Here is a 72,089-nt window from a genome sequence, read left to right on the forward strand (position 1 = left end):
CTGTTAAGGGGAACTACGTCGCCTTGATTCTCATACTAGATGAGATACGTAGGCAGGAGATTGTGCGAAGTCTCTCCGGGCAACCTTTTTTCTTTTTCAAACCTTTTTTTGTTGTTTTGGTCTTGTGTGTGTGCATTACCCTTATTCCCGACTTAGGGATATTATTGGCATGACAACTATTAGGCTCGAGTTCCAGTCTCCCTATTAGTTTGTTGTTTCCTTTCCCCTGTTAAGGGGAACTACGTCGCCCTGATTCTCATACCAGATGAGATACGTAGGCAGGAGATCGAGCGAGATCTCTCCGGGCGCCCTTTTTCTTTGTTCAAGCTTTTTGTTTCTTTTGACGTCTCAACGTCTCTTTGTGTTTGTGTGACAACTATTAGGCTCGAGTTCCACACTCTCTATTAGTTTGTCAATCTGATAACCTTTTTCTTTGGTGTTCGCTGGTTAGCGTGTGCTATTTGTTTGGAGTCGGATGTAAGCCCATGTATTAGCATTCTGTTTCCTTGTTTGTGTTGTTTGTTTGGAGTCGGATATAAGTCCATGTATTGGCATTTTGTTTCCTTTTTGGTTGTTTGGAGTCGGATGTAAGTCCATGTATTGGCATTCTGTTTCCTTTTTGGTTGTTTGGAGTCGGATGTAAGCCCATGTATTGGCGTTCTGTTTCCTTGTTTGTGTTGTTTCTTTGGAGTCGGATATAAGTCCATGTATTGGCATTCTGTTTCCTTTTTGGTTGTTTAGAGTCGGATGTAAGTCCATGTATTGGCATTCTGTTTCTGTTGAGTGTTTCTTTTGACGTCTCAGCGTCTCTTTTCTGTGTTTTGTTTCGGCGTGCGTTAGCCGAGCTACGAGTGCTCTGATTCTTACTCTGGATAGAGAAGATACGTAGGCATAGGATGCGATATCCTAGAGAGCATGTTCCCCATTTCCCCGAACTACGTTGACTCTGATGTTTGTTTCTGACAAACTACGTAGGCCCAGGATGCGACATCCTGCCGAGTCCCATTTCCTCCGTCTTTCACCTGTTTTGTTATTCCAGGCTAGTGAGAGTGAATCCCTTAGCGATTTCCAAAAGGAATAGGAGGATGAAATTGATGAAATATGGGAAACTCATCAAGCTCCACAAGCTCCACCTTCGGTGCCTCGCTATCAATACCCGTATGTATCATCTGTTTAGTGTCACCATCCTTTTAGGCCTCCATATCATATACCATTCTCTCCACAGGGTCAATATCCTCTTGCAAATCGAGGCCCCCCTTAGTATCAATGATAACATCCATACCAACGGCAGCACGCTCCGCAATGACAACTTCAGTACACCTAAAGGCCAAAGAAGCATGTTGATCCTTTGACATTGCCATGTAGTCAAATATTGTCATTTTGATCAAAGGTTGACTGGTAGTGTCGAAGGAACCAAATAATGTTCTTCCTCTTTACCCACGACGCCAGCATATGCAATGAATTCTATGTTGGTGCACTAGTATATTCAACTAAGGACTGTAAAGTGCTCAAGAATAAGGTATAAGATCTGATTGATTCCAAAGCGATTTCATTTGTGCCTCAAGGTCCCAATATAAAAAAACAAACATTTTCCTGGTCATGTGGGTCAATCAGTCAATGTTATGAAAGAAGTTGTTAAGAATATGTGTTGAAGTGGGTATCATATCGGTCTCAATGAGCATGACAACCTCAAAAAGGCTAGCCCAGTAGTGGGTCAAGCACGAGAGAAGTTCCTCAATGCTGGCGATCATTAGGCCCTTTCATTATTTTGCATTCTTGTATTTTTCTTGTTTGTCAATTACTGTTTGCCTTTGAATTGGTTGTTTTAATGGTAATATTAATTAAATGAGCATACATGTTTTGAATTCATCCTTTCGTATACACTAATATTTTCTCTTCTATTGAAAAAAAAACACAAACAAATATCTCTCCACTTCATTTAACTTTTATCAAACTGTTATTTTAACAAAGATTGGAGGAAGAATGACGAAAAAATGAAATACCCAAAATTGTTGGTGGCATGCTCTTAAAGAAAAATTTGCTGATGATGTAAGGAATTGTTTCAAATCCTCAAACACTAAAATGATAAGGAGTTAGTCCGTAGTCAACCACTTTGAGCCTAGAAGTTGGTGTTTCTTTTAGAATTAAAAACACTTACGCTTAACCATGGCAAGGTAGTTTTGTTCAATTAATCTGACTATGCATTCAAGTTGCAAGAGAAAATATCTCATTTGGGTATCAACCGCATGCTCTTCTTCACACACGTCCTAAAGTGTTGAAGAAATCATGAAAAATCCAAAAGTTATGACGGTTGTTCCTAAATAACCAATAACATGGCAGTCACAAGCCTTTCAAACCATAAGGAAAAAATTTAAATAAAAAAAACCAGAAAAAAAACTCATTAAGTCGAACACCTGAAAAAGTGACTTATGCAAAAATCAGCGCATCCCGGTGGGCTGAGAGCTTTAGAGAAGCGTTCCCGACAAAAATTAGGGATAAAAAAGAAAAAAAATAGAAAAAGAGATAATTTAAGTCCTCAACAAAAACAAAGAAATTAAGATTAGGTGACCGCCATATCAAGAATTAAAGGGTCACCAAAATCCTTGACAAAAACAAAAATAAGGTGATTGCCACCTCGAACAAACCTCGTTGTTTCCCAAACCATTATATCATCACATTTCCACTTTCAAACTCTCTTGGAAATCAAATGTGTATGTTGAATTAACTAAACGTAGGACTAGAGATTATCAAGAAGAAGGGGTGGTTTAAAATCAAAATTTGAGCCTTATATCCTTTTGTTCAAAAGCTGTAAACCGAGCCACATTACAACCCTTAAAAGACTTAATTGAAGCCGAGATTATTTTGTAATCATACTATAGAAAGGTTTCATTAAACTAACTCCTAGAGATTTCCTAATCATATGTATTGGTATCATATTCTCACATAATCTTTCGCACTTTGAATAAGTTAAATCAACATTACACTTGGACTAATGGTTAACTCATTGCATATCACCACTTCATTTCAATAATGAATTTTTTCCAAACCTGCATAAATATCGCATTAAAATTACCATTTTTTGAATGAAATTTTTTAACTACAAGTAGTACTTGGCATCAAGGAATTTCCAACAAGGAGGAATCAGATAGGAACTTAACCATTCATCGATGCTGATAGATATCAAAGACCACCTCATAACCATATGGGTCAGGGGCATGTCATCCAGAGACTTTGTTGATCAAGGAAATTAAATCCAAGAATTGGTCAATTTGAAATAAACCTCCAAGCATCAATTGATCAGGGGGCCACTCTCTAAGGGCCAGTCAATCTGAAGTAATCGATATTGAGAATCGTTTAATCAGAGGCAGACCATTGCATATTTCAAACACTAGGAAAACCATCTCAAGTCATGTTATGGCCTAGTTGTTCTTGAATTTCCTTTCAAGGAAAATTCCTTCAAATACCATATAGATTGGGGAAGGAAGGCTACATAGAGTTAGTTCCTCTCCATACTTTCAAGTTGATCAACCAGACCCTGCCAGACACCAGCAATTGTTGAGTTTGAAACGAGTATCAGAAGATCCCGCTAGTACAACACCCTATCATCTTTTGGAAAGAAGCCTCGTGGAAGAGTAAAAACATAATCTTCATGCTTTGGTTACGACGCTACGCTCTAGCAAATCATCTTCAAGTCCCCATGGGCTAATCAGCACTGAAGCTAGGGTTTTGTCATGAACAAACATGCAGCTCATCAACAACTAATCAAACTTGGGGCACCAAGAGAATCCATGTTTTCCTTCCAATCACAACATCATCAAATTCAGAATGTTGGGAAGTCCAATTCTTTCCACCAACCAAAAGTCCAATCTTTCATTGGCAGCAAGAAAATACCAAAGTTCAATCTATATTGGCATTCCCTAAACTAATGTTCAATTGCCATCATTTTCAAAACTCGATGTTCATCGGTAACCCACAACCCAATTATGTTCAATAAACCAAAAAATCCAATCTTTATTGGTACTCAAAATCCCAAATTTCATTGGCATATCAAACACTAATTGATATTGGTATTCTAAAACTCCTATTTGCTTAACTTTTCTGAGGAAAGAAAACCAAGCCCCACAAAAGCCCAATCATCCATTTGCATTCCCACATGCATTAATCATGACATTTCATGCATCATTTCAAACGTAACATTTCCACCAAGGCGGAGAGTTACACTACACAAAAGTCTAATCATCTATTTTCATTCCTACGTGCATTAATCAAAACATTTCATGCATAGCATATCCCTGAGACAAAGCATCGAGCAATACAATCGCAAAATATGCATCCATAGCATAGCATAAACCAAGATCCGAGACCAATCATGAGAGTCCAGGTCAGTCCTCAGCCAATTCAATGGTATTTCTTAGAGCGAGTCTCTACCCTGCATGTCGTTCTCATGGGATATTTCTAACGAGTCTTTTCCATCGACCTTTTAATGATGATATTCCCAAACGAATCTTTTCCATCAAAATTTTAATAATGATATTCCGCAGCGAGTCCGTTGAATTTTCTCCCCAAGAAGAGTTTATCCCAAATAATCTCCTTTAGAGCTTTTCCTTTGTAGAGCTTTCCTCATTAAATCTTCTCTTAGAGAAGTCTTTTCTGGAATGTTTTCACAATCGGACATCGTCTTGTATGATTCCTATCGACCCTCGAGTTGACGCCAATTTCTTTTCCTTTACATTTTTCATCTGAATGTTGATCCCCAAGTTGACATTGATGATCTAGTCTTATCATTTGAATGCCGACCCTTGAGTTGATTTGTTCTCGACCCTCGAGTCGATGTTGTCTTTATTTTCTCAACCCCAAAATTTATTCATTCCCAACCCCCGAGCCGATGTTGTCTTTATTTTCTGAAGCTCGAAATTGATTTGTTCTCGACCCTCGAGTCAATATTTTTTTTTTATTTTCTCAACACCCGAGTTGATTTGGTCTCGACCTCCAAGTCAATGTTGTCTATATTTTATCAACCATTGGGCTGGTTTATTTCTGACCCTCGACTTGATGTTGTCTTTATTTTCTCAACCTCGAATTGTTTTTTTCTCGACCCCCGAGTCAATGTTGTGTTTATTTTCTCAACCCTCGAGTTGAATTTTTTCTCGACCCCCGAGTCGATGTTGTATTTATTTGCTCAACCCCCAAGTTGATTTTTTTTGGACCCCCGAGTCAATGTTGTCTTTATTTTCTCAACCTCCGAATTCATTTGTTCTCGACCCCCGAGTCGATGTTGTCTTTATTTTCTCAATCTCCAAGTTGATTTGTTCTCCGTCCCCAAGTTGATGTTGTCTTTATTTCTTAACCCCGAGTTGAATTATTCTCCACCCCTAAGTCGATGTTGTCTTTATTTTCTCAATCCCTAAGTTGATTTATTCTCGACCCTCGAGTTAATTTATTCTCGACTCCCAAGTCGATGATGTTGTCCTTATTTTCTCAATCTCTGAGTTGATTTATTCCCAACCCTCAAGTTGATGTCATTTTATTTTTACATTTTCCAACCCCTGAGTTATTGATATCAGGTCTTTGTTTTCCAACCTCTGTGTTGATAATCCCTTGCTTTTATTTTAGACCCTCGAGTTGAGACCAATCATTTTTCTTTATACTAAGTGTTAACGCTGAGTTTATGTTGATCTTGTATCCCATCCTAGTTCATCTGTTTTCCTAACTTCATTGCATTTCATTTCCTCTTTTAGGACAAAATTTGGAGTCTTTTCCTAATTAATTATCTTCTCCTATGAATGTATGAAGATTATTGTCATTCATACTCCCAAGATCAAGGTAATTAATTATGGGAAACTGTCATACCACAATTTTGTCCGGGCATTTCAATTTTTTAAGCAAACAAACTTTATTTTATTTTCCTTAGAATAAAATTTCGGTTTTACACACAGACTGCACGTAAAATCAATTGTCTGCTTTATTAATCTATATTACACGTAGTTTAACGTGGTATGCTATTTTTATTTTTTTGCGCCTTCACGCGGTCACAATTTTTATCTGTCTAAGCTTTTTCATTTGGGTATTTTTTATTACGGTATTTGATTTGTGACCGTCTGTTTTATTGAACTTTATTTCGCATAAGATATTTTAATGTGTTCATTTTATTTTTTTCGTGCATTTTCGCGCTTGATTTTTATCCAAGGACTTTTTGGGCATTGCATCTAATTTGAAACTCTAAGTTAATAGTATATATTCTTGCTGCTATTGGCCAAATGAGATCAATAAACGAAAACCCTTACCAATCATTTCCTCTCTCTTAGTTTAAAAAATAAAAAAGGAAAATGGCATAAAGAAAATGCATAAGAGTGAAGGGAGTTCTTGATCTTTCATTGAACTTTCTCACCTCTTTTCATAACTCCCTCATTCAAAATATACATTTCACCACCTTCATATAACAATCGTGCATGTTTCATGATCCCTCCATCCATATCACTAAATCATAACTATAACATAACTTTTCTACTACTTCGCCCCATCACCTTCAATGAACTCATAACCCCTTCCTTCAAAACACATAACAATAACTACCTGCATATTTTTCATTTTTACAAACACAGAGACCCCCTCACATAAGCTTCCTCCACTCATTCTCAACCAAACCACTCTTCATCAACAAGACAAACCGTTGGCCACAACTTTCTCCTACCAACAACACTTTTATCCACCCTTACAACTAAAAACTTCATCCTCCATCCACCTTTTAAATCGCCTGCACCACGACCCAAACAACCTCAGTCTCACGATATAACAACCATCATCGACGAAGTAGAAACAATAACTCAACCAATCTACTCACGGCTGTAAGACCCTAATTTTGACCCTAAGATCTCTCATGGCATCATATCATTGCACATTGCATTTGCCTCAAGGATCCTAGCATCTTGGCCCTTTAACCTTAGGGTTGGGACTTGTGTGAGTTGGTTTGAGACCACCAAGCATGCTTGAATTGTATATTATTGCTTTTCTTATTTTGTTTACTAACCGAAAGTACAAAAATATGTCACTAACATCTTTTGTTTTGTAGCCTGGGCAATCATGTGATCTAAGGCTCCTAGGAGGCCCCTATGCTCATTGAAATGGCTAGATAAAGTTGAAAGCAAGCATGACAATAGTTCACAAAGCTCTCAAGCATCATATATGCCTCCCAAGTATCTCAATTTGTCAATTTGATCAAGATAAGCCAAAGGGCTTGAGGATTGTTTCCCAAGGAAAACCCTAATTCATCTGTGCATTGACTGTGCCTTGCTCATGAAGCAACCTCAACCCATGATCAAATACAATCAAGGGAAGTTATTTCATTCATAATTTCATGCATATTTGAGCTTATGTAAGTGTCCTCAATCATCAATGCATTAAGATTTGAAGTTTGGACTTGAGAAGTTGATCAATCAATTCATCTGACTATTTTGAAATCCACTGAGACCTAACTTTTGATGTGTTTGTCAAATTAAGATGACCCCAAGATAAAAATTGTTCTTAATACCATATGAAAAACTTTAATTTTCATCAAAAATTTATTTGAAGCTTGGAAGGTCATCATTCATTTCAAAACATTATAGGTCATTTTGACTGAAACCCTAATTTTGGGTCAACTTCCCAAGGACCTAACTCACTCATTTTTCATGATTTTGAGGTGGGATCAAATGCATTGGAAATTTTAAGATGTCTACTTAATTTGTTATGTTGAACAAATTTTCATAATCCTAAAATAAATACATGTGATAATACAAAACATTATAGGTCACTTTGGACCAAAGTCATTGAAATGTGAAAAAGTCCAACTTCAAGTGCCCATAACTTTGTCTTCAAAAATCCAAATGATGCAAAATTTGAGTCCATGTTGATATCCTTGAAAATATTTACAACTTTTATGTTGAAGGTTTTGTCATTTGGAGCTTGCATCATTGAAACAGAAGGGCTTGAAGTTGGTCCATTTTGGCAAAATTCACATACACATGTTTTGCACATTGAACTTCATGGCCTGTTTTCATAAATTTCCCAATCCCAAATGGATTTTTGTTCAACATAACAATTGTTTCTCATGTCAATACCTTTCAAACCATTACCCACATGGCTATGTTTCAATTTTGCAAAGTACATTTTCGAAGAGAGGAAGATTTATGTTCATTTATGCATAACATATCCAAACTCCATGCACAATCCAATTCAATCACATTTGCATGTCCAAAACACTCCAATTACACTTCAGCATGCTAAACCAATTGCATTTGGGCCTCCCATGCGCCTGTACAGGCCCATGCATGGAGGCTCTCATTTCATGCACACATGAATTTTGCCTTGCTTGCATCAACTTTCACTATAAATACAAGTGCTCAGCTTCTTCCATTTCCAACCTTAAGGCGCCTAAATTGCTACAGAACTGAATCCTCACCATTCACCTAAAGGAATTTTGCATTTTCTCTTCAATTTTTCAGTTTCAATTTTCAACTTCCTTGGTTGATTATTGAACTCCAATTCCTTAGCCTAACTTCATTTCCATCTCAAGACCAAGCTGCAACAAAGAATTGGGAAGGATCGTGCCTCATAGATTTGCACTTCAAAGGTTGTTGTTCAAACTTTTTCAATTCGAAACTCACTGGATCTTGCTCATTTCTTGTGTTTGTTGGTTCCTCTGAAGTCCTCTCATAAGAGGCAATTAATCCGTGCATTGAATTTCATGAATCCATCAAGTTCAGTTTGAACTCCATAATTTTCTATCTCTGATTTCTCCTTCTATGAGAGTCTAGAATAGAAACCAATGGCATCGGGGTGATGTACATCACCCCAGCTTTCCAATGATATGAGGATCGTGCATTTTGGTGAACTTTTTAAAACCTGCAATTCCACCAGAGCTGGCTTGCTCGCGGGAGAAGACGGTGGTGTACACCACCATCCTCCATGTCAGATTGCATCTGGACCGTTGGTTGCTATTTCCAGTTTGAATCATGGCCTTTAGATGTTATGACTTTTAACAATGCTGCATGCTTTGCCTTTGAATCTAGATCACCATGAGCGCGCGCATAAGAACCTTAGGATGTGCCGCCTCATTTAATGAAATTTGATCCAACGCACCAGGCTTTTCCTAATTTCTGATTTATTTCGTTTTATTTTCTTTATTTCATTTTATTTCAAAAATTCATAACTCTTTCATTTTAAATCCAAAAGATATGAGACCAATTGCATTATTTCTCTTTTAAATTCTAGTTTATGAAATTGATTTTTAATATTTTTTATTTTGCAATTTAATATTTTTTGTGTATTTTCTCTTTTCTGGTTATTTTTAATTCATTTTAAATAGTTTCCAATATTCAAAAAATGCGAAAATATTTTCTTAACATCTTTGAATGATAATGAATTCATGAAAAATATTCTCATCAATTTCTTAATTGATTTGAGATTTTGGTTCAATTATGTTATTTTTTATTCATTTTTAATTGTTTAAAAATAGTTTCTGGTTTCCAAAAATAATGAAAAAAAATTTCAAACCTTGTTTGACCTTGTTGAACTTAGGATGATCCATTTGGACTTTTCCAAGTTGATTTGAAATGGATTTGAAGTTTGACCTTTAATTGTTTATTTTAATTCAAGTATTATTTTAATTCTCAAAAATACCAAAAATATTTTATTTGTTTCTTGACTTCTAATCTTCATTTTGCTTCTGTTTGCCATTGATTGACTTTGATCTCACTCATGTTTGATCAATGTGTGTTGGTTGTTTCATTTGAATTCCATTTATGTACATTTCTATTTCTTCTTCTTCTTCTTCTTCTTCTTCTTTCTTTTTGATCAATGAGTTAATGATTGGTGGTTAGCCTTGACATATGAGGGGGCTTAACCTTCTTTGATTCAAATCTAATTCATCTTGATCAAAGATCAAGTGAATGGCTTTGCATTAGAAAGGATCCTAATTTCTAAACTCCCTCTTGTCCATTATTTGTTTGTATTATGGAACTTTTTAATTTGTGTGTTCTTGTGTGCTAGGGATCCTAAACTTGCCAAGTAAAAGAACCATTGTCATGAGCATCCAAAGTGAGAGATACAAAAGCCAATTGGAAGATTCCTAGGATCTTGATTGTTTGCTTGATTGCTTGCTAATTCCAAAGGAAAGGGAACAACTTGGATCATCACTATGATCTCAAGAATGGAACTCCATGTGGTTTTATTTCTCTTCCTTCATCTTTGCATGTTTAGAACCTTAGCCATTCTCTTCTTCCCTCCACTCTAACCCAAGCCAAACTTTTATGCAAACATTAACATTGCTTTTCAATACTAGAAACCTAAGCACTATGCTTTTGATTTTTCAAACTTCTTTTCATAACACTTATTTTGAATTGAATTCTTAAGTCAACATTGACCTTACTTTGTAAATACTTTTCATTGGTAAATACAACTCACTCAATTGTTTTTGTGGTTTCAATGGCCACTTTTGCCAAAGCTTTTTCATAAACATTAGCTATTAGGTTTGAGTTATCTTAAGGGATGATATAATACTCACCTGTATCCTTAGTGATGGACTATAAGTCTTCCATGCTTATTATAGGGTTAACCCCTCACTAGCATGTTGAAGCTCTCCTCACATGGTGGATTTGTGGTTTTAGGTTGAGTTTTCTCCCTTTGATAATAAAAGACCTTAAGGCTTTTGACCAATTAATTCACCAACTTCTTTTGAGATTTTTACCCCGAACTACGAGGTTTTGATCCTACCTTTTTAAGATGGTACGTAGGAAATGGGTTTATCCATTCAAACACAAAATTATAAATAATTTCTACATTCTTCTACAATCTCCCCAATCATGTTTGCGCAAATATTTTTCACAAATACCAACCTACTTTACAACATTTGTAAAAAGAGCTCCCTTAGAGTACTAAGGATGTTTTGGGTGCTTAAAACCTTCCCATTGCATAACCAACCCCCTTACCCAGATCTCTGACATTTTTATTAGTTTTTGATTCGATAAAACTTCTCGGTTTTTGTTCACTTTCTAACCTTTCCTTTGGATAAATAGAAGTGCGGTGGCGACTCGAATTGTATGATTTACTTTTGATTTAGTCAATAAATCTAAAGGTAACGAATACCCCACTACAGAAAAGTGGCGACTCTGCTGGGGACCATTTGCCTAGTGGGTTTTGCCTACTTTTTTACCTTTGTTGTATTGTATTGGTTATATTATTTGTGACATATTTTTGTGCAAATTTGGGATTACTGTATTGTATGTAATGTATGAATTGCTTGATATATCAATTGCTTGTGTGCTTGGTGGTCTCTTGTGAGATGAGTTCTATATCCGAACTCGAGTGCACTTATGATAGGAGAATGGTATAGTCTTGTTGACTTGTGTGGAGTTATTCCTTAGCAAGTTAACTTGCAAGCCCATTCACTTGGTGGAGGTTATGTTGGGATCAATAATGTCACACGAGTAGTCGTGGTTAGGCATTACTCTTATCAATATATGCCTTAGAAGCCAAGGACCTTAGTTTACCAAGCCCATCTTGGCCTATTTTTAGAACGTAGTGCGAAGGTCGTCAAGTGTAAGATTTGATACGATTGTTACGCGATACTACACTCATAAGAGTCTCTCTTGAGAATATTTTTGGAATACGAGTAGTCGTTTATCCGATAATATCCGAAAGATGGGATGATGACTATGGGAAACTCTTGTAGAACATGATTGTCAGGTTTAACCCTAGTACACTCCCTTTGGGTGGTTCCTAACCAAGACTCCACACTCGTGACTTGCAACAAACCCTTGATTCGTGGTTGATCCGTTCTTGTATATCCTTAATATCAATGGAACTTGGGTGTTGATAAGGTGTAAACCATAATCCACCAAAATGGATGATTGATATTCAGGATGACTTGATCCATCCCATGACCTTTGTATGGCGTGTCTTGCTTGATCCTTGAGTTTGATTGTTGCATCCATGCATTCATGCATTCATACACATCCATATCATCAACAATGAGAAAATTTTCAAGGAACTTAAGAGGTCTATTTGCAAATTTTCATACATGGATAGACAAAGAAGGAATACAAATAAGTACAGTTTCAGACAACCTGACTTAAGAGAGTTAAGGAGTTTGACATCCTATGTATTAGATCCCTTGGAGTTCAAGGCTCGTCATGGGAAACTTCTGTCTATTCTTGCTACTCAGGTGGATGAAGGTCTGATGAGTGTGTTGGTGCAGTTCTATGATCCCTTGTATCATTGCTTCACTTTTCCAAATTTCCAACTTTTGCCTACACTTAAGGAGTATGCCTATATTGTGGGTATACCTATTCTAGATCAGTTGTCGTTTAGTGGCTTGGAGAGAGTTCCTACTTCTCAAAAGATTGTTGATCTGTTGCATATAGATGAATCTATTGTGGGTGCTCATATGACTTCAAAAGGTGGAATTCAAGGTCTCCCATCTGATTTCCTCATTGCTCAAGCTACTATGTATGGGAAGGCCATGAGTGAGGACGCCTTTGAGGCGATATTTTTACTTCTCATCTATGGGCTAGTGTTATTCCCCAACATCGACAAGTTTATGGATGTGAATGCTATTAGGATTTTCTCTACTCTTAATCTCGTTCCTACTCTGTTGGGTGACACTTATTTCTCTTTGCATATGAGGAATGCAAAGGGTGGTGGTACCATTGTGTGTTGTTTGCATATGTTGTACAAGTGGTTTATTTCGTGTAACACCCCGATAAAAATAAGATAATTATTTAATTTAAGTTAATATTATATTTATTAATTTAATTAAATAATTGGAATTATTGGATTATTATTATTATTATTATTGGAATAATAATTATTGGAAAATATATATAAGTTGGAAATAAGAAAAAGAGTCCCATTTGGTAAAGAAAGGGTTTCACGTGAAAAGCAGAGAAGCGGCTGAAAAGAGGAAAAGGGCAAAGAGACAGAGCAAGAGTAAGAAGGTTGGAGAAGAGAAAAGCTTGAAGCTTAAAGATTCGCCGGATTAACTCAGGTAAGGGGGGTTTATCGTCGTTTAATGGGTATTATGGGTTAACATGTAATGGGTAGTGATAAACCGTTGAATTGACCCTAATTGGGATGTTGAATGCTGAAAAATTGTGTTGGATAAGTTGTGTTAAAGCTGTAATTGAATCTGTAATTGTGTGAGTTGTGATTTCCCGAACGTATAGCTTTTTACGGAATCGGAATCGGAGGTCCGGAAGTCCTCCAACGGCGGAAAATGCAGAGAATTCTGCATTCTGCTTCGTGTTAGCGCAGGAACAGCTTTCTGTCTTGCGTTAACCGGTTAACCCAGGGTGTTAACCGGTTAACACTGTTAGGAATTGTGACGTATTGCTGTTTTGCTTACGTTAACCGGTTAACCCAGAGCGTTAACCGGTTAACACTGTTGTGAGTTGTGAAAATATTGTTGTTCTGTCTGCGTTAACCGGTTAACCCAGGGCGTTAACCGGTTAACACTGTTGAGTTTTGCCAGAAAGCGTGTTCTGTGTTGCGTTAACCGGTTAACCCAGGGCGTTAACCGGTTAACACTGTTGGAAAAGTGAAAAATTAATATTTGAATAATGTGTGCATAATTGGTGTTTGGCCTATATTGGCGTATGATGTAATAGGGATTAATTCCCGCTGTTTTGAGCAGTATAGGTATTAGTGGAGTGTGCTAATACTGTGATTAATTATTTGACATGATATGATGTTTTGATACGTGTGTTGATGAATGTATGATGGTATGCATAATGCTGTGAATGTATATGTTATGTATGCAATTGTGAATGGACTGTTTATGGCTTAGAGTGTGAGCATATGTCCATTGTGGATTATTGTTGATGATTTGGCATTGCTAGGTGATTTAGCATGCATATTGTGGCCTTTATGGTGGTAGCTGATTCCCATAGTGAGGAATTAGTGAGTTAGTCATTATGGACTGTTGTTGATGTTTGCATGCTAGGTGAATTAGCGTGCATAGCATGGCCCTTGGGGTGGTAGCTAATTCCCGTGGTGAGGAATTAGTGAGTGAGTCACTAGATCTCAAATGAGTGGGACTAGTGGGCTTGGTAGCCGTATCTGGATTTGATCGGTGAGGTGAACTATATGTTCACGAATAGTCGGTACCGCATGCATGGAGTCTCATTGCATAATGTATGTATGGCGTATGATATGAATGGATGTATTCCAGTATTATACGTGTGTTGTGTGTTGTGTGTTGTGTTGATGTTGAGTATGATTGAGTTGATATTGTCGTTGTTGAATGTGTAATCTGATTTGGGTGATGAAATGTGTTAAATTACTTAACATTGCATGATATTTTATAATGCTTATTATATCGATTGAGGAACTCACCCTTACAACTATGTTTCAGGTAGCGAGCAGTGATTGAGTAGGAGCTAGTGCTTGGAGTCTAGTGTAGTTCCTTAGTGGGTCATGCTCTGATAGATGTAACATCGGGATGGGATGTTTTAAATGTTTTATTGTTGGTTGTGAACCATTTTACATGTAATGTGTTACATGTTTTGCATGATTGAGTTGGTCTCTATCCGCTGCGTATTATGCAAGTGTTTACTTTGTTTTAATAAAAGAGCATGACAGTTATTATGGTGAATGGTGTGAATTGGTTGTGTGACACCCTTAATTGCATAGTTACTCTGATTGATATATTGTTATTTTAATTAAATATTTGGGGTATTTTAGAAGGGTGTTACATTAGTGGTATCAGAGCATAGTCGGTCGAGTCGAGTCGTAATTATTCTGTTTTCCCTGTACGGGATAGGTGTTGTGTAACCCTATCAGTACTTATTGTTTTATCTTGTTGGATTAACTCAGAATAGAGATGGCTGGAAGAGGAAGAGACGATGCTGCGATTGCTGAGGCTCTGGGTATGCTAGCTGGAGTACTTGGAGGGAATCCGAATGTTGTGGGAATGGGAGCTGCTCGTCAACTGAGTGAGTTCCAGAAGAACAATCCTCCAATGTTCAAGGGAGCATACGATCCAGATGGTGCTCGGAAGTGGTTGAAGGAGATCGAGAGGATCTTCCGAGTGACTGAGTGTGCCGATAACCAGAAGGTCAGGTTCGGTACGCATATGCTATCAGAGGAAGCAGATGATTGGTGGGTTGCTACCCGCACTGAGTTGGAATCTGCTGGAAATACTGAAATCACTTGGGCTGTGTTCAGAGAGAGATTCCTGAGGAAGTACTTTCCAGAGGATGTCAGAGGAAAGAAAGAGATAGAGTTCTTGGAATTGAAGCAGGGCAACCGGTCAGTTACTGAGTATGCTGCTAAGTTCACAGAGCTGTCGAAGTATTACACTCCCTATGATGAGGCTACTGGGGAATTTTCAAAATGTGTGAAGTTTGAGAACGGGTTGCGTCCCGAGATCAAGCAGGCTATTGGATATCAGCGGATTAGAGTGTTTTCTGATTTGGTTGACTGTTGTAGAATTTTTGAACAGGATACCAAGGCCAGAACGGAGAGCTATCAGCAGAGGGTTGATAGGAAAGGCAAGAATCAGAATGATCGTGGGAAACCATATGCAGCTGGCAAAGGTTTCCAGAGACAGAGTGGGATGAAGAGGCCTAGTGGGGGAGACTCTAGTGCCCCTGCTAAGTGTTACAGATGTGGTCAGGCTGGACATCGTGTCCATGAGTGTACCAGTGCTGAGAGGAAGTGTTTCAAGTGTGGAAAAGGTGGTCATTTGGCTGCAGAGTGCCGGTCGAAGACTGTGACTTGTTTCAACTATGGAGAGGTGGGTCATATTAGTCCACAGTGTCCTAAGCCGAAGAAAGAGAACCAGTCGGGAGGCAAGGTTTTTGCTTTATCGGGTTCTGAGACTTCTGCAGATGATCGTTTGATCCGAGGTACGTGTTATATTAATGGCTTTCCTCTTGTAGCTATTATTGACACAGGTGCGACTCATTCCTTTATATCTTTGGATTGTGCTGTGAAACTTAAGTTAGAGATATCTGAGATGCATGGAAGTATGGTGATTGATACTCCTGCGAAGGGTTCAGTGACTACTACTTTAGTTTGTTTAAATTGTCCTTTGAGTATTTTTGGTAGAGACTTTGGGATAGACCTCGTGTGTCTCCCACTAGTGCAGATTGATGTTATCTTGGGTATGAACTGGTTGGTGTTTAACCGAGTTTATATCAACTGTTTTGATAAGACTGTGATCTTTCCTGAGATTGAGGAAGGAAAGGATTTGTTTCTATCAGCGAGGCAGGTGAATGAGGCAGTAGCAGATGGGGCAGAGTTGTTTATGCTGTTAGCGACTTTGGAGGCTACAGATAAACTGGTGATTTGCGATCTAGCCGTGGTGTGTGATTTTCCTGATGTGTTTCCTGAAGAAGTGAATGAATTACCGCCAGAGCGTGAAGTTGAGTTCTCGATTGATTTGGTACCTGGTACTAGGCCGGTGTCGATGGCTCCGTACCGTATGTCTGCTGTTGAGTTAACTGAATTGAAGAGTCAGCTGGAAAATCTGTTGGATAAGAAATTTATTCGTCCGAGTGTGTCACCGTGGGGTGCACCAGTGTTATTAGTTAAGAAGAAAGAAGGTACTATGAGGTTGTGTGTGGACTACAGGCAACTGAATAAAGTGACGATCAAGAATCGGTATCCTTTGGCGAGGATTGATGACTTGATGGATCAGTTGGTTGGTGCGAGTGTGTTCAGCAAAATAGATTTGAGATCGGGGTATCATCAGATACGTGTGAAAATTGAGGATATTCAGAAGACTGCTTTCAGAACAAGGTATGGACATTATGAGTATTCTGTCATGCCTTTTGGTGTGACTAATGCGCCTGGAGTGTTTATGGAGTATATGAATAGGATTTTCCATCCGTACCTAGATCAGTTTGTTGTGGTGTTTATTGACGATATTTTGGTGTATTCGAAATCGGAAGAAGAGCATGCTGAGCATTTGAGAATGGTTTTAGAAGTTCTACGAGAAAAGAAGTTATTTGCTAAACTGTCTAAGTGTGAATTTTGGTTAGGAGAGGTTAGTTTTCTTGGTCATGTGATTTCAAGAGATGGTGTTGCTGTTGATCCTTCTAAGATAGAAGCGGTATCTAAGTGGGAAGCTCCGAAGTCAGTTTCTGAGATAAGGAGTTTTCTTGGACTTGCAGGATATTATAGGAAGTTCATTGAGGGATTTTCTAAGTTGGCGTTACCGTTGACGATGTTGACTAGAAAGGGGCAAGCGTTTGTTTGGGACTCAAAATGTGAAGAAGGTTTCCAAGAGTTAAAGAGAAGGTTAACTACTGCTCCTATTCTGATATTACCGAGTCCGTCAGAACTATTTGAGGTTTACTGTGATGCTTCATTGTTGGGTTTGGGTGGTGTGTTGATGCAGAATAAGCAGGTTATAGCTTATGCTTCGAGACAACTGAGGGTTCATGAGAGGAACTATCCGACACACGATTTAGAGTTGGCAGCCGTGGTATTTGTTCTGAAGTTATGGAGGCATTACTTGTACGGGTCAAGATTTGAGGTTTTCAGTGACCATAAAAGTTTAAAGTATTTGTTTGATCAGAAAGAGCTGAATATGAGACAGAGGAGATGGTTAGAGTTTCTGAAGGATTATGACTTTGGTTTGAATTACCATCCGGGTAAAGCAAACGTAGTGGCTGATGCATTGAGTCGGAAATCAATGCATATGTCTATGTTAATGGTTAAGGAATTGGATTTAATTGAGCAGTTTAGAGACTTGAGTTTGGTGTGTGAGAGTACTCACAATAGTGTTAAATTGGGAATGTTGAAGTTAACGAGTAGTATTCTGGATGAGATCAGAGAGGGTCAGAAATCCGATGTGCTTTTGGTTGATAAGTTGACTCTAGTGAATCAAGGTCGAGGTAGTGAATTCAGAGTTGATGAGAATGGTGTTTTGAAATTTGGTAATCGGGTGTGTATTCCGGATGTTATCGAACTTAAGAAGAGTATTCTTGAGGAAGGACATCGTAGTGGCCTGAGTATTCATCCTGGAGCTACGAAGATGTATCATGATTTGAAAAAGCTATTTTGGTGGCCGGGAATGAAAAGAGAAATTGCGAGTTTTGTTTATTCTTGTTTGACTTGTCAGAAGTCGAAGATTGAGCATCAGAAGTCGTCTGGGCTAATGCAACCGTTGGCTATTCCAGAGTGGAAATGGGATAGTATCAGTATGGATTTTGTTTCTGGTTTACCGAGGACAATTAAGAATTTTGAAGCTATTTGGGTGATTGTTGACAGATTGACAAAATCAGCTCATTTCATTCCGATCAGAATGGATTATTCGTTAGAGAGATTAGCTGAGTTGTATATTGAGAAGATTGTAAGTTTGCATGGTATTCCGTCGAGTATTGTTTCAGACAGAGATCCTAGATTTACATCGAAGTTCTGGGAAGGTTTGCAGAGGGCTTTGGGAACTAAGCTGAGATTGAGTTCTGCATATCATCCGCAGACTGATGGTCAGACTGAGAGGACGATTCAGTCACTAGAGGATCTTTTGAGGGCTTGTGTTTTGGAAAAGGGAGGTGCTTGGGATTGTTATTTACCTTTGATTGAGTTTACCTACAACAATAATTTTCATTCGAGCATTGGTATGGCCCGTTTGAAGCTTTGTATGGTAGGAGATGTCGGACACCCTTATGTTGGTATGAGTCCGGTGAGAGTGTTGTGGTTGGACCGAAGATTGTTCAACAAACTACGGAAAAGATTAAGATGATTCAGGAGAAGATGAGGATTGCTCAGAGTCGTCAGAAGAGTTATCACGACAAGAGAAGGAAGTCACTTGAGTTTCAAGAGGGGGATCATGTGTTTCTCCGTGTTACTCCGATAACTGGAGTTGGTCGAGCTTTGAAGTCGAAGAAGTTGACACCTCGATTTATTGGTCCTTATCAGATTTTGGAGAGGATAGGGGAGGTAGCCTATCGTATCGCTTTACCGCCGTCACTTGCGAATTTGCATGAGGTTTTCCATGTGTCTCAGTTGAGGAGGTACATTCCTGATCCGTCGCATGTGGTCCAAGTGGATGATGTACAGGTGAGAGATAACCTGACTGTTGAAACATCACCTATGAGGATCGAGGATCGAGAGTTGAAGCAGTTGCGGGGTAAAGAGATTGCCTTGGTGAAGGTAGCTTGGGGAGGACCAGCAGGTGGCAATGTGACTTGGGAACTTGAGAGTCAGATGAAGGAGTCCTATCCAGAGTTATTCGCTTGAGGTATGTTTTCGAGGACGAAAACTCTTTTAGTGGGGGAGAGTTGTAACACCCCGATAAAAATAAGATAATTATTTAATTTAAGTTAATATTATATTTATTAATTTAATTAAATAATTGGAATTATTGGATTATTATTATTATTATTGGAATAATAATTATTGGAAAATATATATAAGTTGGAAATAAGAAAAAGAGTCCCATTTGGTAAAGAAAGGGTTTCACGTGAAAAGCAGAGAAGCGGCTGAAAAGAGGAAAAGGGCAAAGAGACAGAGCAAGAGTAAGAAGGTTGGAGAAGAGAAAAGCTTGAAGCTTAAAGATTCGCCGGATTAACTCAGGTAAGGGGGGTTTATCGTCGTTTAATGGGTATTATGGGTTAACATGTAATGGGTAGTGATAAACCGTTGAATTGACCCTAATTGGGATGTTGAATGCTGAAAAATTGTGTTGGATAAGTTGTGTTAAAGCTGTAATTGAATCTGTAATTGTGTGAGTTGTGATTTCCCGAACGTATAGCTTTTTACGGAATCGGAATCGGAGGTCCGGAAGTCCTCCAACGGCGGAAAATGCAGAGAATTCTGCATTCTGCTTCGTGTTAGCGCAGGAACAGCTTTCTGTCTTGCGTTAACCGGTTAACCCAGGGTGTTAACCGGTTAACACTGTTAGGAATTGTGAGGTATTGCTGTTTTGCTTGCGTTAACCGGTTAACCCAGAGCGTTAACCGGTTAACACTGTTGTGAGTTGTGAAAATATTGATGTTCTGTCTGCGTTAACCGGTTAACCCAGGGCGTTAACCGGTTAACACTGTTGAGTTTTGCCAGAAAGCGTGTTCTGTGTTGCGTTAACCGGTTAACCCAGGGCGTTAACCGGTTAACACTGTTGGAAAAGTGAAAAATTAATATTTGAATAATGTGTGCATAATTGGTGTTTGGCCTATATTGGCGTATGATGTAATAGGGATTAATTCCCGCTGTTTTGAGCAGTATAGGTATTAGTGGAGTGTGCTAATACTGTGATTAATTATTTGACATGATATGATGTTTTGATACGTGTGTTGATGAATGTATGATGGTATGCATAATGCTGTGAATGTATATGTTATGTATGCAATTGTGAATGGACTGTTTATGGCTTAGAGTGTGAGCATATGTCCATTGTGGATTATTGTTGATGATTTGGCATTGCTAGGTGATTTAGCATGCATATTGTGGCCTTTATGGTGGTAGCTAATTCCCATAGTGAGGAATTAGTGAGTTAGTCATTATGGACTGTTGTTGATGTTTGCATGCTGGGTGAATTAGTGTGCATAGCATGGCCCTTGGGGTGGTAGCTAATTCCCGTGGTGAGGAATTAGTGAGTGAGTCACTAGGTCTCAAATGAGTGGGACTAGTGTGCTTGGTAGCCGTATCTGGATTTGATCGGTCTGGTGAACTATATGTTCACGAATAGTCGGTACCGCATGCATGGAGTCTCATTGCATAATGTATGTATGGCGTATGATATGAATGGATGTATTCCAGTATTATACGTGTGTTGTGTGTTGTGTGTTATGTTGATATTGAGTATGATTGAGTTGATATTGTCGTTGCTGAATGTGTAATCTGATTTGGGTGATGAAATGTGTTAAATTACTTAACATTGCATGATATTTTATAATGCTTATTATATCGATTGAGGAACTCACCCTTACAACTATGTTTCAGGTAGCGAGCAGTGATTGAGTAGGAGCTAGTGCTTGGAGTCTAGTGTAGTTCCTTAGTGGGTCATGCTCTGATAGATGTAACATCGGGATGGGATGTTTTAAATGTTTTATTGTTGGTTGTGAACCATTTTACATGTAATGTGTTACATGTTTTGCATGATTGAGTTGGTCTCTATCCGCTGCGTATTATGCAAGTGTTTACTTTGTTTTAATAAAAGAGCATGACAGTTATTATGGTGAATGGTGTGAATTGATTGTGTGACACCCTTAATTGCATAGTTACTCTGATTGATATATTGTTATTTTAATTAAATATTTGGGGTATTTTAGAAGGGTGTTACATTTCGCACCTGCCACAGACAGTCGCCTTCAAGGAGAACAAAGGATGTCTACGGGGGTCTACGAGACTTATGTCTCTCAGTAATGATGATATCTTTTGGTATAACCGTGTATATGATGGTGTGCAGATTATTGACTCTTGTGGTGAATTCTCCAATGTACCTCTTCTTGGTACATATGGTGGGATTAACTACAACCCTATTTTACCACGTCGTCAGCTTGGGTTCCCCTTAAAGGATAAACCTAATAACATTTTGTTAGAAGGTGTGTTCTTTCAAGAGGGTAAAAATCCCCAAAACTTGAAGGGCAGGATGGTCCGCGCTTGGCGCAAGATCCATAGGAAGGGAAGAAAAGAGTTTGGTCCGAAGAATGGTATTGCTTTGGAACCCTACACCCCGTGGGTTAGGAGGAGAGCTTCTGAGTACCTTATGCCTTATGATTACCCGAGACCTACCCCTATGGTTATGGCTGGGCCTTCAACCCTCCCTGACCAAGGAGTAGAGGAGTTGAGAAATGAAGACCGTTCGCGTGCTTGGGTCCGTGAGCGAGAGGAGCTACTTCAGCAGCTTAGAGATAAGGATGCTTTGGTAGAGTTTCTGGAGCATCAGTTTCTCGACGAGCCTGATGATGTGGTGACTTCTCTTCTTCCTCAGTCTTCCAGGTTTTGGAAGAGGAAGTAGGATCGACTCGCCAAAGAGAAGGCAGATATGGAGGCAGCCTATGAGAGAGAGGTGAAGAGGCTTCGTGCAACTTATCTTTCGGTCTTGAGAGCTTTGGACGATTGTTTCTAGGGTTCCATAGGATGTTCATTTTCCTTCTCTCTTGTATTGTATTTGGTTACCAAGACTGTACTTCTTTGGTGTAAAAAACTTTTCCAGATATTATTGATATGATATTTCCATATATGTCTAAATGATTAATATTTTCCAAATGTTTTCAAATAGAACTCTAAAAGTTCCTCTGATTAAAAAAATAAAATCATATGCACAAGCATTGCATGCATCACGTGCATAAGCAGGTTTTGTTCCAGGGCTTCTTGATCAGTGGTCTAACTCTGTGTTCTTCATTTATTTTGAAGACAAGTTGACGCACCGGTACTACACCAGAGCCAACTCATCAAAGCTAATGGATCACCTAGAACAAGAGAACATAGAACTGAAGGAGGAAGTGGTAAGATTGACTGACCTGATAGAGTCTTTTTTGGCCGCCCAAAGCCAGTCGTCTCCAACGCCTTCAACTCTTCCCCAAAGGACGGTCATCTCAGAGATTGCTTCCTCTACCGTGCCTGCTGCTAGTGCTCATTTTGCGCCATCTGTTATGCCAGCCGGGTTTCCCTGGGGGATGCCCGCGAACTTTGCTCTAGAGAGTCTCGCCCCAACTTTTGCTTCTCTGCCGGCATCTAGCCCGGTCCTTGTTGTGCCACCTCCAGTCGTGCATACTTTGCCGAGAGTAGATGACACCATTTATCACTCTGAGCCATCTGAGGGCCCAGACGTGTATGAGAAAATGGATGCTATGAATGATCAATTCCTTGAGCTTCGCAAGGAACTCAAAACTCTCAGAGGGAAGGACCTCTTTGGCAAATCTGCTGTTGAGCTTTGCCTTGTTCCTAATGTCAAGATTCGTGTCAAATTCAAAGTGCCTGACTTTGAAAAGTACAAAGGAAACACTTGTCCGCTCAGCCATTTGGTTATGTATGCACGAAAGATATCGACTCAGACCGGTAATGATCAGCTCCTGATCCACTACTTCCAGGACAGCCTGTCCGGTGCTGCTTTGAGATGGTACATGGGCCTGGATAGTGCGAACATCCTCTCCTTCAACGACCTTGGCGAAGCCTTCGTCAAGCAATACAAAGACAACGTTGATATGGCTCCCGATAGGGACCAACTGAGGGTCATGTCCCAGAAGGATAAGGAAACTTTTTAGGAGTACGCCCAGAGGTGGCGCGAATTGGCTGCACAAATCGTGTCTCCGCTAGAAGATAAGGAGATGACCAAGATCTTTCTAAAGACCTTCAGTTCATTTTATTATGAGCGGATGATTGTTAGCGCTCCTTCTGATTTCACCGAGATGGTGAATATGGGGATGCGTCTAGAGGAGGGAGTCAGGGAAGGGCGCCTGACTAGAGAAGAAGGCTCTTCTGCCAAACGTTATGGGGCGTTTGCCAAGAAGAAAGATGGTGAGGCACATGCTGTGACCTCCCATATTAAATCTAGAAGACCCTCTATGAAGAGGAAGACTGTGCGTCCAACCAGTAATAAGCATCAGGTGGCTCATATAGCACCTATTTTTAGAGAGAATCAGCAATATCAACATCATAATCAGAACCAGCAACAACAACATCAACAGTATCAGTAACATTAGCACCGTCCACAACAGCAGGCCTACCAGCCTCGAAACAACAATCAAACCAACACTAGCTATGATAGGAAGAGGGTCACTTTTCATCATATTCCCATGACTTATGCCGAGCTATATCGTTCATTAATTGAAAGGAAATTGATTACTCCACGTGACCCACCTGCTATACCTACCAACCCTCAGTGGTGGTATAAGCCTGAGCTTCACTGTGTTTATCATTCCGGAGCTCCCGGACATGATGTGGAGAACTGTTACCCTCTCAAGACCAAGGTTCAGGACCTTGTTAGAAGTGGTATTCTGTTTTTCGAGGATGTAGGTCCTAACATGAAGAAGAACCCATTGCCCGAGCATGGGAAATCTGCTGTCAATATGGTTCAGGGTTGCCCTGGCAAATATAAGGTCTGATATGTCAGCCATATCCGACAATCACTGGTCGAGATGCACAGACTGTTGTGTGAATACAGTCACTACGAGCATGACCATGACAGTTTTCGTGTTTGCACTGTCAATGAGATGGGATGTCGTAAAGTTAGAAAAGACATCCAAGAAATGCTGGATCAGGGTGTAATAGAGATACTTCAAAATCGTGATGAGAATGAAGTTAATGTGATATCCCCTGTATTCAGGATACCTGAGCCTGTTGTCGTCCGTTACGATAGTAGCAAGCAGAATGCCTCTCCCTCTCTCATCATTAAGCCAGCTGGCCCTGTTCCTTACTCTTCCAACAAAGTTTTTCCCTATTGTTATAATGTTGTGGCATTGGAAGATGGGAAGGAGGTGCCCCTACCCTCCACTTCTGTTGTGAATATTGTTGATGTCAGTGGTTTGACCCAGAGTGGTCGTGTATTCTCGACGCCACCGAAACCCCGGGCTGAAACCAGAAGAGTTGATGCTACTGATAGTGCTACCCAAACTGTTGGGAATTCCTCCAATTCTCCGAATCCGGCACTTGCTCCTAACAGACCTGTCGCTGCTGTTAGAACTCTTGTCCCTACTGGCCAGCATGGCATGATTAGAGAGGACTGTGATAAGATGCTAAGGCTCATCAAGAGGAGTGAGTAAAATGTTGTAGATCAGCTTCTACAAACACCTTCAAAGATATCAGTGTTGTCTTTGTTATTGAACTCTGAGCCACACCGTGAAGCGTTGCAGAAGGTGTTAGACGTGGCGTATGTAGATCATGACGTCACAATAGAATAATTTGATAGCATTGTTGCGAACATTACTGCTTGTAACAATCAGAGTTTCTGTGATGCTGATCTCCCCGAGGAGGGAAGAGACCACAATTTGGCACTTCACATCTCCATGAATTGCAAGGATGATGCCATGTCTAATGTGCTGGTAGACACTGGATCATCGCTGAATGTGTTGCCAAAATCCACTCTGGCCAAACTTTCTTACCAGGGGCCTCCCATGAGGCAGAGTGGAGTGGTCGTCAAGGCTTTTGATGGATCGCACAAGACAGTGATTGGCGAGGTTGAACTCCCAGTCAAGATAGGACCTAGTGATTTCCAGATCACTTTCCAAGTCATGGATATCCACCCATCATATAGTTGTCTGTTGGGCAGACCATGGATTCACGAGGCAGGCGCCGTGACATCCACCCTACACCAAAAGTTGAAGTTCGTGAAGAACAAAAAGTTGGTGGTGGTAGGGGGAGATAAGGCTCTCTTGGTTAGCCATATGTCTTCCTTTTCTTATATTGATGTTGAGGATGAGGTTGGGACTCCGTTCCAAGCCTTATTTATTGCTGAGCCTTCTAAGAAAGGAACTTATTCATTTGCGTGCTACAATGATGCGAAGTTGGCCATTGAGCATGGCGCAACTACTGGTTTAGGAAAAATGATCAAGTTGGAAGACAATAAATCCCGGGCTGGCATAGGGTACTCTTCGGGCACTTTCAACGAGCACGGTCTGTTTCAGAGTGGTGGTTTCATCCACACGGTTGAAGACCAAGAGGCTGCTGCTATTGTGGAAGATGATGCAGAGGAAGATTCTGGCAACTTTGTCATCCCTGGAGGGGTCTACAATAATTGGGTCGATGTTGATGTTCCAACAGTTGTCCATAAGTCCATGTAATGTTCATTTTTGTTTAAAAACCATTCTCCCATGCCAAAAGGAGAAGTGATGACATTGTTGGCCCATAAATACAATGATATTCATTCAATAAATTCATGTTAAATATTTGTTTTTACAAATTATTTTCACTATTTGCTTTCTGCATGAAATTGGTGATCACATAAAACCCTAAAAGTCCAGTCTTTCATTGGCAGCAAGAAAATACCAAAGTTCAATCTATATTGGCATTCCCCAAACCAATGTCCAATTACCATCATTTTCAAAACTCGATGTTCATCGGTAACCCACAACCCAATTATATTCAATAAACCAAAAAATTCAATCTTTATTGGTACTCAAAATCCCAAATTTCATTGGCATATCAAACACTAATTGATATTGGTATTCTAAAACTCCTATTTGCTTAACTTTTCTAAGGAAAGAAAACCAAGCCCCACAAAAACCCAATCATCCATTTGCATTCCCACATGCATTAATCTTGACATTTCATGCATCATTTCAAACGTAACATTTCCACCAAGGCGGAGAGTTACACTACACAAAAGTCTAATCATCAATTTTCATTCCTACTTGCATTAATCAAAACATTTCATGCATAGCATATCCCTGAGACAAAGCATCGAGCAATACAATCGCAAAATATGCATCCATAGCATAGCATAAACCAAGATCCGAGACCAATCATGAGAGTCCAGGTCAGTCCTCATCCGATTTAATGGTATTTCTTAGAGTGAGTCTCTACCCTGCATGTCGTTCTCATGGGATATTTCCAACGAGTCTTTTCCATCGACCTTTTAATGATGATATTCCCAAACGAATCTTTTCCATCAAAATTTTAATAATGATATTCCCCAGCGAGTCCGTTGAATTTTCTCCCCAAGCAGAGTTTATCCCAAATAATCTCCTTTAGAGCTTTTCCTTTGTAGAGCTTTCCTCAGTAAATCTTCTCTTAGAGAAGTCTTTTCTAGAATGTTTTCAGAATCGGCCATCGTCTTGTATGATTCTTATCGACCCTCGAGTTGACGCCAATTTCTTTTCCTTTACATTTTTCATCTGAATGTTGATCCCCAAGTTGACATTGATGATCTAGTCTTATGATTTGAATGTCGACCCTTGAGTTGATTTGTTCTCGACCCTCGAGTCAATGTTGTCTTTATTTTCTCAACCCCAAAATTGATTCATTCCCAACCCCCGAGCTGATGTTGTCTTTATTTTCTGAAGCTCGAAGTTGATTTGTTCTCGACCCTCGAGTCAATATTTTTTTTTATTTTCTCAACACCCGAGTTGATTTGGTCTCGACCTCCAAGTCAATGTTGTCTATATTTTATCAACCATTGGGTTGATTTATTTCTGACCCTCGACTCGATGTTGTCTTTATTTTCTCAACCTCAAATTGTTTTTTTCTCGACCCCCGAGTCAATGTTGTGTTTATTTTCTGAACCCTCGAGTTGAATTTTTTCTCGACCCCCGAGTCGATGTTGTATTTATTTGCTCAACCCCCAAGTTGATTTTTTTTGGACCCCCGAGTCAATGTTGTCTTTATTTTCTCAACCTCCGAATTCATTTGTTCTCGACCCCCGAGTCGATGTTGTCTTTATTTTCTCAATCTCCAAGTTGATTTGTTCTCCGTCCCCAAGTTGATGTTGTCTTTATTTCTTAACCCCGAGTTGAATTATTCTCCACCCCTGAGTCGATGTTGTCTTTATTTTCTCAATTCCTAAGTTGATTTATTCTCGACCCTCGAGTTAATTTATTCTCGACTCCCAAGTCGATGATGTTATCTTTATTTTCTCAATCTCTGAGTTGATTTATTCCCAACCCTCAAGTTGATGTCATTTTATTTTTACATTTTCCAACCCTTGAGTTGTTGATATCATGTCTTTGTTTTCCAACCTCTGTGTTGATAATCCCTTGCTTTTATTTTAGACCCTCGAGTTGAGACCAATCATTTTTCTTTATACTAAGTGTTAACGCTGAGTTTATGTTGATCTTGTATCCCATCCTAGTTCATTTGTTTTCCTAACTTCATTGCATTTCATTTCCTCCTTTTAGGACAAAATTTGGGATCTTTTCCTAATTAATTATCTTCTCCTATGAATGTATGAAGATTATTGTCATTCATACTCCCAAGATCAAGGTAATTAATTATAGGAAACTGTCATACCACAATTTTGTCCGGGCATTTCAAATTTTTAAGCAAACTAACTTTATTTTATTTTTCTTAGAATAAAATTTCGGCTTTACACACAGACTGCATGTAAAATCAATTGTCTGCTTTATTAATCTATATTACGCGTAGTTTAACGTGGTATGCTATTTTTATTTTTTTGCCCCTTCACGCGGTCACAATTTTTATCTGTCTAAGCTTTTTCATTTGGGTATTTTTTATTACGGTATTTGATTTGTGACCGTCTATTTTATTGAACTTTATTTCGCATAAGATATTTTAAGGTGTTCATTTTATTTTTTTCGTGCATTTTCGCGCTTGATTTTTATTCGTTTTAATTCCTTCTACTTTGATTTTTCTATCAAAATATCAAGAAAAAATAAATACATATAAATAAATATTTAGTTTGATTTTATTTAGTTTTATTAAAAATATTTGAATTTTATTGCATTTAATTTTTTTGAACAAATTTGATCACCTAAAGTATCCAAGGACTTTTTGGGCATTGCATCTAATTTGAAACTCTAAGTTAATAGTATATATTCTTGCTTCTATTGGCCAAATGAGATCAATAAACGAAAACCCTTACCAATCACTTCCTCTCTCTTAGTTTTAAAAATTAAAAAAGGAAAGTGGCATAAAGAAAATGCATAAGAGTGAAGGGAGTTCTTGATCTTTCGTTGAACTTTCTCACCTCTTTTCATAACTCCCTCATTCAAAATATACATTTCACCACCTTTATATAACAATCGTGCATGTTTCATGATCCCTCCATCCATATCACTAAATCATAACTATAACACAACTTTTCTACTACTTCGCCCCATCACATTCAATGAACTCATAACCCCTTCCTTCAAAACACATAGCAATAACTACCTGCATATTTTTCATTTTTACAAACACAGAGACCCCCTCACATAAGCTTCCTCCACTCATTCTCAACCAAACCACTCTTCATCAACAACACAAACCTTTGGCCACAACTTTCTCCTACCAACAACACTTTTATCCACCCTTACAACTAAAAACTTCATCCTCCATCCACCTTTTAAATCGCCTGCACCACCACCCAAACAACCTCAGTCTCACGATATAACAACCATCATCGACGAAGTAGAAACAATAACTCAACCAATCTACTCACGGCTGTAAGACCCTAATTTTGACCCTAAGATCCCTCATGGCATCATATCATTGCACATTGCATTTGCCTCAAGGATCATAGCATCTTGGCCCTTTAACCCTAGGGTTGGAACTTGTGTGAGTTGGTTTGAGACCACCAAGCATGCTTGAATTGTATATTATTGCTTTTCTTATTTTGTTTACTAACCGAAAGTACAAAAATATGTCACTAACATCTTTTGTTTTGTAGCCTGGGCAATCATGTGATCTAAGGCTCCTAGGAGGCCCCTATGCTCATTGAAATGGCTAGATAAAGTTGAAAGCAAGCATGACAATAGTTCACAAACCTCTCAAGCATCATATATGCCTCCCAAGTATCTCAATTTGTCAATTTGATCAAGATAAACCAAAGGGCTTGAGGATTGTTTCCCAAGGAAAACCCTAATTCATCTGTGCATTGAATGTGCCTTGCTCATGAAGCAACCTCAACCCATGATCAAATACAATCAAGGGAAGTTATTTCATTCATAATTTCATGCATACTTAAGCTTATGTAAGTGTCCTCAATCATCAATGCATTAAGATTTGAAGTTTGGACTTGAGAAGTTGATCAGTCAATTCATCTGACTATTTTGAAATCCACTGAGACCTAACTTTTGATGTGTTTGTCAAATTAAGATGACCTCAAGATAAAAAATGTTCTTAATACCATACGAAAAACTTTAATGTTCATCAAAAATTTATTTGAAGCTTGGAAGGTCATCATTCATTTCAAAACATTATAGGTCATTTTGACTGAAACCCTAATTTTGGGTCAACTTCCCAAGGACCTAACTCACTCATTTTTCATGATTTTGAGGTGGGATCAAATGCATTGGAAATTTTAGGATGTCTACTTAATTTGTTATTTTGAACAAATTTTCATAATCCTAAAATAAACACATGTGATAATATAAAACATTATAGGTTACTTTGTACCAAAGTCATTGAAATGTGAAAAAGTCCAACTTCAAGTGCCCATAACTTTCTCATCAAAAATCCAAATGATGCAAAATTTGAGTTCATATTGATATTCTTGAAAATGTATACAACTTTTATGTTGAAGGTTTTGTCATTTGGAGCTTGCATCATTGAAATAGAAGGGCTTGAAGTTAGTCCATTTTGGCAAAATTCACATACACATGTTTTGCACATTGAACTTCATGGCCTGTTTTCATAAATTTCCCAATCCCAAATGGATTTTTGTTCAACATAACAATTGTTTCTCATGTCAATACCTTTCCAACCATTACCCACATGGCTATGTTTCAATTTGGCAAAGTACATTTTCGAAGAGAGGAAGATTTATGTTCATTTATGCATAACATATCCAAACTCCATGCACAATCCAATTCAATCACATTTGCATGTCCAAAACACTCCAATTACACTTCAGCATGCTAAACCAATTGCATTTGGGCCTCCCATGCGCCTGTACAGGCCCATGCATGGAGGCCCTCATTTCATGCACACATGAATTTTGTCTTGCTTGCATCATCTTTCACTATAAATACAAGTGCTCAGCTTCATCCATTTCCAACCTTAAGGCGCCTAAATTGCTACAGAACTGAATCCTCACCATTCACCTAAAGGAATTTTGCATTTTCTCTTCAATTTTTCAGTTTCAATTTTCAACTTCCTTGGTTGATTATTGAACTCCAATTCCTTAGCCTAACTTCATTTCCATCTCAAGACCAAGCTGCAACAAAGAATTGGGAAGGATCGTGCCTCATAGATTTGAACTTCAAAGGTTGTTGTTCAAACTTTTTCAATTCGAAACTCACTAGATCTTGCTCATTTCTTGTGTTTGTTGGTTCCTCTAAAGTCCTCTCATAAGAGGAAATTAATATGTGCATTTAATTTCATGAATCCATCAAGTTCAGTTTGAACTCCATAATTTTCTATCTCTGATTTCTCCTTCTATGAGAGTCTAGAGTAGAAACCAATGGCATAGGGGTGATGTACATCACCCCAGCTTTCCAATGATATGAGGATCGTGCGTTTTGGTGAACTTTTTAAAACCTGCAATTCCACCAGAGCTGGCTTGCTCGCGGGAGAAGACGGTGGTGTACACCACCATCCTCCATGTCAGATTGCATCTGGACCGTTGGTTGCTATTTCCAGTTTGAATCATGGCCTTTAGATGTTATGGCTTTTAACAATGATGCGTGCTTTGCCTTTGAATCTAGATCACCATGAGCGCGCGCATAAGAACCTTAGGATGTGCCGCCTCATTTAATGAAATCTGATCCAACGCGCTAGGCTTTTCCTAATTTCTGATTTATTTCATTTTATTTTCTTTATTTCATTTTATTTCAAAAATTCATAACTCTTTTATTTTAAATCCAAAAAATATGAGACCAATTGCTTTATTTCTCTTTTAAATTCTAGTTTCTGAAATTGATTTTTAATATTTTTTATTTTGCCATTTAATATTTTTTGTGAATTTTCTCTTTTCTGGTTATTTTTAATTCATTTTAAATAGTTTCCAATATTCAAAAAATGCAAAAATATTTTCTTAACATCTTTGAATGATGATGAATTCATGAAAAATATTCTCATCAATTTCTTAATTGATTTGAGATTTTAGTTCAATTATGTTATTTTTTATTCATTTTTAATTGTTTAAAAATAGTTTCTGGTTTCCAAAAATGATGAAAATTTTTGTCAAACCTTATTTGACCTTGTTGAACTTAGGATGATCCATTTGGACTTTTCCAAGTTGATTTGAAATGGATTTGAAGTTTGACCTTTAATTGTTTATTTTAATTCAAGTATTATTTTAATTCTCAAAAATACCAAAAATATTGTATTTGTTTCTTGACTTCTAAGCTTCATTTTGCTTATGTTTGCCATTGATTGAATTTGATCTCATTCATGTTTGATCAATGTGTGTTGGTTGTTTCATTTGAATTCCATTTATGTACATTTCCATTTCTTCTTCTTCTTCTTCTTTCTTTTTGATCAATGAGTTAATGATTGGTAGTTAGCCTTGACATATGAGGGGGCTTAGCCTTCTTTGATTCAAATCTAATTCATCTTGATCAAAGATCAAGTGAATGGCTTTGCATTAGAGATAGGTTGCTTCTTGGTCAAGCAAAAAACCTAAATCCATACAAGATCATTCTTCTTTTCTTTTGGCATGGAAAGTTGTAGGAGCTTGGCTTATTAGTCATGGTCTCTAACTTGTGTTTGTTGCCTATAGTTTTATTGGCCGGCGTCAGATAGGTGTGACTACTACATTAGTCCATTTACGGTTGCTTAACATAGCGCTAAATTGCCTTATGGCACACTAACACTAACTACTAATGACTAACTTTTAATTCAAGCATTTAATTCTTGCAATTTACTTTAATGCAATTTAATATCTTGTTCATTAATTCATTTGCTTTTTCCCTTTGCTCACTTGAGCTCATGTTTATGTTAATGCAATTTGTCTTTTGCTCACTTGAGCACATAATTGTGTATATACTATTGTGCTTGTTTTGTTTTGATTGTGTGAACCCAATGCAAATGGAGAAAAAGACTTAGATTTTAGGACCTTACCTATGCAAAAAATGGAGTCAAAGAGCAACTAGGCCCAATAACTTTAGAATTCTAAACAAAGAAGAAAAATTGTCAAAGAGCAACTAGGCCTCATGCCTTTAGAATGCTAAACAAAGAAGAAAAATTGTCAAAGAGCAACTAGGCCTCATGCCTTTAGAATGCTTAATCTTGAAGAAGACATCTGAAAGGATCCTAATTTCTAAACTCCCTCTTGTCCATTCTTTGTTTGTATTATGGAACTTTTTGATTTGTGTGTTTTTGTGTGCTAGGGATCCTAAACATGCCAAGTAAAAGAACCATTGTCTTGAGCATCCAAAGTGAGAGATACAAAAGCCAATTGGAAGATTCCTAGGAGCTTGATTGTTTACTTGATTGCTTTAGTTATTTGCTTATTGCTTGCTAATTCCAAAGGAAAGGGAACAACTTGGATCATCATTGTGATCTCAAGAATGGAACTCCATGTGGTTTTATTTCTCTTCCTTCATCTTTGCATGTTTAGGACCTTAGCCATTCTCTTCTTCCCTCCACTCTAACCCAAGCCAAACTTTTGTGCAAACATTAACATTGCTTTTCAATACTAGAAACCTAAGCACTATGCTTTTGATTTTTCAAACTTATTTTCACAACACTTATTTTGAATTGAATTCTTAAGTCAACTTTGACCTTACTTTGTAAATACTTTTCATTGGTAAATATAACTCACTCAATTGTTTTTGTGGTTTCAGTGGCGACTTTTGCCAAAGCTTTTTCATAAACATTAGCTATTAGGTTTGAGTTATCTTAAGGGATGATATAATACTCACCTGTATCCTTAGTGATGAACTATAAGTCTTCCATGCTTATTATAGGGTTAACCCCTCACTAGCATGTTGAAGCTTTCCTCACATGGTGGATTTGTGGTTTTAGGTTGAGTTTTCTCCCTTTGATAATAAAAGACCTTAAGGCTTTTGACCAATTAATTCACCAACTTCTTTTGAGATTTTTACCCCGAACTACGAGGTTTTGATCCTACCTTTTTAAGATGGTACGTAGGCAATGGGTTTATCCATTCAAACACAAAATTATAAATAATTTCTACATTCTTCTCCAATCTCCCCAATCATGTTTGCACAAATGTTTTTCACAAATAACAACCTACTTTACAACATTTGTAAAAAGGGCTCCCTTAGAGTACTAAGGATGTTTTGGGTGCTTAAAACCTTCCCATTGCATAACCAACCCCCTTACCCAGATCTCTGACATTTTTATTAGTTTTTGATTCGATAAAACTTCTCGGTTTTTGTTCGCTTTCTAACCTTTCCTTTGGATAAATAGAAGTGCGGTGGCGACTCGAATTGTATGATTTACTTTTGATTTAGTCAATAAATCTAAAGGTAATGAATACCCCGCTACAGAAAAGTGGCGACTCTGCTGGGGACCATTTGCCTAGTGGGTTTTGCCTACTTTTTTACCTTTGTTGTATTGTATTGGTTATATTATTTGTGACATATTTTTGTGCAAATTTGGGATTACTGTATTGTCTGTAATGTACGAATTGCTTGATATATCAATTGCTTGTGTACTTGGTGGTCTCTTGTGAGATGAGTTCTATACCCGAACTCGAGTGCACTTATGATAGGAGAATGGTATAGTCTTGTTGACTTGTGTGGAGTTATTTCTTAGCAAGTTAACTTGCAAGCCCATTCACTTGGTGGAGGTTATGTTGGGATCAATAATGTCACACGAGTAGTCGTGGTTAGGCATTACTCTTTCCAATATATGCCTTAGAAGCCAAGGACCTTAGTTTACCAAGCCCATCTTGGCCTATTTTTAGAACGTAGTGCGAAGGTCGTTCAAGTGTAAGATTTGATACGATTGTTACGCGATACTACACTCATAAGAGTCTCTCTTGAGAATATTTTTGGAATACGAGTAGTCGTTTATCCGATAATATCTGAAAGATGGGATGATGACTATGGGAAACTCTTGCAGAACATGATTGTCAGGTTTAACCCTAGTACACTCCCTTTGGGTGGTTCTTAACCAAGACTCCACGCTCGTGACTTGCAACAAACCCTTGATTCGTGGTTGATCCGTTCTTGTATATCCTTAATATCAATGGAACTTGGGTGTTGATAAGGTGTAAACCATAAACCACCAAAATGGATGATTGATATTCAGGATGACTTGATCCATCCCATTACCTTTGTGTGGTGTGTCTTGCTTGATCCTTGAGTTTGATTGTTGCATCCATGCATTCATGCATTCATACACATCCATATCATAAACAATGAGAAAATTTTCAAGGAACTTAAGAGGTATATTTGCAAATTTTCATACATGGATAGACAAAGAAGGAATACAAAGAAGTACAGTTTCAGACAACCCGACTTAAGAGAGTTGAGGAGTTTGACATCCTATGTATTAGGATTTTCTCTACTATTAATCTCGTTCCTACTTTGTTGGGTGACACTTATTTCTCTTTGCATATGAGGAATGCAAAGGGTGGTGGTACCATTGTGTGTTGTTTTCCTATGTTGTACAAGTGGTTTATTTCGCACCTGCCACAGAAGGTCGCCTTTAAGGAGAACAAAGGATGTCTACGGTGGTCTACGAGACTTATGTCTCTCAGTAATAATGATATCTTTTGGTATAACCGTGTATATGATGGTGTGCAGATTATTCACTCTTATGGTGAATTCTCCAATGTACCTCTTCTTGGTACATGTGGTGGGATTAACTACAACCCTATTTTACCACGTCGTCAGCTTGGGTTCCCCTTAAAGGATAAACCTAATAACATTTTGTTAGAAGGTAAGTTCTTTCAAGAGTGTAAAGATCCCCAAAACTTGAAGGGCAGGATGGTTCCCACTTGGTGCAAGATCCATAGGAAGGGAAGAAAAGAGTTTGGTCCGAAGAATTGTATTGCTTTGGAACCCTACACCTCGTGGGTTAGGAGGAGAGCTTCCGAGTACCTTATGCCTTATGATTACCCAAGACCTACCCCTATGGTTATGGCTGGGCATTCAACCCTCCCTGACCAAGGAGTAGAGGAGTTGAGAAATGAAGACCGTTTTCGCGTGCTTGGGTCCGTGAGCGAGGAGCTACTTCAGCAGCTTAGAGATAAGGATGCTTTGGTAGAGTTTCTGGAGCATCAGGTTATCGACGAGCCTGATGATGTGGTGACTTCTCTTCTTCCTCAGTCTTCCAGGTTTTGGAAGAGGAAGTACGATCGACTCGCCAAAGAGAAGGCAGATATGGAGGCAGCCTATGAGAGAGAGGTGAAGAGTCTTCGTGCAACTTATCTTCCGGTCTCGAGAGCTTTGGACGATTGTTTCTAGGGTCCCATAGAATGTTCATTTTCCTTCTCTCTTGTATTGTATTTGGTTACCAAGACTGTACTTCTTTGGTGTAAAAAAGTTTTCCAGATATTATTGATATGATATTTCCATATATGTCTAAATGATTAATATTTTCCAAATGTTTGCAAATAGAACTCTAAAATTTCCTCTGATTAATAAAATAAAATCATATGCACAAGCATTGCATGCATCATGTGCCTAAGCAGGTTTTGTTCCATGGCTTCTTGATCAGTGGTCTAACTCTGTGTTCTTCATTTATTTTGAAGACAAGTTGACGCACTGGTACTACACCAGCGCCAACTCATCAAAGCTAATGGATCACCTAGAACAAGAGAACATAGAACTGAAGGAGGAAGTGGCAAGATTGACTGCCCTGATAGAGTCTTTTTTGGCCGCCCAAAGCCAGTCATCTCCAACGCCTTCAACTCTTCCCCAGAAGACAGTCATCTAAGAGGTTGCTTCCTCTACCGTGCCTGCTGCTAGTGCTCATTTTGCGCCATCTGCTATGCCAGCCGGGTTTCCCTGGGGGATGCCCGCGAACTTTGCTCTAGAGAGTCTCGCCCCAACTTTTGCTTCTCTGCCGGCATCTAGCCCGGTCCTTGCTGTGCCACCTCCAGTCGTGCATACTTTGCCGAGAGTAGATGACACCATTTATCACTCTGAGCCATCTGAGGGCCCAGACGTGTATAAGAAAATGGATGCTATGAATGATCAATTCCTTGAGCTTTGCAAGGAACTCAAAACTCTCAAAGGGAAGGACCTCTTTGGCAAATCTGCTGTTGAGCTTTGCCTTGTTCCTAATGTCAAGATTCGTGTCAAATTCAAAGTGCCTGACTTTGAAAAGTACAAAGGAAACACTTGTCCGCTCAGCCATTTGGTTATGTATGCACGAAAGATATCGACTCATACCAACAATGATCAGCTCCTGATCCACTACTTCCAGGACAGCCTGTCCGATGCCGCTTTGAGATGGTACATGGGCCTGGATAGTGCGAACATCCTCTCCTTCAACGACCTTGGCGAAGCCTTCGTCAAGCAATACAAATACAACGTTGATATGGCTCCCGATAGGGACCAACTGAGGGTCATGTCCCAGAAGGATAAGGAAACTTTTAAGGAGTACGCCCAGAGGTGGCGCGAATTGGTTGCACAAATCATGTCTCCGCTAGAAGAGAAGGAGATGACCAAGATCTTTCTGAAGACCTTGAGTTCATTTTATTATGAGCGGATGATTGCTAGCGCACCTTCTGATTTCACCGAGATGGTGAATATGGGGATGCGTCTAAAGGAGGGAGTCAGAGAAGGGCGCTTGACTAGAGAAGCAGGCTCTTCTGCCAAATGTTATGGGGCGTTTGCCAAGAAGAAAGATGGTGAGGCACATGTTGTGACCTCCCATATTAAATCTAGAAGACCCTCTATGAAGAGGAAGATTGTGCATCCAACCAGTAATAAGCATCAGGTGGCTCATATAGCACCTATTTTTAGAGAGAATCAGCAATATCAACATCATAATCAGAACCAGCAACAACAACATCAACAGTATCAACAACATTAGCACCGTCCACAACAGCAGGCCTACCAGCCTCGAAACAACAATCAAACCAACACTAGTTATGATAGGAAGAGGATCACTTTTGATCCTATTCCCATGACTTATGCCGAGCTATATCGTTCATTAATTGAAAGGAAATTGATTACTCCACGTGACCCACCTGCTATACCTACCAACCCTCAGTGGTGATATAAGCCCGAGCTTCATTGTGTTTATCATTCCGGTGCTCCCGGACATGATGTGGAGAACTGTTACCCTCTCAAGACCAAGGTTCAGAACCTTGTTAGAAGTGGTATTCTGTTTTTCGAGGACGCAGGTCCTAACATGAAGAAGAACCCATTGCCCGAGCATGGGAAATCTGTTGTCAATATGGTTCAGGGTTGCCCTGGCAAATACAAGGTCCGATATGTCAGCCATATCCGACAATCACTGGTCGAGATGCATAGACTGTTGTGTGAATACAGTCACTACGAGCATGACCATGACAGTTTTCGTGTTTGCACTGTCAATGAGATGGGATGTCGTAAAGTTAGAAAAGACATCCAAGAAATGCTGGATCAGGGTGTAATAGAGATACTTCAAAATCGTGATGAGAATGAAGTTAATGTGATATCCCCTGTATTCAGGATACCTGAGCCTGTTGTCGTTCGTTACAATAGTAGCAAGTAGAAGGCCTCTCCCTCTCTCATCATTAAGCCAGCTGGCCATGTTCCTTACTCTTCCAACAAAGTTGTTCCCTATCGTTATAATGATGTGGCATTGGAAGATGGGAAGGAGGTGCCCCTACCCTCCACTTCTGTTGTGAATATTGTTGATGTCAGTGGTTTGACCCAAAGTGGTCGTGTATTCTCGGCGCCGCCGAAACCCAAGGCTGAAACCAGAAGAGTTGATGCTACTGATAGTGCTACCTGTCCTGTTGGGAATTCCTCCAATTCTCGGCACTTGCTGCTGACAGACCTATCGCTGCTGTTAGAACTCCTGTCCCTGCTGGCCAGCATGGCATGATTAGAGAGGACTGTGATGAGATGCTAAGGCTCATCAAGAGGAGTGAGTACAATGTTGTAGATCAGCTTCTACAAACGCCTTCAAAGATATCAGTGTTTTCTTCGTTATTGAAGTCTGAGCCACACCGTGAAGCGTTGCAGAAGGTGTTAGACGTGGCGTATGTAGATCATGACGTCACAATAGAATAATTTGATAGCATTGTTGCAAACATTACTGCTTGTAACAATCAGAGTTTCTGTGATGCTGATCTCCCCGAGGAGGGAAGAGACCACAATTTGGCACTTCACATCTCCATGAATTGCAAGGATGATGACATGTCTAATGTGTTGGTAGACACTGGATCATCGCTGAATGTGTTGCCAAAATCCACTCTGGCCAAACTTTCTTACCAGGGGCCTCCCATGAGGCAGAGTGGAGTGGTCGTCAAGGCTTTTGATGGATCACGCAAGACAGTGATTGGCGAGGTTGAACTCCCAGTCAAGATAGGACCTGGTGATTTCCATATCACTTTCCAAGTCATGGATATCCACCCATCATATAGCTGTTTGTTGGGCAGACCATGGATTCACGAGGCAGGCGCCGTGACATCCACCCTACACCAAAAGTTGAAGTTCGTGAAGAACAAAAAGTTGGTGGTGGTAGGCGGAGAGAAGGCTCTCTTGGTTAGCCATATGTCTTCCTTTTCTTATATTGATGTTGAGGATGAGGTTGGGACTCTGTTCCAAGCCTTATTTATTGCTGAGCCTTATAAGAAAGGAACTTCTTCATTTGCGTCCTACAATGATGCGAAGTTGGCCATTGAGCATGGCGCAACTACTAGTTTAGGAAAAATGATCAAGTTGGAAGACAATAAATCCCGGGCTGGCATAGGGTACTCTTCGGGCACTTTCAACAAGCACGGTCTGTTTTAGAGTGGTGGTTTCATCTACACGGTTAAAGACCAAGAGGTTGCTGCTATTGTGGAAGATGATGCAGAGGAAGATTCTGGCAACTTTGTCATCCCTGGAGGGGTCTGCAATAATTGGGTCGATGTTGATGTTCCAACAGTTGTCCATAAGTCCATGTAACGTTCATTTTTGTTTAAAAACCATTCTCCCATGCCAAAAGGAGAAGTGATGACATTGTTGGCCCATAAACACAATGATATTCATTCAATAAATTCATGTTAAATATTTGTTTTTACAAATTATTTTCACTTTTTGCTTTCTGCATGAAATTGGTGATCACATAAAACCCTAAAAATATAATAAAATCAATCTTTTCATATGCATAATGATTTGCCTTGTTTGAATTCTAAAATCTCTTTTATATCCAAAATCATTATGCAGGTTGATCAAACCCATTGAACATAGTTATCCAACACCATCTCCCAACTTTGAGTTCCCTGTATTTGAGGCAGAAGAAGATGATGGTGAAGAGATTCCTGATGAGATTACTCGTCTACTTAAGCACGAAGAGAAGATCATTCAACCACATCTTGAGAATCTGGAAACAGTCAACTTGGGGTCTGAAGATTGTGTTCGAGAAGTGAAGATTGGGGCACTCCTTGAAGAATCTGTTAAGAAGGGGTTGATTGAGTTGCTACGAGAATACGTCGACGTCTTTGCCTGGTCATATGAAGACATGCCTGGTCTGGATACTGATATCGTGCAACACTTTCTGCCTTTGAAGCCTGAGTGTGTGCCTGTGAAGCAGAAGCTCAGAAGAACTCATCCTGATATGGCAGTGAAGATCAAAGAAGAAGTTCAGAAGCAAATTGATGCGGGGTTTCTGGTGACTTCTACATATCCTTAATGGGTGGCCAATATTGTGCCCGTGCCTAAGAAAGATGTAAAAGTCTGAATGTGTGTGGACTATAGAGACTTGAATAAAGCTAGTCTGAAAGATGATTTCCCTCTACCACACATTGATATGTTAGTAGATAATACAGCTAAATTCAATGTCTTCTCATTTATGGACGGATTTTCCGGTTATAATCATATCAAAATGGCACCCGAGGATATGGAGAAGACAACATTCATCACACCTTGGGGAACATTCTGTTATCGAGTGATGCCCTTTGGTTTGAAGAACGCCGGAGCCACGTATCAACGAGATATGACTACCTTGTTTCACGATATGATGCACAAGGAGATCGAGGTATATGTTGATGATATGATTGCAAAGTCAAGAACGGAAGTCGAACATGTTGAGCACTTGTTGAAGCTTTTTCAGCGTTTGAGGAAGTACAAACTCCGCCTGAATCCTAACAAGTGTACATTTGGAGTCCGTTCCGGAAAGTTATTGGGCTTTATTGTCAGCGAAAGAGGTATTGAAGTTGATCCTGCCAAGGTCAAAGCAATACAAGAGATGCCTGCGCTAAAAATTGAGAAGTAAGTCCAAGGTTTTCTTGGCCGCTTGAATTATATTTCCAGATTCATATCCCACATGACAATCACATGTGCGCCTATATTCAAGCTCCTCCAGAAAGATCAGCGTCATGATTGGACCGAGGATTGCCATAAGGCCATTGACAGTATTAAAGAGTATCCTTCCGAGCCTCCGATTCCGTCCCCGCCTGTGGAAGGGAGACCCTTGATTATGTATTTGACTGTTCTTGAAGACTCTATGGGTTGTGTCCTAGGTAAGCAAGATAAATCAGGGAAGAAAGAATATGCCATATACTATCTGAGTAAGAAGTTCACTGATTGTGAGTCTCGATACTCAATGCTTGAGAAAACATGATGTGCTTTGGCTTGGGCTGCTAAGCGCTTACGCCAGTATATGTTGAATCATACGACTTGGTTGATATCCAAAATGGATCCAATTAAGTATATCTTTGAAAAGCCTGCTTTAACTGGGAGGATTGCCCGTTGGTAGATGCTGTTGTCTGAGTATGATATTGAGTATCGAGCTCAGAAATCTATTAAAGGTAGTATCTTGGCTGACCATTTGGCACATCAACCAATTGAGGATTATCAGTCAGTTCAGTACGACTTCCTTGATGAGGAGATTCTGTATTTGAAAATAAAAGATTGCGATGAGCCTACGCTCGATGAAGGGCCAGAGACTGGTTCTCGGTGGAGCATGGTGTTTGATGGCGCTGTAAATCAATATGGAAATGGTATTGGGGCAGTGATTGTTGAAGGTGAGAAAAACAAGAAAGGGGAGTTTGAATTGTTTTTGGAAAATAAGCACTTTTGCAGAATAAGAACACACAGGATTTTATATTGGTTCGCTTATAACACAAAGCTACTCGAGTCCACCCGGCCAAGGTGATTTTGCCTTCAAAAAGGACTTAATCCACTAATCTTGAAAGATTATTACAACCAACGTCTAAGAGAAAGATCTCTTAGTCCTCCCAAGTATACAGACTACGCAGAGTCACTTGAGGAACAAAATCCATTTAACAAGAGGAATTTGTAATCTAAAGTGCTTCTAAGGTTAAGCAAATATTACAGCAAATAGAGCAAGCAAGTGATTTCACGTATGAGCAACAGCTCGTGAAAGACTAAGAGAGAGAGTAGAGTATTTCTAAGCGTTCAGGTGTGTCTCTCAATGAAGTATGCCGTCCTTTATATAGTGGTGAAAGGACCGTTGTAGTGATGGCAAAATATTTGTCTTTGATGAGAGTTTAATGCCATTACTTATGTGTTTCTTGCCATAACCAATTTGTCTCCCTGAATAACTTCTTTCTAAATATACTTTCTTTCCATTTGAAGTTGTTGTTTCCGTTACTCTTTCTGGATTAGGAGATCCTTCTTCAGAATTTGCGTTAACTCGTTTAATCTGAGATTGTGTTGAAGTTACATCAGAGCTTCTGATAGTCTTGGTCTTTTAGATCATCAGAGTTGATTCCAGAGGAAGTTTAGAGCTTTTGGTATTCTGCTATGCTGTTATGCTCAGAGTCAGAACTTCTGGAGCGCGCTTCTTCTTCAGATGCTTCTGATCTTCTGGTACTTTGTATCTGATTTGATTCTGTATCTGATAAAGCGATCAGATTCTTTTGTTCTTATTCAGAGTCCTGCACACTTAGAGGGATTTCGTTAGGGTGCCATTTTTGGTTTTATCCTTTGTTATCATCAAAATCCTGGAATCTATTGTAGAACTAATTTTGTTCTTACAATCTCCCCCTTTTTGATGATGACAAAACAAACTTATTTAATAGATGAAACATTCATATATAAGAATTTATCAGATCAGATAGAAGTGAGCTCCCCCTGAGATAAGCTAGGGAGTTCAGAAGTTCTTACCAATGCTTCCAAGCAATGAAGTTTCTAAATACTCTTCTGCAACTTTCTGAGTCAAGGAGGGTTAGATAGATTTTTATTGAATAATATGTTTGCAGAGTACTGAAGGAATTAGATAAGTTTTCATCAGAGCTGTTTTGATTTCTCCCCCTTTTTGTCAGAATAAAAAAGACTTAGAAAAAAATAAAGGAAAGAAGAAAATATATATATATATATTATATATTATATATATATATATATATAATATATATATATATATATAATATATATATATATATATATATATATATATATATATATATATATATATATATATATATCCAGATAAGAGCATAAACATCAGAGACCAAAAAGAAACAAGCAGAGACAAAAAGCAACAAGCAAGAAAATTCCTAGGTGCCTAAGGGTTGGGAGGAGGAGTCATTCTCTGAAGTAGTTGGGTCAGCAGATTCTAGATGTTGGCGTTGACTGTGTCCTGTTGATCCAATCTGGCTCGGACTTCCTTCTGCTCTTTCTGAAGCTCCTCAAGGGTCTTGAGAACCAGAGGGGCAAATGTAGAGGACAGCCCGTGAGTCAGAGAATTCTAATCTTCAGCACGGAGAGCTTCAGCTTCAGCAGCGGTTTTAGCTTCAGCTTCAGCAGCAGCTTTTGCTTCAGCTTCAGTAGCAGCAGCGTCAGCTAGAGCTTTGGCTTCAGCTTCTTTAACCCTTTGAATTTCTTCTTGTCTTGCTCTTTCTTCTGCTTCCCTTCTGGCTTGCTCCTCAGCTTCTCTGGCTAAGCGCTCCTGTTGTCTTGCCTCAGCGTCTCTGATGAAGTCGTTTCTGACTTGTTCAGAGAGGTTTTTCAGCCTAAAGGCCTCAGAGGTCATCCTGCCAATAACTCTGTTCCAGTGTGTCCTAACAGCTGAAGGATCATCACTGATGCCAGAGTTGATAGTCAGAGACTTGACCTTGTCAACTGATGCTCCTGCAAACAACATAATTGCTTCCTCTAGGGTTGGCAGGGAGTTTTGTGGTTCAGATGGTAGGGGTGAAGAAGTGGGAGGGCTTAGGTTGAGAGTTTGTGGTTCAGCGGAAGTGGTTGGAGGGGTAATGTCAGAGGTGTTGGGATCAGAGGGTTGAACGTCAGATGGTGTGAGATTTGGTTGTTCTGTGGGTGGTGAGGTTACTTCAGGTTCAGGTGGATTTTGTTGTGAGGCAAGGTTCTGAGTCTGAAGTTGGGCTAGAGTGGGAGAAGAGGGGTCAGAGAATTCGGTGTCAGATGAGATGATGAAGTAGGGGGTGATTGTGGGGGAGAGGATGAAGAGGTGGTTTCATTTAGCCTTTCAGCTTCAGATATGGGTAAGGTGGTGGTGGTAAGGTTGAATTTTGGGAGAGGTTGAGATGTTCTGGTGGTTGAAGGAGGGGTTTCAGATGGAGTGTATAGAGGTGTTGGTTGAGGGATAGAAGAAGCAAGTTGTTGTGTTTGTGCAGATGGAGCAAGAGAGACAGACTTACCAGAAGGCTCATGCAGAGGTGCTGGAGGTCTTGATCCAGAGGATTCTCCTAGCTTTGTTTTCTTCGCCTGCGATGTCTTCTCAGAGGGACCTCTTTTATGCCTCATGAAGTTTGGAGCTTTATCTGGCAGATCGTTCAAATTGAAGTCTGAGATATCCACTCCTTCATCCTTCAGACCTTGTAGATAGAAAAGGATTGCCTCTTTAGGTTCTTCCTTGGAGAACAGATATAGACCATGGGGAATTTTCCTCTGATCTTTTAAAGCATCCCAAGAAGTGTCCAGAGTAGGTCTAACATTGACCTTATCCAGAATCCCCATGCTCTTCAGATTCTTGGAGTTCAGAGGCTTTCCAGTATCGATTGTCATGTCTTCCATGAGCCTGAGCTTTACTAGATAGTCCACGAGACTACTTTCTATTAGTACATCTGAGATGAGTCTTCCTAGAGGGATGTAAGTTTTGGGCTTCATATGATTTCTGGTTTCTCGTACGGAGTCTCTGAGGTACTTGAAGAGAAGTGTTGGGAGGCATAGCTTCAGACCTTTGTGAATGCAGTACAAAATACATTTCTGATCTGTGTTGATGTAGTCCGAGGAGTTTGACGTTGGGCGATGATGGATGGTACCCAGAATGATCTTCAGCCAAACCCGAAGGTTCTGAAGTAGTTCCTTGTTCTTGGGGGGATTTCCTTCTGCGTTTTGCTTGAAGATTTTTGGATTGATTTCTTGAGATATGTTTTTTGCCCTGGGATTGATGTTGTAGATTCTTCTGCCTCCATCTTTCTCCATGCTAAGAAGAGCAGCGATGGACTTCTCAGTTATCACCATCTTGACTCCCAGAACATAGGAGACAATGAAGTGATCGTCAGCATCAGCAAATCTCCAGAATTCTTTCACAAGATTTGGGTAAACTGGACCGTAGAGGCGTTGAAAGTAGTTCCCCAACCTTGTTTGTGAAGTTCTTCAGTGAGGTCTACGCCATTTCTTTTCATATTATCAAAATCCACCAAGTATTCACATAAAACTTCCAGTTTGTCAAAGGGCGTTGCAAGATGAATATGGGGCTCACGATCGAGAATGTGAGGCTCCTTGTAGATTGGTGTTGTAACAACGCCTGTAACCGTTGGAGTAGGGTTGCTTGTGCTTTGAACTTGTTCGCTTGAACTCATTTGCTGAGAGAAGTTGTACACAGCTTATTGTTGAGCATCCATAATGTTGATGAAGAACTGTGATGAAGATGAAGAACTGCTTGCAGAGATGCCTTGAGAGAAATGAGGTTTTAGGAGTGCGTGAGAGTGAAAAGTGTGCAATGTGTGAAATGAATGTGTTTAAATACCAAAATTAGGGCGCATGCAAAACGACACACAAATCAGAGGTTAGCACAAAAACCAAGTTAGCACGTTTAGGGGGAAACATGATTACAGCTCATAAATGATGTCTAATCCCAACAACTAGTACACTGCTCGAGGAGATTTCAAGGGGCTGTTCCTTGATTACTGCTAGACAGCTGTCTAGAAGTTCCAAGGTCAGACTCAAGGCACTCCACGTGTTTTCTTTATCTGATCTTCAGGAATACTAAAGGATTGGTTCCTGGAGAATTCTAACTCAGATAACTTCTAACTTGGTAGAAGCATCAGAGTCAGAGGCAGAATCCATTGTGTTTACATCAAAGTCTCATTTTACAACTTCAGAGGCACAGATTATTCGGGGCAGTTTTGAATGTTCGATTTTCTAAAATAAAGAGGAATCTATCTTCAGCTAAGGGTTTAGTAAAGATATCGGCCCATTGATGATCTGTATCAATGAATTTCAAAGTTACTACCCCTTTCTGAACATAGTCTCTGATAAAATGATGTTTTATTTTAATGTGCTTATCTCTGGAGTGTAAAATGGGATTCTTACTTAAACAAATGGCAGCAGTATTATCACAAAAGATAGGAATGTTACTCTCGAAGATTTGCAGATCCTCTAACTAATTCTTCATCTAGAGCATCTGAGTAGTGCACAGTGATGCTGAGATGTATTCTGCTTCTGTTGTGGAGAGGGATATGGTTGATTGTCTTTTGTTGGCCCAGGATATCAGATTATTTCCCAAGAGCTGACAATTTCCAGATGTGCTTTTTCGTTCCAACCTATCTCCTGCGTAGTCTGCATCACAATAACCAGAACGTCTATACTCTGATGTTTTCTCATACATCACGCCCAGGTTAGGAGTTCCTTTCAGATATTTGAGAATTCTCTTAACTGATGTTAAGTGGGTTTCTCTAGGATCTGATTGGAATCTGGCACATAGAAAAACACTAAAGAGAATATTAGGTCGAGTAGCAGTCAGATAGAGAAGAAAGCCTATCATACCACGATAGAGCTTCTTACAAACCTTTTTACTGACTTCTTCCTTTTCGAGAATGCATGTTGGATGCATGGGAGTCTTTGCAGAGTTGCATTCAGCCATATCAAATTTCTTCAGAACATCTTTTATGTATTTGCTTTGATGAACGTATGTGACTTCTGAAGTTTGGTTGATTTGAATTCCTAGAAAGAACTTTAGTTCTTGCATTAAGCTCATTTCAAATTCCGCCTGCATTAACTCAGAGAATTCTTGACATACAGAGGCGTTAGCTGAACCAAAAATGATATCATCAACGTATATCTGGCATATCATGAGATCATTGTTAAGGTTTTTACAGAAGAGTGTGGAGTCAACTTTCCCTCTGATAAAATTATGTTCCAGAAGAAAGTTACTTAAACGTTCATACCAAGCTCTGGGAGCTTGTTTAAGTCCATATAAAGATTTTTTAAGTTTAAAGACATGTTCTGGATAATTTGGATTTTCAAAACCTGGAGGTTGGTTGACATACACTTCTTCTGATATATAACCATTAAGAAATGCGCTCTTGACATCCATTTGATACAATTTAATAGAATGATTTATAGCGAATGATACAAGTAGACGAATAGATTCTAACCTGGCGACTGGAGCAAAGGCTTCATTGTAGTCAATACCTTCTTGTTGACTGTAACCTTGAGCCACCAGTCGAGCTTTGTTTCTGACGACTTCTCCTTTCTCATTCAGCTTATTTCTGAATACCCATCTGGTTCCTATAACGTGAGTGCCTCTGGGCTTAGGAACAAGATCCCAGACATCGTTCTTTGTGAATTGATCTAGCTCTTCTTGCATGGCTAGAACCCAGTTGCTATCTTGAAGTGCCTCATCACAGGACGTAGGCTCGATCAGAGATACTAGTCCCAGAGGAGTTTCTTCAGAGGTCTTGAAGGTAGACCTAGTTCAGATAGGTTCGTCCTTATTTCCCATAATCAACTCTTCAGATATGTTGAGGCGACTTTTAGCTTTCTTTGAGATTACTAGGGAGTTAGTTTCTTCAGGAGTTTGAATGTCAGTTGCTTCTGGAGCTTCAATCTTCTTGTCGGATCCTGCAAGAGTGATCTCCAAATCTGCAAAATTCTCAACTAGCTTTGACTTTTCAGGGTCAAGCTTATCATCAAATCTGAGATGAATTGATTCTTTCACAATTTTGGTTTCTGTATTGTATACTCTATAGCCTTTAGAGTGTTTTGAGTATCCTAACATAATACCTTTTTGTGCTTTGGAATCAAACTTGTTCAGATGTTCCTTAGTATTTAAGATAAAGCAAGAACATCCAAAAGGATGAAAATATGAAATGTTTGGTTTTCTTCCTTTACACAGTTCATAGGGAGTCTTTTCTAAAATAGGTCTAATGGAGATTCTATTCTGAATGTAACACGCTGTATTTACAACTTCGGCCCAAAAGTGCTTAGCCACGTTTGTTTCATTGGTCATAGTTCTGGCCATCTCTTGGAGTGTCCTATTTTTCCTCTCTACAACTCCATTTTGTTGTGGAGTTCTAGGGCAGGAGAAATCATGGGATATTCCATTAGAGTCAAATAATTCTTCAAAAAATTTGTTTTCAAATTCCCCACCATGATCACTTCTGACTCTTACAATTTTAGAGTCAAATTCATTTTGCACTTTGGAACAGAAGCTAGTGAATACAGAGTGAGACTCACACTTGTGCTTTAGGAATTTCACCCATGTCCAGCGACTGAAATCATCAACAATGACTAATCCATACTTCTTTCCATAGACTGATGCTGTTTTCACAGGACCAAATAAATCAATGTGAAGAAGTTCCAGAGGCTTAGAGGTAGAAACAAAATTTTTCTTTTTGAAAGAGGTTTTTGAAAATTTTCCTTTCTGACATGCTTCACACAGAGCATCTGAAGTAAACTTCAGCTTAGGTAGGTCTCTGACTAACTCGAGTTTATTTAGCTGATATAATTTCCTCATGCTAATGTGGCCCAAGCGTCTATGCCATACCCATTGCTCTTCGTGAACAAAAATCAGACATTTCACATTTTGTTCTTTTAAATCCGAGAGATTTATTTTACAAATATTGTTTTTCCTCTTGCCTGTGAATAGGACAGAACCATTGTTTTGATTTATGGATTTACATGTTTTTTGATTAAAGATTACATCATAACCGTTATCACTTAATTGACTTATGGATAACAGGTTATGCATTAATCCTTCTACATAAAGGACATCAAATATAGAGGGAAGAGTACCATTACCAATAGTTCCGGAGCCTCTGATCCTTCCTTTCTGATCTCCTCCGAAGCCCACGAATCCAGCATCTTTAAGTTCCAGGTTTTGGAACATAGAATTTCTTCCCGTCATGTGTCGCGAGCATCCAGAGTCCAGGTACCATGACTGGTGTTTGAACTTTGCTGCATAAGATATCTGCAACATAAAGAATCTTATCCTTTGGTACCCAGAGTCTTTTGGGTCCTTTATGATTAGTTTTCCCAGAGTTTCTTATCACACTTCTGATTCAGATTCTTCATCTAAAGTGTTCCTGGATGTGGTGGCCATGAGCGCCACATTTGCCTGTTCATCAGAGTCAGATTCTGATGAGTCAGATTCGCTATCATCCCAGGTAGCCATCAATCCCTTTTTGGCTCTGAGGGAATTTTTCTTGAAGCTCTCTTTTCTGGAACTTTCTTTCTTTAACTTGGGGCACTCATTTCTATAGTGACCTATTTCTTTACATTCATAACAAGTAACATCTTTGTTAGTTTTACCTTTTAAGGTTGATTCTAATCGATCCCCTCTGGATCTTGGTCTCCTGAAGTTATTATTCCTCTTTTTCCAGAGTTGTTTTACTCTTCTGGTCAGGAGGGATAATTTTTCTTCATCATCAGAATCTTCCTGTTCAGAGTCATCAGCATCTTCTGTTTCGGCCTGGAAGGCTTTGTTTCTGTCAGACTTGCGCCTTTCAGATCTGGACTTTAATGCTACGAACTTGTTCTTCTTCTGAGGCTCATCTTCCTCCAGTTCTATCTCATGACTTCTGAGTGAACTAACAAGCTCTTCAAGGCTGATGTTGTTCAGATCCTTTGAAAGCTTTAAGGCAGTGACCATGGGTCTCCATTTCTTTGGCAAGCTTCTGACTATTTTTTTGACATGGTCTGCAGTTGTGTATCCTTTGTCTAGTACTTTGAGACCTGCAATAAGAGTTTGGAATCTAGAGAACATTACCTCTACAGCTTCGTCATCCTCCATTTTGAAGGCTTCATATTTCTGGATTAGAGCCAGAGCCTTTGTTTCTTTGACCTGAGAGTTTCCTTCATGAGTCATCCTCAGGGAGTCGAGTATATCTTTAGCAGTTTCCCTGTTGGTGATTTTTTCATACTCATTGTAAGATATGGCATTGAGAAGTATCGTTCTGGCTTTGTGATGATTCTTAAATTCGCGCTTCTGATCATCTGTCATTTTACTTCTGGGAACGGCAACTCCAGCATCTGTTACAGGAGTTTTGTATCCATCTGTGACAATGTCCCAAATATCAGCGTCATAGCCCAGAAAGAAACTTTCAAATCTATCTTTCCAGCAATCGAATTTCTCTACATCAAAGATAGGAGGCTTAGCATTGTAACTGTCTCTTTCATTCGTTATAGATCTCTCTACACGGTTAAGTGTTTGATTAGAAAATCAATAACAGAGCCGAAGCTCTGATACTTCTCGTTCTTAGTCCTCCCAAGTATACAGACTACGCAGAGTCACTTGAGGAACAAAATCAATTTAACAAGAGGAATTTATAATCTAAAGTGCTTCTAAGGTTAAGCAAATATTACAGCAAATAGAGCAAGCAAGTGATTTCACGTATGAGCAACAGCTCGTGAAAGACTAAGAGAGAGAGTAGAGTATTTCTGTGTGTTCAGGTGTGTCTCTCAATGAAGTATGTTGTCCTTTATATAGTTGTGAAAGGACCGTTGTAGTGATGGCAGAATATTTGTCTTTGATGAGAGTTTAATGCCATTACTTATGTGTTTCTTGCCATAACCAATTTGTCTCCCTGAATAACTTCTTTCCAAATATACTTTATTTCCATTTGAAGTTTTTGTTTCCATTACTCTTTCTGGATTAGGAGATCCTTCGTCAGAATCTGCGTTAACTCGTTTAATCTGAGATTGTGTTGAAGTTACATCAGAGCTTCTGATAGTCCTGGTCTTTTAGATCATCAGAGTTGATTCCAGAGGAAGTTTAGAGCTTCTGGTATTCTGCTATGTTGTTATGCTCAGAGTCAGAACTTCTGGAGCGCGCTTCTTCTTCAGATGCTTCTGATCTTCTGGTACTTTGTATCTAATTTGATTCTGTATCTAATAAAGTGATCAGATTCTTTTGTTCTTGTTCAGAGTCCTGCACACTTAGAGAGATTTCGTTAGGGTGCCATTTTTGGTTTTATCCTTTGTTATCATCAAAATCCTGGAATCTATTGTAGAACTAATTTTGTTCTTACAATTATTACTCCTCAGGGCACACGTTTTCCTTTTACAGCAAGGCTCACTTTCAAATGCACGAATAATATGGAGGAACATGAGGCCTATATTATGGGTTTAGAAGAATGTATTGATCTTAGGATCAAGCATCTTGATGTTTATGGTGATTAGGCCCTTGTTGTTAATCAGATTAAGGGTGAATGGGAGACGAATTAGCCTGGCCTCATCCCATATACAGATTATGCGAGGAGGATTTCAACGTTCTTTACTGAGGTTGACTTCCATCATATTCCTCGAGATGAGAATCGGATGGCAGATGCTCTTGTTACACTTGCTTAGATGATTATGGTGAAGTTCTGGAATAAAGTCCCCAATATCACTGTGATGCGCTTGGATAGACCAGCTCATGTATTTGCAGTAGAAGAAGTGAAAGATGATAAGCCATGGTATTATGATATCAAATGTTTTCTTCAGAGTCAGATTTACCCGCCTGGGGCATCTGTTAAAGATAGAAAGACTTTGAGGAGATTATTTGGCAGTTTCTACCTCAATGGTGATATGCTTTATAAGAGGAATTTTGACATGGTTCTGCTCAGATGCGTGGATAGACACGAAGCAGACCGGTTAAAGAATGAAGTCCATGAGGGTTCATTTGGTACTCATTCCAATGGACATGCCATGGCGAAGAAGATGTTGAGAGCAGGCTACTATTGGCTGACAATGGAGTCTGACTGCTGCAAATACGTGAAGAAATTCCATAAGTGTCATATTTATGCGGATAAGATTCATATTCCCCTGACACTTCTGAATGTTATTTCCTCACCATGGCCTTTCTCCATGTGGGTAATGTAGCGGTGTATTCGTCGCTATATGATCTATCGATTAAATCATAAGCTAAGAGATACATGAAAATTTTCGAGTCGCCACCGCACTTTTATTTATCCAAAGGATTGGCTAAAAAGCGAACAAAAGCCTAAGAAGTTTTACACGTAGAAAACTAATAAAAAGATCAGAGAGTCTGGGTAAGGGGTAAATTACGCAATGGGAAGGTGTTAGGCACCCACTACGTCCTAGGTACTCCTAGGGAGCCCTTTTCACACTTGTTATGCAAAATTATTATTTATTATGACAAAATATTGTGCAAACATGATTGGGATGATGGGAAAAGAATATACATTTTATAATGTTATTGGGTATTGGGTTCGAACGGATGAACCCGTTGCCTACGTACCTTCCATCAAAGGTAAGGATCAGAACGCCGTAGTTCGGCTAAAAGATTTCCAAAAGTGGGTTAGGTTCAATTTTAAACACAAACCCTAGGTCTTACGTTATCCACGGGAGAAAACTCAACCTTATACAAACAACAACGTCCACCATGTGAGAACAGCTTCAACTTGCCAGGGAGGGGTTAACCCTATAATAGGCAAGGAAGACTTACAATTCAATCACTAAAGACAGAAGGTGAGATTAACATCAACCACTAAGATAAATCAAACCTATAGCTCATGTATGAAAACATTAATGGACAAAGCCAAAACAAGTGAATGAGTGGAGTTACTGATTATGATTATGAAAATGAAGTCAAAATATGATTAAGATCAATTCAAATAAGTATTATGAAATGAAGTTTGGAAAAAGGTCAAGGACTTGAGTCCAGGTTTTTAGTTAGAAAAACATGAAGATGTTTGCACAACACTTATGTCACGTTTAAAAGATAAAGTGTGAAAAGTCTAGGACGTAATGAATGATGAATGGATGAAGGATGGATAGTAAAACTTCTTAGAAGGTTCACTTCTTGAAATCATATAGCAGATGATTCAAGTGTGTCCTTTGGAATAGCAATTAATAATAATAAACAAACAAAGCAAAGGCGGATATCGGATGCCAATCAATGGTCTTATACCAATCTCCTAAAACAGAATGGGATGTCAGATGCCACTCAATGGACTTACACTAATCTCCACAGGCAAAGAAATAAAAGCGGATACCGGATACCAATATATGGATTTACACCAGTCTCCTAAAACAGAAATGGATATCAGATGCCACTCAATGGACTTACACCAATCTCCTCAAAAGAAAAACAAAGACGAAATATGAAAGTCAACTGCCAATCTATCTGGACTTAGGTCAACTCCACAGTATGGTCCTAGGAAATCCAATGCCACATCACAGGGACTTACAATGGATCCTCACATACAAGAACAAAAGCAACAATATAATCACAGGTATGCAAATGCCAACTCACAGGGACTTATAATTGCAACCTCTCATACAAACAGATGAACAAGCTATGATCACAGGAAAACAGATGCCAACCTACAGGGACTTATAACTGTATCCTCACATACAAATCAAACAGATCAAATTATGATCACAGGAAAGCAGATGCCAACTTACAGGGACTTATAACTGCGACCTCACATACAAACACACAGATCAAACTATGATCACAGGATAACAGATGCCAACTTACAGGGACTTATAACTGTATCCTCACATACACACAGATAAACAGAAGATATGAGTGACCAATGAGGTCTTACACTCTATCCTTCCATATCACAGGAGCAAATGCCAAAGCAATGGACTTACAATTGTCCTCAATGGGCAAACAACAATGATAGCATCACAAAAAAAATGAGATGATCATGCATTAATGGCAATTGATGATGATGATAAATGCATAGCATACAGGCAAACAAATGCATATGAAGCAATCAATCAATCAATGAATAGCAAACAGCACACTCTATAGCCAAACAATGGGGGCTCACACAAGAGGGTTTGACTTTAAAAGTCCACTGTAATGGATAAAGGTCGCTCTTAACCTGGCCATTGAGGGACTCAGGTGAAGCAGATGAATAGGAGATGAGGGGTGTGCCTCATTGCTTCAATCTCAGATAAGAGAGAGCATCAAAGAAAGTGTGGGAGTTCAGAAAGTAGGAACTCTCTCCACATTATTGACTCGATTAGATCTTGGGTATTTATCTCATTGCTTCAACCAGGTACTGGGAGCAAAGAGAGGACACACTGAATAGTGGGGGATAGATTGCTTATCCCTACCTTCCACCAATTGCCTTACTTGAAGGACTTTTCCTGCTTGGGACAATTTTAAACAAACACAGGCATTGCCTCTTAAGGAGGACTTCAGACAGTTTGCCCGGTCAAATAACAGACCGGGTCTCCAGACTAGAGTACATGAAGAAGCAAGTTCAATATAACCTTAAGCAACGCAAGTACCAGCAACATATAAACCTTAAAAAGTAAAACAATTGTCAAAAGCAAAAGAAAAACAAATGAACCAAAAGTCAACCAACAGAGGGACCAATTGTGCAAGGCACAAACGACTCAAGCATATGAGTCACCTACAAAACAAATGTTAGCACAATATAAACAATTCAAATCAGGCACATTAGAATGATCGCTCAAAGCATTGATGCTTAACCTGAAACAGATGAACTCATACATAAGCTCAGAAGACCACTAGGACTAGCCTAGGGTCAAAGATGAAAGAAAAAGGTCAAGGCAGCAAGCAATGTTCAATCAAAGTCAAATTCAATCATGTAGGAAAATAAACACAATTGGATTCAAACTTATATCATGCATCAAAGTCATTTCATATGCAAAAGGATGCAAAGCATGGCAAGAGAAGCATACAAAAGTCAACAGCAAAGACTTCATTCAAAAGTCAACTCAAACATTTTCAAAAATTATGAAATAAATCACACTCAATCCTAACATCTAACATGGTATACATGCAAAATTTCATGGCATTTGGATGAGAGGAAGGCAGTCAACAAAAATCATGAAGTCGAACCAAATTCAAGTAAGCATGGTGAAAGTCAACAAGCAAGGGTCAACTTCAAAAAATCATATCAATTTGAAAACAGAAGAGAAATGAATGAGATTAACACCAATGCAAAGCTCAAAGAGTCTAGTTATCACATATGAAATTTCATGATCATACAATAAGATTTGAGAATTTCACAAAGATTTGGCAATGTGTATCACAAAAAAGTCAACAAATGACCAAGTATGGAAGAAAATTCACAATCAAATGGAAAACAGCATGATTAATTCCAACAAAATTCATACACAAACTTGACATGCAAAGGATCATTCATGCAAAATTTGGGATCATTTGGATAAGAGGAAGCATGTGAACAAAAATCATACATTTGCATATCATTGGTGTGACACAAATTGTCACACCCTAGTTCAAAAATTCATATCTATCAAACCACAAATGAGAAATCCACAAACTTTAAATGGAAATGAAGATCAATGTGTCTAGTTTTACCACAAAAAAATTCAAAGGCAATGGATATAACATGAGAATTTCACAATTGAAAAGGCACAATGTATCATTCATGCATACATGTGGAAAAAACATTTATCAATTAAAATCCAGAACATGGAAAATTAATTAAAATTCACCATAAAATACTAGACTCAAATGTGATCATGATGGAAAAAATTTCATAATTTTTGGAATTAAAATGAGCAAGAAACGAATTGTTGAATTTTGATGAATAATTGAACAAAGTATGAAACACATAGCATGATTAATGGTCAAACACAAGTCAACGGGTGGCAATGCTGTAATTTCCTGTCTCACTAATTGAAACGGCGTCGTTTCAGGGCGCCTCAGGAAATGTTCCTATTGGCCACTAGCCAATGGAACAGTGACGAGCCAAAGGCAGCTCATGTTTTCTGTTTTAGAAGCCCTAAGGTTTACATACAGCAGGGCAAGCTTCATGATATTTCCAGCAAGTTCATCATCTTACAAATAAATTCCAACATACACACACAGCAGCATGGCAATGGTTCACGCGTAGCATCAACATCATGCAGCAAATAAACAACCATAGCATTCAACATATCATCCAATCATCAATCATCATGTAATCATCATCATTAAGCAAGAAGCAAGACAAACTCAATGTGCTTTATGTCAAAAGCACCAAAACAACACAAGCAGGAACATTACTATGCAGGGTTCCCTAAATTGCAGCAAGCAATCATCATCATGTTTCATGGCTCATCAACATCAAACAAGTTTTGAGCAACACAACCAACAGTCTAGCATAATGCACATCAAGCAACAGCAACATACCACATAACTCTCATGGATTTCCTAGGCATGGTCATAAGGTTCAAAACTGCATCAGGGTTTAGCAGGCAGTTGGTTCAGCAACACACAAACATGAGCATGAAATTCTGGACAGGATGGTTTGAACAACAGCATAAAGTCATCATCAGTTTACAGCATGGCCAGTTAGCATAGCAACAAGTACAAACAACAATATTCAACACAACTCACATGTTTTCATGGCAATGGTTAGGTTTGAACAGCAGGGCAATGGAAATCAATCATAATCAATTGAGATTCAGCATAGTAGCAAAGTATTCATGTGTTCATCAAACATCCCAACAAAACAAACAACAGCACAAAACAGCATGGATATTATGAGCAAGTTTAGGAGATTTCAAACGGTAAGGCATAGCACAGTATGACAGCACATTCATGTTTATCATCATCAAAGCATCAACCATAAAACAATGCAATGTAACCTCATCACTAAGTAATATCAGCTAACAACCAAACCAACACAAACATGGGAAATCTAGGCATAGTTCTAGGGTTTGAGCATGACTGCATATATTCATCATCATAAGCTCGAAAAAATCAATGTGCTCAGAAATCAAAATCACATATGCTAACAACATCCTCATACACCAAACAAAAAGAATGTAGTGTCCACTTCCTCTAATTCATCATGATTAAAGCAGCTCGAGCAAAACAAGCATGGACACAAAAATTTGCAAAGCAGATCTATCACTCAATGCAAAACCATATTACATGAAACAAATTGCAGTGGCACAAACATACCAAACCTATCTAAAACATCTTGTAATTTGGTGAATGGTGCAGATTGAGTTACTTACTTGTTTTGGAAGAAAATGTGGAGCAGAGCTGCTTTGATGGTTACAAGCTCAAACAGATGAAGCCCTTAGTTTGGAATGATGGTTGGAGGGTAGCTTGAAGCTCAGCAACTCTTAGAAATCCCAGAACCGAAAACTACCATTGTTGGACTCATGAAAATGCAGACCTTGCAATGCTATTCCAGTCAGTATCTTATGATCAGGAATGACTCTTAATGGTGGTTAGATGATGGAAACATGAAGGAATGTTCAAGTGGTTTGGAGATTTCGAGCAAAAATTGCCAAAGGCCACAAATGCAAAAATGAGAGAGTGAGCTTTTCTGGTTGGTGGCTGCTTAGAACTAGGGTTGGAAACAGAAAATGAAGGCTTAAATATCATCTGTTAATCATCATTTAATCATGTGGTAAATTGGTTTTGTGTGTAATGGTCATTTTGCAAATTGCTAATTGTGGAACAAGTGAAAATGGTGGGTGTGTTTGTCTGCACAAATGGGCTGGAAAGGCTGCTAGCAGGCCAAACACAATGCTGCTTGTGGTTGTACAGAAAATGCTGTACTATATTTGCTTTTGTGAAGCCAATTGCCAATTTTGTCAATTTTGCAATTTGATTCAAAATGATGGGAAAATGGTGGTATGATGATGGTTTTAGGCTTGGAACAAATCATAAATGATATATGGAACATTTCCCAATTGGCAAAATGGTGAAAAAGTCCATAAATCAAAAAGTCAAAGTTTGGTCAAACTTTGAATTTTGAAGGAATTGGTCCAAAAATGCCATTTTGAATGGTAGGGTTTTAGGTCATGAAATTTATATTTTTGGAAAGAGGATGAAAAATGTGGTTTGTAGGAAAAAACCCCACCAAATTTGGCCTTATGGTTTGAGAGTTATGGCTTGTTGAAGTTCAAAAATTGGTGAAAATGATTTGATCATATCTTGACAACCACACATGGGATTTTGGTGTTCTTGGACTTTTTGAAAATGGGAAGACAAGATCTTCAACTTTCATGTTGGGCAAAAATTCATTTGAAGCTTGTATCATGATGTAAGTTTAAGATCAAGAAGTTTCCATTTTGGCAGTTGAAATTACAGGTCCACTTTCTATTTCTGGAAAATTTTCTGATTGGCTTGATTTTCTTCCATGATGAGGTTTGGCATGATAGATGAGGCTTATACAAGCATGAATGAACTCCTTCAGATCAATTCTATCCATCAAATTCTTGATTAAATCAACAGTTGACCAAGTTTGACTGTCTGTTGACTTTTCTAGGGTTTTGAGTGACTGGACCACTTCTGATGAATTCCAAACCCTAATTCTTTGAGAACTTGTCTTCAAATGATGTTTCAAGATGTATGAACTTGTGATTATTGATCATGATGCCCAAATTCCACAAGAATGGCCATCATCCATTGCTTTGACTGATCAATGACTGACTTTGACCTAATTGCTGATGATTGCTTCCACTGCAAGCAACAAGGTTAAACAGACAATATTTTTGTACTTTTTGAATGATAAACATATGAAAGCAAAGATATACAAATGCAAAGTATGCTTGGTGATCAAGAAACAAACCCACAAGGCAATCACCCACTAGGAGGGAAGCAAAGGCATGCAATGATCCTTGAGGTTATGATATGAATGATATGGGCCATGAGGGATCTTAGGGCCCAAATTGGGGTCTTACAGATGCCCCTATTTAAGGTCATTCTAGCCGGAGAAGTGAAGTTTAGAAATCTTCATCTCGACGCGGTAGAATGGACTTAAATAACAGTAATGAGACAAATTTTGGTCCCTAAGAGACCTCATGATGCAGATGTATGCGTGCAAAAGACACAAATTCTGTGGGGAATATGATTCACACAGAAGAAAAGACGATCCATCGGAGTAGTACACTCACCAGGAACAGAGACTCTAACAAGACTCTATGGGGATAATAAAAAAATGCGTGAACAAGACACGACTCCAAACTGGGGAAGATAAAACTGACATAACGTGAACAAAACACGACTCTGATTAGAAAACAGAAAACAGACTGGAGAACTCACTGGGGAGTGAAGGACTCACACTGGGAAAGAATCCAAATGGAAAATAAATCCATTGGAGAGACACAAGCTGACTCCTGAGGAGAAGCAAAAGAAAAACTCCACTGGGAAGCAACACAAAAAATGAGATGTTACCAAGCATACGGGTAACAAACTCAGAGAAAATCTGACTCCACAGGGGGACCGAAGTCATAATAGGGAGCAGAAAGGAGGGAACACCAAGGATACCGGTTACTGGGTATATAATAGGTGACCGACCAAAGCGTGAATTGGATTTCACTTCCAAAACACTCATCATCCTGAAGAGAGCTAGAAAAGCAAACTTGTTTAAAGGATGGACATTCAATTCCACAAGGAAAATGAATCTTACTCTGAGGGGAAAACAATCAAAAGATTGACTCAAGAGCGCACGAGATATAATATCCATTACCGTCAGAACGTGGATAGAATACTCAGATGAGACATATTATTCATTACCGGCAGACCGTGAATAATATACTCGAAAGGAAAATTATCCTGAACCGGTTACTGGGTTGTTTATAGGATAAAATCCGAAGACGTGAATTGGTTTTCACTTCCAAAACACTCATCATCCAAAGGAGGGCTTGAAAAAGCAAAACAACTTACAGGATGGACATTCGAATCCACAACGGGAAAACGAATCTTACTCAATGGGGACACAAACCCAAAGAGTGCATGAGATATAATATCCATTACCGGCAGACCGTGGATAAAATACTCGCATGAGATATATTATCTATTACCGTCAGAACGTAGATAATAAACTCGCATGGTAAGAAACACCAGGATACCGGTTACTGGGTATATAATAGGTGATCTACCGAAAACGTGAATTGGATTTCACTTCCAAAACACTCATCATCCAAAACACAAACTGGTTAAAGGATGGATATTCGATTCTACAAAGAATACGAATCTTGCTCAGTTGGGGAAAATCAACAAAGGATTCCAACTAAAGAGCGCATGAGATATATTATTCATTACCGGCAGACCGTGAATAATACACTCGAAAGGAAAAGACACCAGAGATACCGGTTACTGGGTATATAATAGGTGACTAACCAAAAAGAGAGACAATCGATACCAAGCATCCGGGTAAACGAAAGACAACTCAAAGGGATAAATTGCAAGCATCCGGCAATTATCCAACAACAAGAATATTCGACTCCACAAAGGGAAATAACGAATCTTACTCGACTGGGGAAACACAAAGGCTTCGACTGAAGAGTGCATGAGATATATTATTCATTACCGGCAGACCGTGAATAATATACTCGCATGGAAGATTATCCAAACCGGTTACTGGGTTAATAAAGGATAAATCAACCGAACAGAAAGGCATCGGGATACCAAACTAGGTATATAATGATAACCAATCAAAAGGAGCAACAGACATTACCAACAAAAGGGTAAATGAAAGGCGAACTGCTGAGGATAAATTGCAAGCATCCGGCAATTATCGACAGAAGACTAGCTGGGGATGCATTGGTAAACAACCAATGATCCGGGAACAAATCACTAGCATACGGTGAAAAGACCCACTGGGGATAAAATTGCTAGCATACGGCAATTATCCACAAAAGACTTGCTGAGGATATAAGTGCTGATCTGAGCAACTTATACAAGCAAAGGAAAATCATCATCAAATACTGAATGAAGATAACCACAAAATTAGGGTTTACATCTACCGAATACGGGGTAGAAGACCAACAACTCCGCGTGGGGATAGAACAAATCACAAATCCGCACGGGAAACCAAAATAGGGTTATAACAAACCACAAACTGCTGAAGAGCAGAAAATAGGATTTACAACTACCGGGTATGAGGTAGAAAACCAAAAACTCTGGCTGGAGAATAAAAGGTGTATAACCACAAATTCTGTTAAGAAAGCCAGGAAAAGATAGGACTTACAACTACCGGTTACTGGTAGAGGCCCAAAAACATTCCGCTGGGGAACAACCCACTGGGAAGTACAAGATATCTGACAAATAGCCAATTCGGGAACAATCCGAAAAGACAGACTGAATAAAGACACGTCCTAATGAGGATATAACTCAAATAGGAAAATCCATCCCAATATATGTGTTGGGAGGAAACGGAAGAAACCGTCATCCACGAGGATATATCTCAGTGGGGAACTGCAGAAGGAAAGACAACATTTTCTGCTTATGGGGTTGACTCTATATGGAGAGATTTTAAACACCCGACATCTGCTTGGGGGATCTGTAAAGAGATCTATATCACCATAGCAGGAGACACGACAAACAAAAGATATATGGCAAAAATGCAACATGAATATCTGAATGTTTATGAATATGCATGAATATGCGTGATTTATGTTTGATGAATGCTGACAAAACAGACAATTCTAACACAAACAGGTTCAGGAACAAACGTCCGGTATTATACTTCCAGGGGAAAAAACCAACTGGAGAGCCAATCTGCGGAGATCCACATGCTGTAAAGCAAAGATCTGCAAGTACTGCTGAAGAAGCAGAGTCAGAGATATCAGGAAACAACCCAATCAGGGTACAGAAAGTCACAACGGGCAAAGCAGCCACCAAGACGAATCTGTAGGGGAACAAGAGAAGTCCCAAAGTATATCTGCAGGGGATCCCAGTGTCAACTGAGAAACAAAGGTGCATAAGCACGAACTGCTGTAGAAGCAAATCCACATAACTCCACTGGGGAACAACCCACTGAGGGAGAATGATATCATCCAAATAGAATCTAACTGCATAAGCAACTCTATTGGGGAAAACTGTCGGCTACTCTCTTGGGAACAAACCACTGAGGGAGGACAGATCAAACAAGTATATTCTGCAATAAACCACTCCACTTGGGGAGAATATACAACAAACTGATCACAACAAGTAGATTCTGCAATACAAGCCACTCTACTGGGGATCACAAACAGTCAGGAAATTATCCGTTCACTGGAGGCAAAAGCCATCATCCGACCATATCGGGGATTGAAGGAGTATTCAACAGGCAAAACTGCCACAACAAACACTCTGCAGACTAAGCTGAGGAAAAGATGATTGCAATACTGGGATGTCAACCCAAACAACCACTGAGTAGGAAAATAAATCCTGCTCTGCTGGAGAGAATAACTCTGATGGAGAGATAGCAACAATTCCACAGACGACTTCGCCGGGAAAAGGTAAAGTACCGGGTATCAAACCACTGACTTACCGAGTCTTCAAAAGAAACAAACGTGCTGAGGAAACAGACAAATCCTGCTGGCACACTGCATGGGGAAAGCGGTAACAACTCCACTTGCAACCCTGGTGGGGATATTAATAACAGCTCTACTCGCGACTCCGAGGGGAGTATCAATCAATCAGTTATACTCATGACTGTGCTGAGGAGACAAATAAAGTCTGGGGCATACGACCCACTGGAGAAAGTGACGGGGCACCAGGATGACAAACCATCAACCACCGAAACTTCACAAGAAAACCCATGCTAGGGGAAAACTGCTGCTGGAGAGAACGAAGTCTTCAACAACACTCTGCTTGCGACTGTACTGGGGAACAACCCCAACAACAACTTGTTTGAGGAACAACCCCAACAAAGATCTGAAGAAAGAAGATACCACCAAACCAGGAATATGAACAAATGTCTTACCTGTTGGGAATCATGCCACCCTCGGGAGAGCACTGAGATATTCTTGAGTATCCTTTCAATCTTGTGAATGTTCACTTTGTTTAAAACAAAATTTTGAAAAATTTGATTTGTTTAAAACAATGACATTTTATCAATTTAAAACATGCAAAACATTTGTTGAATTGAAACAAATAAGAGTGCAAATAATTGGATAAAAAGCTCAAATTGATTTGATAGAATGGTAGTCTGCAAATGGCAAGACTCCATAGATCTGTACAAATTTGAAATCAGTGATATATATTGGAAGAGGGCTACATTGAACATAATGATCCTTTCTCTACCAATTTGAATCTCGATGTATCCGAAGCTTCAGTTGACGACGAATCGAGAATCTTCTGACGAAATGACGACTGATGAACCAGAAAGTCTTGTCAGGATGCAGTTACTTGCCAAATCCCTAATTTTGCCTAGATTGCCCCAGAGTGAGGTACTCAATCTAGCGGGATGCAAATATATCTCTTTTTTCAAGTCTCTAATTTTTGCCTGAATTACCCTTGCGGGTTCTCCACCGAGACGCTCATTTTTGCCTAAGCCGCCCTTTCGGGTTTTCAACTTAGCGAGCTATTCTGTTTTTTTCATTTCATTTTTTTTCATTTGCATATACTTTTTTTTTTAGGCAAAGTATCTCTTAACTGCATCTGAATTCACAGGACGAGTGAAATCCTCCCCATCCATTGTTGTAAGCATCAAAGCTCCGCCTGAAAAGGCTCTCTTAACAACATATGGACCCTCGTAGTTTGGAGTCCACTTGCCCCTGGAATCGGGCGCGAAAGACAAAACTTTCTTGAGCACAAGGTCACCTTCTCGGAACACACGAGGCTTGACCTTCTTGTCGAATGCTTTCTTCATTCTCTGCTGATACAACTGACCATGGCACATGGCAGTTAATCTCTTCTCTTCAATCAAATTCAGTTGGTCATAACGACTCTGAATCCATTCAGCATCAGTCAACTTGGCTTCCATCAAGACTCGCATTGATGGGATCTCCACCTCTACTGGGAGAACGGCTTCCATGCCATAAACAAGAGAGAAAGGGGTTGCCCCTGTTGAAGTGCGTACAGACGTACGATATCCATGCAAAGCAAATGGCAGCATCTCATGCCAATCTTTGTAGGTGACAGTCATCTTCTGGATAATTCTCTTGATATTCTTGTTAGCAGCTTCAACAGCCCCATTCATCTTAGGTCTGTAAGGAGAGGAATTATGGTGTGCAATCTTGAATTCAGCGCACAACTCATCCATCATCTTGTTATTCAGATTGGATCCATTATCAGTAATGATCCTCTCTGGCACACCATAACGGCAAATCAACTGGTTCTTGATAAACTTCACAACCACCTGCCTGGTTACATTCGCGTACGACGCGGCTTCAACCCATTTGGTGAAGTAATCAATTGCTACGAGAATAAATCGATGTCCGTTGGACGCTTTCGGCTCAATCATACCGATCATGTCGATTCCCCACATAGAGAAAGGCCATGGTGATGAAATCACATTCAGGAGTGTCGGAGGAATATGAATCTTATCCGCATAAATTTGACACTTGTGACATTTCTTCACATACTTGCAACAGTCAGACTCCATTGTCAGCCAATAGTAGCCTGCTCTCAACATTTTCTTAGCCATGGCATGTCCATTGGAATGAGTACCAAATGAACCCTCATGGACCTCAGTCATCAACAGGTTTGCTTCGTGTCTATCCACGCATCTGAGCAAAACCATATCAAAATTTCTCTTGTACAGCACTTCACCACTGAGGTAGAAACTGCCTGACAACCTTCTCAAAGTTTTCCTATCTTTCACAGATGCCCCAGGCGGGTAGACCTGGTTCTGGAGGAAATTCTTGATATCAAAATACCAAGGCTTGTCATCTTTCACGTCTTCAATTGCAAATATGTGAGCTGGTCTGTCCAAGCGCATCACAGTAATGTTGGGAACATCATTCCACCATCTGACAACTATCATGGAAGCAAGCGTAGCAAGGGCATCTGCCATCCGATTATCCTCTCGAGGAATATGATAAAATTCAACTTCTGTGAAGAAAGTTGAAATTCTCCTTGCATAATCTCTGTATGGGATGAGACCTGGTTGATTTGTCTCCCATTCACCTTTGATCTGATTGACAACCAAAGCTGAATCACCATAGACATCAAGATACTTGATTCTTAAATCAATGCATTCTTCAAGTCCCATAATACAGGCTTCATACTCCGCCATATTATTCGTGCATTTGAAAGTTAGCCTTGCTGTAAATGGAATGTGCGAACCCTGGGGATTAACAATTACTGCCCCAATTCCATTTCCATATTGATTAACAGCGCCATCAAACACCATCGTCCATCTGGAACCAGGTTCTGGACCTTCATCAAGTGTAGGCTCATCGCAATCTTTCATCTTCAAATACAGAATTTCCTCGTCAGGGAAGTCATACTGAACAGACTGATGATCTTCAATTGGCTGGTGCGCTAAATGGTCAGCCAAGATACTACCTTTGATAGCTTTCTGAGCTCGATACTCAATATCATACTCAGACAACAACATCTGCCAACGGGCAATCCTCCCAGTTAAAGCAGGCTTCTCGAAGATATACTTAATTGGATCCATTCTGGATATCAACCAAGTTGTATGATTTATCATGTACTGGCGCAAACGCTTAGCTGCCCAAGCTAAAGCACAGCACGTCTTCTCAAGCATAGAGTACCGAGACTCACAATCAGTAAACTTCTTACTGAGGTAGTATATAGCAAACTCCTTCTTCCCTGATTCATCTTGTTGACCGAGTACACAACCCATCGAGTCTTCAAGAACTGTCAAGTACATAATCAGAGGTCTTCCTTCTACTGGCGGAGACAAAATCGGAGGTTCAGACAGATAATCTTGATACTGTCGAAAGCTTTCTGGCAATCCTCGGTCCAATCATGAGACTGATCTTTCCGGAGGAGCTTGAATATCGGCGCACATGTGGCAGTCATGTGGGATATAAATCTGGAAATGTAGTTCAAGCGGCCAAGAAAACCTCGGACTTGCTTCTCAGTTTTGGGTGCGGGCATCTCTTGTATTGCTTTGACCTTTGCAGGATCAACCTCAATACCTCTTTCACTTACCACAAAACCCAACAACTTGCCGGAACGGACTCCAAAAGTACATTTGTTCGGATTCAGACGAAGCTGGAATTTCCTCAAACGCTGAAAAAGCTTCAACAAATGCTCAATATGCTCAACTTCCGTTCGGGACTTAGCAATCATATCATCAACATAGACTTCTATCTCCTTGTGCATCATATCATGAAACAAGGTAGTCATAGCTCGTTGATACGTGGCTCCGGCGTTCTTCAAACCGAAGGGCATCACTCGATAACAGAATGTTCCCCAAGGTGTGATGAATGTTGTCTTCTCCATATCCTCTGGTGCCATCTTGATTTGATTATATCCGGAAAATCCGTCCATAAAGGAAAAGACTTTGAATTTAGCTGTATTGTCTACCAACATGTCAATGTGTGGTAGAGGAAAATCATCTTTTGGGCTAGCTTTATTCAAATCTCTGTAATCAACGCACATACGGACTTTTCCGTCCTTCTTAGGAACAGGCACAATATTGGCCACCCATTGAGGATATGTCGAAGTCACCAGAAACCCCGCATCAATTTGCTTCTGAACTTCCTCTTTGATCTTCACTGCCATATCTGGATGAGTTCTTCTGAGCTTCTGCTTCACAGGCACGCACTCAGGCTTCAAAGGCAGGAAATGTTGCACAATATCTGTATCTAAACCCGGCATGTCTTCATAGGACCAAGCAAAGATATCTGAATATTCTCGTAGCAAGCTGATCAAATCTTCCTTAACAGACCCTTCAAGAAGTGCCCCAATCTTCACCAGGCGCTCACAATCTTCAGATCCCAAGTTGACTGTTTCCAAGTCTTCGAGATGCGGCTGAATGATCTTCTCTTCGTGCTCAAGGAGACGGGTGATCTCATCAGGAATCTCTTCAACGTCATCTTCTTCTGCCTCAAATACAGGGAATTCAAAATTGGGAGATGGCGTTGGATCATTATGTTCAATGGGTTTTAGGATCAACCTGCATAATGATTTTGGTTAAGAAAAACTTCAGAATTTAAACAAGCAAATCATTATGCAGATGAAGAATGTTGCTTTTACAGCTTTTATTTTTGTTTTTATGTTTTTTTGTGATCACTGATTTCATAAAGAAAAGCAAAAAGTGAAAACAAAGGAAAAACAAATGTTTTGACAATGCAAAAATTGAATGAAAATATCATTGTATATATGCTTTGCCAACAATGTCATCACTTCTCCTTTTGGCATGGGAGAAGGGTTTTAAACAAAATGAACAATTACTCTGATCTATGGATAACTGTAGGAACATCCACAGCGACCCAATTGTGGCAGACACCACCAGGAATAACAAAATTGTTCAAGTCTTCTGCATCTTCTTCTTCAATGATAGCAGCAGCTTCCTCTTCTGCAGGTTGATCAGCATGGATGAATCCTCCACTGGTGAACAGACCTTGCTCATTGAATGCCCCAGAACCAAAGCCAATGCCAGCCCGGGATCGATTATCTTCAAGTTCAAGCACTTTCCCTAATCCAGCAACTGCACCACATTCAATGGCCAGCTTAGCATCACGGTAGGAAGTGAATGAAGGAGACTTCTTCTCGATTGGTTTATCAATAGATAAAGCTTGGAACTGAGTTCCAACTTCATCCTCTGCATCAATGTACGAGAAAGAAGATAAATTACTGACCAGGAGAGCCTTTTCTCCCCCTACTACAACCAATTTCTTGTTTTTCACAAACTTCAACTTTTGGTGTAGGGTGGATGTCACGGCGCCAGCCTCGTGAATCCATGGTCTGCCCAAGAGACAGCTGTATGATGGGTGAATATCCATTACTTGAAAAGTGATCTGGAAATCACTTGGTCCAATCTTGATTGGGAGATCAACTTCCCCAATCACGGTCTTACGCGACCCATCAAAAGCTTTAACAACAACCCCACTCTGCCTCATAGGAGGACCTTGATATGACAATCGTGAGAGTGTGGATTTTGGCAATACATTCAGAGACGATCCAGTGTCCACCAACACATTGGACATTGCATCAGATTTGCAATTCATAGATATATGTAAAGCCATGTTGTGGTCTCTTCCCTCCTCAGGGAGATCAGCGTCACAAAAGCTCAGAGTGTTGCAAGCGGTAATGTTTGCAACAATGCTATCAAATTGTTCCAAGGTGACGTCGTGATCGACATATGCCAGGTCCAAGACTTTCTGCAGAGACTCCCTATGGGCTCTGAATTCAGCAATAAAGAAAGAATGGAGATCTTGGAGGGCGTGTGTAGAAGCTGGTCTACAATATTGTACTCACTCTTTCTGATGAGCCTCAGCATCTCATCAGATTCTTCATCAACAATGCCACTCGGGCCATCTGAAGAAACAGGAGTCTTTTGTACAGACGAGGAGGGTTTGGCAACATCAAGTGCCGGATTCTGAACATTCACAGCATTCCCTACAGGGCGCTCAACAGATTCAGAAGAAACAGCCGGAGCTTTGGCAGGTGCAGAAAACACACGACCGCTTCGGGTCAACCCACTAACATCAGCGATAGTGGTCACGGAAGTGAAGGCAAAGGAACCTCAACCCCATCCTGGACAGCAACAGGATTGTATCTGAAAGGTACAGCTTTATCAGATGAATACGGCACAGGGCCAGCTGGCTTGATAATCAAAGAAGGCGAAGCTTTGGCTTGTTGCTATTATACCGAATAACAACGGGCTCTGGCAACTTGAACACGGGGAGATGACACTCACTTCGGGCTCAACTGTATCCACATTGCGATTCTGGAGAATCTCAATGGTACCTTCATTCAACATCATTTGCAATTCTTGCGAACCTGGTCACAACCCAAGCGGTTAACAGAACAGACACGGCACTGGTCATGGTTATGCTCCAAATACTGTGCTGACACAGCATCTTATGTAATCCAACCAATGACTGCCGGATATGACTGATGTACTTCACCTTGTACTTCCCAAGGTCTTCCTGGATCATATTCACAGACTTCCCATGCGAAGGCAATGGGTTCCTAGTGACATTTGGATTGGAGTCTTCAAAGCTCAGAATTCCGCTTCTCATAAGTTCTTGCACCTTATTCTTCAGCGGGAAACAGTTCTCAACGTTGTGGCCCGGAGCACCGGAATGGTAGACACAATGCTGGTCTGGTTTGTACCACCATTGCGGATTTGCAGGAATAGCAGGAGGATCCCTGGGTGAAACCAACTTCCTCTCCAACAAGGAGGGATAAAGCTCTGTATATGTCATCGGAATAGGGTCGAAGCTGACCTTCTTCCTATCATAGTTCACATTAGCTTGATTGGTTGTACTTCCACGAGGCTGGTAAGCCTGTTGCTGTGGACGCTGCTGTTGCTGGTACTGCGTTGTGGATATTGCTGCTGATGCTGATACTGCTGAGCATTATCCTTGAATACAGGCGCCACACTAGCTACCTGGTGCTGATGTTTGGAATGATGTGCAGGCTTCCTCTGAACAGAGGGTCTTCGATGCTTGGGCTGAGACTGCACAGCATGAGCTTCACCTTCTTTCCTCTTAAACGCTCCATAACGCTTAGAGGAAGAACCATCATCTTTTGCTAACCGTCCTTCACGGACACCTTCTTCAAGACGCATCCCCATGTTCACCATCTCGGTGAAATCAGAGGGAGCGCTGGCCACCATTCTCTCATAATAAAATGACCCAAGAGTTTCAGAAAGATCTTGGTCATCTCTTTCTCTTCTAATGGTGGAGTGATTTGAGCTGCCAGCTCACGCCATCTCTGGGCGTACTCCTTGAACGTCTCTTTGTCCTTTTGTGACATAGACCTGAGTTGATCTCTGTCAGGCGCCATGTCAACGTTGTATTTATATTGCTTGACGAAAGCTTCGCCAAGGTCGTTGAAAGAGCGGATGTTGACGCTGTCCAGACTCATGTACCAACGGAGAGCAGCACCAGACAAACTGTCTTGAAAGTAGTGGATCAAGAGTTGATCGTTGTCTGTCTGCGTGGACATCTTTCTGGCATACATGACTAAGTGTGCCAAAGGACAAGTGTTCCCCTTATACTTCTCAAAGTCTGGGACTTTGAATTTAACTGGTATTTTCACACCGGGAACTAGACAAAGTTCGGCTGCTGACTTGCCGAAGAGATCTTTGCCTCTAAGAGTTCTCAATTCCTTTCTCAGCTCAAGGAATTGATCGTTCATCGCATCCATTTTCTCGTGTACATCTGAGCCCTCAGACGCTTCAGAGTGATAAATGGTGTCGTCTACCCTCGGCATGGTATGCACGACAGGAGGAACAGGAATAGGGACCGGGCTAGATGCCGGCATTTGAGCAAAGGTAGGAGCTGGCAGATCAGGCATGAAGCCAGGAGGCATCCCCCAAGGAAAACCGGGAGGCATGGCATTTGGCTGATGGGCACTGACTGGCACCGATGAAGTAGCTATCTCAGATATAACGGTCCGCTGAACCGGAGTTGCTGGTTGTTGAGGAGCAGGCTGATTCTGGGCAGCAAGAAGTTGCTCCATCAGAGCGCCAAGTCTGGCGACTTCATCTCTCAAACTCTGGTTCTCTTGTTCCAACTGCTCCATAATCCTTGCAGAGTTGACCCTCGTATAATACCGGTGAGTCAGCTTGTCTTCAAAATAAATGAAGAGCAGAGGTTAGAACCGGAAGACCAGAAAAAATGGGTACCTGTTTATGCAGGAATGATGCATGAAATGCTTGTGCAAATGCTTTGTTTTCAAGGAACCCTTAGGGTATTGCTTGCAATATTTTGAATATTTAAACATTTTGATTGCTCATGGAAAATATTTCATTCAAAATATTAGACAAAGAAGTACAGCATTTTTTAAATATTACAAAGAGAAAAGGTAAATACATCCTATGGATCCCTATTAGCTCGGGATGCTGGAAGACGAGAAGTGTACAACTTCTTGATCTCTCTCTCATAGGCAGCCTCCATATCAGCCTTCTCCTTTGCAAGTTGATCATACTTCCTTTTCCAGAATTTGGAAGACTGAGGAAGCAGAGAAGTCCAAGTGTCGTTCGGATCGTCGATCACTCGGTGCTCGAGAAATTCAATCATATCATCTTTCTCCTTGAGCTGCTGCAGCAATTCCTCTCTCTCGCGGATCCAGGCACGCGAAAGGTCTTCTTCTCTCAACTCCTCTACACGTTGGGTAGGGAGGGTTGAAGGCCCAGCCACATCCAACAGTGTAGGTCTCGGATGATCATATGGCATCAGGTAGGTAGCAGCCCTCTGTCTGACCCAAGAGGTGTAGGGCTCCAAAGCAATGCAGTTCTTTGGACCCAATTCATTCCTACTCTTTATGCGAATATTGCGCCAAGCGCGGACAAATCTGGCTTTCAGGCCTTGGGGATCTTTACCCTCCTGAAAGAATACACCTTCTAACAGAATGTTATGGGGTTTATCCTTTAGGGGGAACCCAAGCTGACGACGTGCAAGCGTAGGGTTGTAGGTAATCCCACCACATGTACCAAGAAGAGGCACATTGGGGAATTCACCACAAGAATTGATGATCTGAACGGTATCATACACGCGATCATACCAGGTGATATCATCATTGGTGAGAGACATGAGTCTCTGAGACCACCGTAGACATCCCTTGTTCTCCTTGAAAGCAACTGTCTGCGGCAAGTGCGAAATAAACCACTTGTACAGCAGGGGTAAACAGCAGACAATGACTCCTCCATTCTTCATATTCCTCAGATGCATGGAGACATATGCATCACCCAACAAGGTCGGAACCGGATTAAGAACTGAAAAGATCCTAATGGCATTCATGTCGACGAACTTGTCGAAGTTGGGAAACAGCACCAATCCATAGATGAGCAACACAAATAGAGCCTCAAAGGCATCCTCACTCATGGCCTTCCCATAGAAAATGGCTTGAGCAATAAGGAACTCGGAGGGAAAACCCTGAATTCCGCCTTTGGTAGTCAGATTAGCTCTAATCAGATCTTCATCTATGTGCAACAAGCTGGAAATCTCTCGAGCAGATGGAATACTCTCTAAGCCACTGAACGGCACTTGATCCAGAATAGGAATCCCAATAAGGTGAGAGTATTCTTCCAAAGTTGGCAACAACTGGAAGTCCGGAAATAAGAAGCAATGATAGAGCGGATCATAGAACTGAGCAAGAGTGCTCATCAATCCCTCATCCACTTGAGTAGTCAGCAACGGCAGAAGCTTCCCATATCGAGCCTTGAAACCCAAGGGATCTAATACATATGATGTCAGATTCCTTAACTCTTTTACATCAGGCTGCTTAAAGCTGTACTTCTTTGTATGCCTTTT

The sequence above is a fragment of the Lathyrus oleraceus genome, chromosome 6, assembly GCF_024323335.1.
Source record: "Lathyrus oleraceus cultivar Zhongwan6 chromosome 6, CAAS_Psat_ZW6_1.0, whole genome shotgun sequence".
Classification (NCBI taxonomy): Eukaryota; Viridiplantae; Streptophyta; class Magnoliopsida; order Fabales; family Fabaceae; genus Lathyrus; species Lathyrus oleraceus.